Source organism: Saccostrea echinata, unplaced genomic scaffold, assembly GCF_033153115.1.
Source record: "Saccostrea echinata isolate AGI-Se365-2 ecotype Australia unplaced genomic scaffold, CSIRO_AGI_Sech_v1 ptg000084l, whole genome shotgun sequence".
NCBI lineage: Eukaryota > Metazoa > Mollusca > Bivalvia > Ostreida > Ostreidae > Saccostrea > Saccostrea echinata.
In genome coordinates this window covers 2,847-70,734 of record NW_026889833.1, presented here as the reverse complement: position 1 = coordinate 70,734, position 67,888 = coordinate 2,847, and the positions used below count along the sequence as shown (strand labels likewise).

The following is a 67,888-nucleotide window of genomic DNA, read 5'->3' as shown; positions in this document are numbered from 1 at the left end:
CACAAAGAAAAACCTGCTCAAGACATAAGACAAAAAATCGTTGTTGGTATCTCTGAAAGAAAAAAAAATGAACATGGAATTGAAAGATTACAAGCGGGAAATTCATTATGTTTAAACAATGGATTCGCATCTCTCCAAAGTATGTCCTGTTCAATATTTGATTACTTGAGTAACCGCTTCATTGCTTTTTGTGTATGAACTGTCAGGAATCGATAGTGTAAGAACTTCACATATAAATGCATCGCTAAGGATATGTTGAAGATTTTCCAAAATTGTACAATTAAATAGCATAAACATGTTGACGATGTTTAATGGATTTTTCAGTATATTATATTGTATGGCCAATTGTCATACAGAATTATAATTTAATTTTGATCGTTATCAAAAATTAACTGTACATTCGTAATTCAACAAAAATGACAAATATGCAGTATTTTTCTATTTATGATCGGGAACAAGAGTTGTTTGCTAAGTATTTTAAATCCTTTTTTTTAAGGATGTCTGGATTATTTTCTATCTCGCCTAATTTGGGTGTTATATATGCAAGAGGATAACTCGCACGTGTTTTACATACATACACGTATTATCATATAAGCCTTACTTTTCAAGGATACCCTACAAAGAATTTTAAAATAAATTTATTTTCGACCTAGATAGTTTATTCCATGGTAAATTTTAGGAGGGAATATCGATATAACTTATTTAAGTAGTAGTGTATTGTTCATGTTAAAAAAGTAAAATCCAGCTAATGATACATGTATAATAAATTAGATTTTATAATTAACAAAATAATTATATTAGGAGTATGTAGATTTCCAAAACGTATGTTTTTTAACAGGTTTTATTAAGTTATCTTCCACAGAAATAAATGTGTTATTATTCCATATAGACCTCTCTGTCACTGTTTTTATGGATACCATTTTTATTGGTAGTTTTTCATAACACATGTCATAGTTACATTGCTAAACGTTTTGAAACTCAGATTTCACTTTTAGTAACTTTACTACTCAAAGGATGTTCAGACTTTTCCTCCTAAACATCGCGAAATTCAAAACCTTACTTGATACAAATGACATTCATTTTTAATTCAGATTGTCATTTTTTTTCTTTTCATTTTGTATTGCATGATATCTCTGTCATATATAAAAAAAAGAGAGATTTCATTTTTGGAAATATGTGATTTAATCTTTCTTATACATGTAACAATCTTTTAATATTTACGATTTGAAACACCTTGTTATATGAGTTTTTAGGAATCACTACACCTGTGTTAGCGATAAATTATGTATATACTAAAAAGTGAGTGTTATCTAAGGTCAAGGAGAAGGAGTCGATGTATAAAAATTACAAAATGTTTGCGGTGATTTTATTTCATGCAATATTACTGTGTTAGATTGTTTTTTGCTAACAATGTTAACTTTAAATGTTATTTATATGGTTGTTAGAGATTTCTTGCACCTTTTCTATGCAGTCTTCCCGAATATGGAAAGAATAAATTATCACAAAACTGTCTTTCAGCATTGATTTTTTTGGGGTTTTATTTTTCTCTTTTTTAATCTTTAAGATTTAACGAAGAGTTAGAACAAACAGAGAAGCGTTACAAAGTAGATACATTAGTAGGGTTAAATCAAACTACTACATCATATAAAAGAACATTGTATTAAAAAAAAGACGCCTCTTTCTAAGAAAAGTTAATTAAGGTCTGCCGTATTCACGGAAGACCTGATAGTGATTCTACTGTTTCTTCTTCTTCTTATTTTTCTGACCATCTAATTTTGTGCACGCGATTTCTCGAAGACTACTGGATGGATTTTAATGAAATTTGCTGGAACAATGTGTTATAATCTGGAGTTATTTTATCCGGGAGATTTTGTGAAAAATCGCTTCTGGTGCCAAGTTACGGACCATTTTCTGAATTTAAAAAGACATTTTGTCCGCGGATAATCTCAAGAACGGTAAAAGATATCAATGTGAAACTTTCAGGGATTATAGATCGTGAAAAATGCTAGTCGGGACGTGACTTTTCGTTCGTCGTCGGTACTTCCGGTTGTTACTGGAAGCAAATTTAAAAAGTCGAATTTTCTAACTTTATTGTTTTTCAATATTTTTCTTTGATATTAGTAGGGTTAATAGAAGCATTTCCAAAAAGGCTTAATATATAATTTGTTTAAAAATTGATAAATCTCAACTCTAGATATTTGCATTTTAAAATTTGAAGCGGGTCCAAAATGGCGGCTTCGTTAACTCCGACGAGCAAGTCGGCACCCGGAGCTCCTCGGATGGTTCGTTCCTCGCACACTAACCTCGGACGTCAATGGTGTTCTAACATGTTGCTGATACAGTCATGTGATCTTATTTGAAATTCCTCCAAATGTTATACCTTTGAAGTCTGAGTTACTTTGAAGCACACCCAACACTATGTTTTGCTTTCAAAGACTACTTACATGATGTTGTAATCAAAACCAAAATACAAGGAAGAATTAGACAAGAGAAAAAAAAAATGTTTGAAGAACTTTATGCAGAGTAAAATATGAAATGAGTTACAAGGCAGTTTCCGGCGGAGAAATGTAATCGATTTGATGCATATTTCTCCACCAATCACTTCCGAGGTTTGTATGGAGCGTAGCGGTGTCAGTCGAGGATTGTCGATTGGCAGGTCGGAGTTTACGGAGACAGCCGAGTGTCTTGTTGAACGAAACTACCATAAGGATCAATGAAAAATGAAGGAATTTTTGGATCTGACAGATTTTGAAATGGATAATCTGTCTTTGAAAACAGAAATATTCTGACCTCCAAATGCAATAAAATGAGTAATTTGTACGGTACATACAATAATTTATATGACAATGGAGACAATTCAGTAGAACATACATTTCAAAGAAAAGGCGCGAAGATTTACTCGTGACTTTTGGTGCAAAATAATGTATCGTGACTCTTCTTTTATAGTAGAAAAATGGTCTGATGCAGAAGTGCAGAAAAAGATTACACGGACACGTTTGTATGAAATACAGGTATATGGAATTGCATGGAATAAAAAGTTGAATACACAAAGAATAAAGGAAGTAAACAGTATCACCAGTTCATCAGTAATAGATTATTTGTTATTGTTTAAACTCAAGTAACGAATTGCGATGTGAATCGGCTTGCACAAAGTTTATATAGCTAGCTCTCATTCTATAATTCCGCACTATATTAAAAAAAACCCCAAATATTTTTAACCTCCCTGACGCTCGTTACTTCAGGCAATGATAGAAAGTAAACATCGATGACGGCTGGTAAAATTGCGCTGGTGTAGTGGTTTCCATATTGAATTTTCACGAAGGCGATCTGGGTTTAATCCCGAATTTGTTTGGTTAAATTTACGTTTTCATCTTTATAAATGATGGTGAGTGTTTTTTTCTTTTTTTTTTTTTTTTGATTTCTAGATTGGCGAAGGGACCTTTTCATGCGTCGTCGTTAGTTCCGGTCGCTACCGAAAGCGAATTTGAAAAATCTATTGTTTCAACTTCAATATTTTTCTGTAATATTTGTAGGGTTAAGAGAGCCTCTTTTCAAAATACTAAATATATAATTTGTTTTCACATTGATAAATTCAGGCTCTAGATATTCGTCATTTTCACTTTGAAGCGGGAGGTGAAATGGCGTAATCGTTAGCGCGTTGGATTTTCACGCTGACGACCAGGATTAAATCTCTGATCTCTGAGTGTCTGATTTTTTTTTTTTTCATTTTTTCAGCTTGAATTTACGCTTTTATTTTCAAAACGGACGGAAGACCTCTCATTGCTCGCAATGAGTTTTTAGTTCGAAGTATAATTGCAAAGAAAAAACTGCGCACATGTAAATCATCACATTTGACTGTTGTATCTTTTTCCTTCTACAAAGAGAGTGATATTAAAAAGAAAAGGGTTATATGTCTTCATTTGATTTTGAACTTAATGAGTACTAGTATAAACCAATGACGTAATGAGGACGGGTACAAGCATAGAAACTTCGAAAACGATTTTCAGCAATCTTTGATAAAATATCTTACATTGTCATTTCAAAGGAAAAAAGTAATAGATATTGTAATATTAAAATCACACATGTATATGAATACTAGGATTGTTGGTGCAAATTTGCATTAATTTTGTGTTAATTTCATTTTTAGCAGTGGATTGATTCATTTATAAATTTACACCATGAAAACCCGTCGGCAGGGAATGCTCACTAATCCATGGCATCTGATCCAACCTCTGATATTTTAGAGGTTCGTGTTTCTCTGCTCCTGATTTGTATTTTTGAATGAACTTCTGAGCTTGAATGCTATTGGTTATTTCCATATTTCACTCCTCTCCGAAAAATGCATTTTAGCAAGATTCAAAAATTGCTTTCGTTTCAATACCGTATATGACTCACGACCTCTGCTCCAAACAAGTGAATCATCTGTGTTTCGTTAGACCATTTCACAGAAATGTTTCTTGTAAAAATGATCTTATTTTGAATACTACCATTTTCTCTTGCTATTTACTTGATAATACAAGAAATCTAAAGGGTTACGTAAAGATTTTTAACGAACATGCTCGAAATATTAATTTGCCAACAAACAAAGTAAATCCTTTTTGGTTTAGACATCGAAATCATTATCTTTGATATCAAATTTCAGTACTAAAGCTAATATTTTCTGTTCCAATTTATATCATAAAAAGTCAGAAACCAGAGACTGATATGAAATTATTTAAGCTTTGTTTTTGGAGAGTATTGAGTAAGGTGTATATCCTTATTCCCAATTCTGTAATATTGTGATTATTTTTTCAGAAAGGAATACCTATTGCAGATGAGAATAAAAGCTCGATGTGATAACTAACCGCATTGTTAAGATCCCAACTGTATATATTTGATATATATCATAAATATTTATGATCACAAATATGTATTTATCGTGTTATTGGCTTAAATCAATCATGAAGCTACAGGACCATCCCAAAGCAGACTTTCATTTATCTCTTTTATAGATCACATCATTGAAAGGATTGTGTGTTTTTAATAATGCTTTAGGGTATCAGAAAACAGTTTTAAAATACAGTAAATATGTGTTTCAATTCTTCTTTTTCCATTTATAAGGCAAAGAATTCTTTACTGTAACGCAGAATTCAAATCTTCAATAAATCAGTGAAGATTTCAAAATTTAATGTGATGATGTCCTATTTAATATCAATTAAACCTCAAAAGTAAAGAAATAAAGAAAATACTTTTATTACCTACTTAATATCACTTTCTTTTTTTTTTATTATTTTATTTAGTTATTTATATTTTGGTACATGTATATCACAGATTTTAAACCTATGTCTACAAAAGGGGAAATACCAAAAATGTTGAGACTGACGGTTTCCCCGACGGATACTAATATTAAAGGGTACGCTGACTATTGAATTCCTTATAACCCGAGAACTCCTGGTACTTTGTCTGGAATGGAATCAGGAAGAAAGGAAGGAAGAGAAACTATTTGAAAAAAAATTATTTAAAGCTTTTCTATTTCATTATTATTAAATTTCAAACATTCAGTAACATCAACACAAGTTTTAAGCAGATGAGACTTTGATCATTTTACAATGATATTCCTCTATACAATTATATCTCATATTGCATTTTGTATCTCAAAACAAAAATGAATCATACATATGCTCTCTTCCAGGAAACATTGTATTAAATAAGGCGACATTTTACACAGAAACTTGTGTGGCACTAAGATACTGAGCTGATCTAATTATGGATGAAATCGATTAATTAATTTCCTTTCTAGACAGACAGTGATGATTTATTGTGTCTGCATTTCCAAATGTTCCAGAAACTTTCTTACATTCATAATTTCGTCAAAGATAGCGAAGACATGACGTAAAATACTATTGGTGAGTAATTCGTACATGAAATGGTACGCAAATTACTTTTCTATTCTATTAACAAACAATAAGAGTTTAGAAGTCATAGCTACGTAAAAATGCTAGAATGAAAATGCTGGTTTGATGACAACCTGTAGTCTGACGTTTATTTGATTTGCTTCTCACATTATTTTATTTGTCATTTACATATTTTTTTCTCGAAGAAAACAAATGTTTTGTTGTGTCCAACTTATTTTTGTCAAAGACCTCTAAAGGAATGATGAAATTACTTATCTTTTTTGAAAATAAATTTGGAATGCTTCATGTCGTTTGCTTTAGTTTCTACGTATGGACTCTATTGATAATATTTTTGTGCCTTCTTTTCAAAACGCATTTACTCTTTATTGGTGTACATGTAATGTTTGCCTTCTTGTGAGGCGTAATGCAACCGACATGAAAGAGTATAAAACAAATCAAATTAGGTAAAACTTCTATAAGAAAGTGTTCGAATCTGACATGATTTGTCAATAAAGATGACAAAAAATTGTACTTATTTTATATCCAACTCGTTGCATCTGCTCTAACGCCTCTCCAAAGGCAAACAGCCCCTTGAATAAAAATTATACCTAATCACAAAACATGGATGCCCTATATATATCCCGAAAATAGCATCACTTCACATATTTAGGGGGGGGGGGATACAGTAAATCAAATATTTTATATTTATTTTAAGAGAAAGCACGAATATGAGCGAGATAAAACTTCCAGTACCAAAATAGTAACTTGAGTTAACAGTACGCATGTGACACCGATGCATAAGCAAACATTTAACGCCTCTGCTATCGGTCCCTGCTCAAATTACAAACGATCATAAATGTAAGTCAATGGGAACTAATGATTCGATTCTCTCTCAGGGAATGATCTGGTAAATTCCATCCTGCTACTTTATTTGTTTGGATGTCTCACACGGGGGTGGGGTGGGGCGGGGGCATATCACTCTATTGGAGAAGAATTTTCTCCAAGTAAAGTACTATATGTAATGATCATTTCTAATTGAAAAATCTGGATATTGTGTATATGTATCCCCAGTGTAAAGAAGCCTCACTCTACATGGAAAAGGGAAACTTTGCAAAATTACATTCAGAAAAAAAAAGTTTATTACAAGTGTGACGATAAGATATTACTGACATACTTGCATGACTGTGTTTTAATAGAAAGTCAATTATATATTTTTTTATTTAAAAAAAAAAGACAAATAAATACACACACAATGTGCAATTTTACATTTAACAAAAACAGATAATCATTCCTCAACTATAAAGAGAGTAAGATATATTAGCTGAGTACAACTTCACATTTAAAACTCTTTATTTTTAGTATCATCGGTGTATTCAAAGACTCAGTTAATTTGTTATAGTGTCTGACTGACAGTACAACTGATAGACACGATCAGTCACCCAACGTTAGCAACGTTAGAAGAGAGGAAAAAAACAATCTAAGTCTATTTGACACACGTTGTAAGTTCTTTCTTCAGAGACTGAAAAGTTAAGTGGATAATATTTTTCTGCAGACACAAAATCTCCCTCCTATAAATTTCATGATTCATCGGAGAATTATGTTCAATAAATAATGGATAGGAGCACAACCTTCAAGATGCTACCTTTTAGTTAGGAATAGAAGTTATAGTAAGGACACGCAAATATTATCAAATCAATTAAATCAGGCCATTAGATAAATTAAGTGCTGGTCCAATAAGATTTTCGTCTTACTTTAAATTTTTGATTTTTTTCTTAAACTAGGCAAAATATGACTGTCATGTTTTGTTTTTGTTCTATTAATACAAAAATAAAGCAAAGAGAATACCTGGACAAGTATTGAACCTATTGCCTTTGTTCAGCCCTGAGTTACCAAAACTATCAATTCTTCCAAATAAACAATATATTTCTTTTTTTTTTTTTTTGGAAGCAACCTGTAAGCATGTCTAATTTTAGAAGTATATCATAGCATACATTATAATAGATTCTGTCTAATAAATGGATAAGAATCGATATTTTATCACAGACGTCGACAACAGGGTTCCTCCTAAATTGGATCTGGGAAATTATAAACGGGTTTCTTCAATTTTAAATGAAGTAAAACATGCATAAAACCACAATTTTCATTTTTTTTTTTTTAAATTTAATACAACATTTGATACAATAATCTACTGAAATATTTTTTTGAAGAAACCTATATTACTGTGCGTCCTATTGACGTTTGCTTAGTTATCCAATATCATGTATTAACTTCAAATACTGACACAGAAATACAAATGGATTTCTGGGTCCCAAAAATGAAAAAGGAAACGGAGGTAAGAAACTTCTGTGAAAACCGAGAAAAATAATTGATTGCTTTATTCATTGTGCTGGATTCTATAATAATCTATAATGGCTAAAGTGATACTATTACTTAGCTAGAAAGCAGGATATTATGCTTACATAATGTACTACATCGTCGGATACCCATGACCGGGTGATCTCGTCGTGAGTATCCAACAATGAGTGTACTACATTTGCTCAATTTCTGTTAAATATACTCGTGTATTTAAACAGCTAATTGAAAATTAGAAAAAAGTATTTTTTCTTCTAAATATTATCTTCCATTATTATCTAAATTTCTGTGATTTGTTGACTTGTGCTGTATCTTTAATAATTAACAATCTTTAGCGTTTGGTATCGCTTTTCTAAAGCCAAAGATTTATAAGTTTCATAAATTTTATCCTCTATCTTAAATGATATTATGGCGTAATTATTTTAGCAATATTTTTCATCAACGGTGTACACTGTTATCAGATTATGTGTTTACCTATGGGGCATATTCAATTAAAATAATAGTTAATGTGATAAATTATCTTCCATGGAAATAAGCTTATGTCATGATTCTCTGATTGGAGCATTTCAATCTCAGATACAACATCTCCGTGTTTTATGCCCTCTTCATAGATTTGCATTGTTTAAAGCCATCACTGTTTGTTATCTTCACCTGAAAGGTTTAATTTTTTATGATTACACAGATCTCTTTAAAATTATTTATTAAAAACTTTTTTTAATCTGCCCTCATTCGTTTTAAAAATGTGAAAATTATATTTTGCATAATGACATATTCATTTGTGATCTACATAGATAAGTGGTCCTTAATTCATCGTTTCTGTAAAGATTTCTAGCATGAAGAGTGGGTTTTATATACAGAAGGTAGCATTGAAAATATTCATCCAAGAAAACCATAATTGTCAACCGAGGCAGTGGTTTACGAGGGGTGAGAATTTCGAATGATACTCTCCACTACATGCAATATTAAGATATATCAGATTTTGTTTTAATAGATAATGAAAACTATTTATCCTTCTGTCTTTAATAATTCAGAAGTGAAAAAGGAATGACAGAGATTACACGATCAGTATGAACTGGTCCCAGTTGACAAAGCTGGTAACATAGTCTTTGTTTGTAAGGCTCATTATTTGAATTGTATTTTAGAGGAACTAGGATTAAATTCTGCATGTTGAAATTATCCAACTTATATCCATAGCTCCCTTTCTATAAAGAGGATATTCTTCAAAATCATATGTCCGTTTTAGATGTTTTTAATATACCCAACAATCAAAATGAATTTGAGTTACCATACCTTTACTGGATTCCTAAACTTCATAAAAATCCTTACAAAGATACAAAGCTGGTTTCAGTAAATGTTCTACCAAGCTTCTTTTTTACTCCTCACTAAAATATTTACTGCAATGAAGGGGAAACTTCAGGAGTACTGTACAACAGTATATTCGAGAAGTGGTGTAAATCAGATATGGATACTTAAAAACTCCCTGGAACTTTTAGAAAATTTGAAATAACAAAAATTTACTAAAATCAATAACATCAAAACGTACGACTTTTCAATACAGCCATTCTCCACGATAAATTGAAGTTCAGGCTTTTTGACATCATAGACAGCGGCTTTTTCAGTAAAAAATGGAACTCGTAAATATACTTACCTTGTCATTGATCAATTGGAACTTTATTTTGCTAAAAAGCATTTTGATTGTACCCACAAGTACTCTGAAGTTGATATTAAGAAGATGTTTCTGATTGACAATATCTGTGTAGTTTTTGGAGATCAGGTCATCCAACAACCTGTTGGAATTCCCATGGGTACCAACCCCAACCCCCCAACCCGCCCGCTATTAACAGACCTATTTTTGTATTCATATGAGGCGGCAGATTTTATTCAAAAACTTCTACATGAGAAGAAGAAAACACTTCAAAACACTTGCTGTGGCCTTCAACTCAACATTTTGATATATCGACGACGTATCAATGAACAATAGTTACTTCCATTCATATGTCGACGCGATATATCCCAGTGAGCTTGAAATAAAAGATACCACACAGTCTGAGACATCTGTGATATTTTTAGAGAAAAAAAACATTAATGGTAACCTAACAACAAAGCTTTATGATAAACGTGATGACTTCAACTTTTCAGCTTCCCTTACTTATATAGCAATATGCCCTTATCACCTGTATATGGGGTTTATGTCTCTCAGTTGATTCGATACGCAAAAGCATGTGCTACTTTCTAAAACGAAGCAAGCTATTGGCAAATAAGTTGATGAAACAAGGATATCAACAGTCTCGTTTGAAGTCATCATTTCGATACAATGACATTGTCAGCACATACAACCTATCATTGAGTCAAATGCTGACTGACGATTTTCATACTTACTGTTAGGACATTATATACCCTGAACTGTCTATGGATTTTTTCTGGGTTTTTTTCGATCATGACAAGGAGCACACGGCGGGTGTGACCGGTCGGCAGGGGATGCACACTCCCCCATGGCACCTGATCTCACCTCTAAATTTTGAGGTCCGTGTTTGCTCTGCTCCAAATTTGTATCGTTTCATTGGACTTTCGAGATTGAATACTGTTCGTTATCTTCATATTTCATAACGGGAAAAAAATAATAAATTAAACATTAAAAAAATACTAGTACAGATGAAATGTACTTCCAAATTTCTGATACAACTGTGTATATGTCAATGACATATTTATATTAATATGGTGAGTTTGTTTTGAAAGTTTAGTTGTCGACAAGAACACAAATTTTCTAATTTGATGAAGAAACTACGCAAGATTTTGGTGGGATATGTGTGTGTCTTTGATCTTTTATTTTAATTTCTAGGTGCTTAATGTACTTCAGTGACGTTATATACACTTCAATTTTGTGAAAATGTTATATATATATATATATATATATATATATATATATATATATATATATATATATATATATATATATATATATATTGTATTATATATATATATATATATATATATATATATATATATATATATATATATATATATATATATATATATATATATATATATATATTAGCATTAGCACTCGACCAAAGACCAAAGATCAAAGACATACACATATCCCACCACAATCTTGCGTAGTTTCTTCATCAAATTAGAATATTTGTGTTCTCGTTGACTACGTAAGTTTCGATACTTGACCTTGCTGCAGAGTTTCCAAAGTAAGCCAGTGTTATTCTATTACGACAAGGAAAATTAAAAACTGCTTTTCTTGAATGAGATTGTTCTTGTTGGAATCATCCGTTCTGAATTAGGTTCCACACTTTAATGCGCCTTTAATTTTACATATCTCGTACATTACATGTATTTTACATGTTACTGTATATAAGAAATTTCATTGAACTAGTGTTCTTTGGATTTATTGTCATCCATTTTCAAGTACATAATTTAAAAATCTTCATTAAGTTGAACATTGTGAAGAAATCATTCAGAGAGATTGTAAAATGTGTATTTTCATTTTCTTTAGTAACAGTTTATTTGTATAGTTTATTTATCTGTCTATATTGATATATTTAAAGTACATATACCTCCGATTATCCTAACCTTGATGAGAATCTTTATAGCCATAGATATCTACTTACATAGCTCTATATACAATCATTAAAATTGCTCTGAAGCTTTGATTATTCAGGCATGTGTTCCGTCACTAATTAGAATCAATAAGTCAGTAATCTATGACCTTATTCATTACCTTTAGATTCTGGAAAGTGTATATATGTTGATACATGTATATTTTGCCAAAAAATTTTCTCGCTTTTGATGATGAAAAATTCTACCTGTACGTATATAGAGAAAAGGCATATCTATTTGATATACAATTAGATTTAAGGGAACACTTTGTAAGGAAGGCCTATTCAAAATTAAATATTTCCCGCAAAGATAGCTTCAGATTGTGAGAAGTTTTTGTCATCTTCATATATAACAGAAAACGACGTATCAACCTCTCCCCCAAAAAGTCGATTTGTGGCTGTGCTTTATCCACCAGCAAGAAGAATTAACCTGTCAATTAAGCTGTTACTATACATAGAACAGCATCCCAGACCATAAATGGTGGGAAGTGAAGTACGCCGCAGGGACACAATGAATCCATAGACATCACGAAAATTTCCTTCAGGAGTCGAAGTGTTTCCGAACTTCTCCATATAAGATATTGTCTATCGGATTTATATGCTGGTATTACATGTACTCTGGGCATTCTGATAATCTTTGAACGTCATAACGTAGAGAAAAGAGACTTATAGACCGATAATTGCACCAATTTTATGTCCATTGTCTGCGGACTCCTGTGCGTACTTGAAATCGGATGTTTCATAATTTTCCCCTATACATAGATGCTTAGGGTCATTTACAATCAAGAAATTATGACTAATGGATATGAAATTCGAAATTTCTTCCTTATTTTATTCATAACAATGAAGAATAATTAATTTACTATATTTTTTTATATTTATTTTTTGGTTTTCAGGTCTAAATGTTTTTATTTATCTTTTTTATAACGAATTAAAGACTTTTTTTGTATATAAGAATTTACACAAATACTACATGTAGTATTTAAGACTTTGTGGAAGAAATGTTATTCAAAAATTAAATAAATGAAAAATTACATAAAAAAATAGACAACACCAATCAGTGTACATTGTGCATTCTCTTAAAAGAAATAATAAATATTGAGCCGACAAAAAAAAATGAAGACAACCTTTTACTGTAAATTCAAAGTTCGTAATTTTTTCTGAAGATTTATTTTGATGATTTGGCCAAAATATCTTTTTCGATGTAGATTTCCATCAAGGCAGCGCTGACCTAGAAAAGGTTTGGTACGTTTGGAAAGATTGCAAATTGCAAATTAAGTTTCGCCTAAAGCTGACCACAGACCTGCCCTTAAGGGGTAAAATTGACAACATCAAAACAACCCACACCTGCATAATTCTTCCAAGTATTATAAAAAAAAATTTCGTGCAGACTCAAAAGCAAAAAGGTTTAGCTTGGTCGGTTAGATCGCCTTTTGCACATTTACAAGAGAGACATTATTGGTCTCTGACAATATCTCCCTGTCAAAGATAGTTGTTTATGAAAGAGTGTTTTTTCAGAAGTAATTTCTAAACCATCGCAAAAATAATAAGTCCATCTTTTTGATTCGAGAATAAATTAAACTTTAATTCAATAAAAGAACATTTGAATTGTAACTCGCCAAATGGTTGCTTTATGATAAATATTTCAAATAACAAGAGTAGTCCAGAACTAATAGCTGTATATTAAAGGTAATTCTCGTATTATCCTCTCGTGCCAGATCCCGCACGAGATTTATGTGGATTACCCTTTGGACCATTTTCTCCCAAGTGACCAATTTTCATCCAATTATACACAATAGCTAAATATCAGGGTGGACTTGATTGCGAAGGTAATGGAAAGTTTGCGTGCGTTCGAAACATAATCGGAATTCCGACCAACACGTGAGAACACGTTTTTCTACTCCCAGGTAGAGTATTGCAACATTAATTGGTGTACGACCAACTCTCCAGTATAACGATTATTCAGGAATTCAGACGGCACCCCATGGATTCATCAACGGGAGACATTAATGTGGGATTTTTGTGTACCATGGATGAAAGCAGGAAATAGGTCGATGAGACAAGAGTGTACAACGAATAAAAACCTATTCGAATGAAATAATTAATGACTAAGGTTTCAAGTAATTTTAGAAGATAGTTTCCGATAGAATTCCTTTCATAAAGATGACAAAATAATTACATAAAGTGTTTGGGCATTTTTAATCGGATTTTGTAAAAGAAAAAAAATATTGCCTTGAACAAGTAAGATGTAATTAGGTTTCACTGAGGAATATTGTTGATGTGATAGTTTAACTTTTTCCCGTAGACAAGGCTTACGTTAATCTACCACAATATTAAGACACAACAGTTTCTGTGAACAATCAAAAACTCACTGAATTATGTTATTTTTCACTAGCTATGTCTGGAAACATATTCCCATTTCGAAATTGTATTCTCTTGAGAAATTTGAGAAAAAGAATCTAATGAAAGTTTATATATAATAGAATAACAAATCTTACTAAGAAAAATGATGAGAGAACAGTAGAGCTTTATTAAGTGGAAAGTTACAAGCGGAATAACTCTAGATCTTATAATGTTGAGAGAACCGAGTTCTTTATAACAGATCTGCATAGTTCGGAGTCGCAATAAGAGCTGATGTTGGATGCAACAAAGCTTTGGTATTTTCCTTTTGCACATTTGATGCTAAAGGTAAGCTTCTGAATCCCACTAAAATGGAAAAAAAAAAAAAAACAATTACACGAAAAATATAATATATAAAATATTACAGAATGGAAAAATACTTGTTGAAAAGGTTCTTTTACTTTTTAAAAGAAATATCTTAAAAATATCTTTTTTTCTGTAATTGTTTACACCGTTTAACGATTAATACCTATTGAACTCCATGGTGTATGGCACAAGAAGTCCTTTTTTGCTGTCAGCACAAGCTGCATTAGATATGCCATTTTCAAGAAATTGAAGAAAAATGGAAATTGGTATCATAGCATCTTTCATTTCCGTAATTAAAACGTGTTTGGTCCCTGAACACAAAGATTAAACATTATAATGAAAGGTACATTCACATTTTCTTCTTTTTTTATTGTACATTTCACTACAAAAGATTAAACCCTGCTTTCAAAAGTAATTTTAATTCACCACCCTGTAACTTTTGTGTTCAACAAGTCATTTAGCATTTGATACACATGTACAGTACCGACCAGACACAACCTAACAGAAAGCGAACCCAGAGCGCACCCCGGGTTTGCTCTCTGGGTTCGCTATAGCTGACCCCGAGCGAACCCGGAGCGCACCCCGAGCGAACCCGCAGCGGACCCAGAGCGAACGCCGAAAGCGAACCCCAAATTCAGTAGCGAACCCAGAGAGCGAACGTGCGTTCGGTGTTGCGTAACAGAGCTGTCAATCAGAATTAGCCATAAGAAACCAATCAGCGCGTCGACCAATCAGCGTGCCAGTTTGTTATTCGATGTAAATAAAAACATTGTACAAGCAAAGCGTGTTAGTGTAAAGTGTGAAACTATTATTAACATGATTAAAAAAATATCTATTTATATTTTAATTATCCAGGTAGCATGTTATTTTTACACATTTATTTTCTTTATTTTTTATTTTTAAAATGTTAATCCATTAACATTTCGTAAATTTACGAGACAAAAGGTACTTTCATGTATAAAAGAAAAAAAAAGAAAATAATGGTTATTATAATTGTTACTAAGAATGGAAAAAAAGAGAATGTTTTTGACAAATCATTGCATTTCATCATGTCAAGTTACTGTACAAGATTATGTACATGTACGTGCTTTCATTCAATTATTTTATTTTCATAATTCTAATTTACATTTCGTTTAAATCCAGCTCAACATTAAAATTATTGATCTTCTTCATTGAAAATGAAAAAAAAAAAAATAAATGTATGTATGTCCGATCGTAAACAACTATGGTATTATTTGATTTATCTTCTACAAGAAAAATAATGTAAAGCTTTAATTAGCTTGTTTGTTTCAAATTGTTTTTTATCTTAAATAAAAGGGGAAAAAGAATGAAGCGCGATTTACATAACTGAACGAACTAATTATCGGTAGTAAATAAACAATATAGTAAGTCGTACGGTATTGTATTCTCTTAAAATAGCGTAACTTTTTATGATAAAGCGTATTTAAGATATTTGACGATTTTTTCTCTGATGTTTATTATATTAACTGCTAATTATGGTCTTGATTGTTTTATATCAATACATCAAAAATGTACATTAAAAAAAAGTCCCAATACTTACATAAATATTTAGTCGGCAAATGTACACGACATGATTGTCGGGGTTACTTTTAGTCCCTGATGCTCATTATTATTTTTTTAAAATAATTTCGGCAAATGAATGAAAAAAAAAATTGCTGATTTTTGAAATTCATAAATGGAAAGATGTGTATAGTTTTAAATTATTTTTAGGCATTTTTTTAAAAATCTTATACTCCCTTACAGCATATAATAAAATCCAATCGAATCAAAACTCACGGCCCACCTATATCATGCGATAGAACGAGCAGCATTCAATCATAAATTACATTTTTAAGTATCAAAAAAAAAATAAATAAATAAAAAAAATAAAAATAAAAATTGAAAAAAAACAATTTTCCAAAGTCGGAGAATTACATAAATAATTATTTGTAATCTAAAATAACTACATGTATTAAGTCTTAGTTACATGTACATGTAGTTTCAAAAATATCCATTTCTAAATATTTGTTCAGTTTTCCAAAGTCGATGAATTTCACCAATAATTATTTTCAATCTAAAATATCTATTAATTAAGCCTTATTTCGTTTTAAAAATATCCACTTCTATATATTTTTTGCGTTAACAATCGTGAATGATAGTGTAACGTGAAGAATCGTGTACGTGAAGGATCGTTCGCGTAACAGGTTTAATCGTGCGGAATCGTTCGTGTATATCTTGTCAACAATAATGTTGAAGCCACTGTAGATGCTCATGTATCGATCGCCACCAAAACAATAATGATCGATTTTACATCTGTATTTGGGATATACAAGGGGCGGGGCTTACTCGCGGTAAGATTAAAGCGGGGTCCGCTTCACGCTTGAGTGCGTAAAGCGAACCCAGAAAGCGAACGCCGGGTTCGCTCTAGCGGACCCAGAGCTGACCCCGAGCGAACGCAGAGCGAACCCGAAGCGAACCAAGAGCGCACCAAAAAATTCTGAAAGCGGACCCGTAGCGGACCCCGAGCGAACCCAGAAAGCGAACCCGGGGTGCGCTTTGGGTTCGCTCTGGTGTTAGGTTGTGTCTGGTCGGTACTGTACCTTGTTTGCATCATTTATTGTCTACAGAAATACATAAAAGAGTACGGCATTTTACTCAATCAGTCCGGACTTTCGCCATCCATGAATTTCGAGATGCTAAAAAACTTATGTTACGTAGTGGTATTTTGTACTATCTTGAAATACGTCAAATATGACACCTGTACCATATATATAGTAGAAGACATTACACATAATAAACAACAAGCATTCTGAGAGTATTGCATTAGCAATACTAGTCCCCTACCGGCAAGGTGTAATCTGGTTCCGTTCCCGTTAAGAATTGAAAATGCCATAATTCCGTCAAAAATTAATGAAGCAGGACGAAATGCAAACTTGATCTATAACTAATCAAGGTAAAGCACATACCAAAAATCAGCTCAATATCTACAAGCGTTTAGAAGAAAATTGCGGAAAACCCCTAAAAATTGAAAAGGCCGTAATTCCATCAAAAATCAATGAAGCGGAACGAAATGCAAACTTGATCTGTAACTCATCAAGATACACTCACATACCAAAAATCAGCTCAATATCTGCGAGCGTTCAGGAAAAAAGTGCGGAAAACCAAGTGGGACAGACTGACAGACAGACAGAGGGACAGACAGACAGACGGACAGACAAACAGACAGACGGACGGACAGACTCAGAGGAAACCTATAGTCCCCTCCGGTTTCACCGGTAGGGGACTAAAAATCCTTTGGGATTATGATGATATTTATATATTATTCCACTTGGAATCACTTAACTCGGAGTCTGTCCGTCTGTCACACACTATATCTCGAGAAATGTAAGAGGTATGGATTTGAAATTTTGCACATATATTGCATGGCACGTGGCTTTTGTAAATTACCATGGTTACTGACCTCGTGATCCTTGACCTCGACATTTGACCTACTTTTCAAAATAGGTCATAGTGCCGATATACAGCACATTTTTTGGCATTTAAAAAGTACATGTAAGTCTATGCTATTTAGCATGTGCACTGTTTGTCATGAGAAATTATGAAAAATACCAGCATTACAATTCAATTGACCCTGAACTTTCAAAAAAATATCCCGGGCAGTTTAATTTAACGTATAACTTTTATATCTTGAGAGGCTAGAGTTTGATAATTAGCAGTTATATATGTTTATGAGCTCATGATACTGTACTTTGAAACTGCATGATATTCAGTTACCACACAAACTTATATTTAAATATTATGAAAATACATCGGGATTGGTATTCCACAATGGATCGTGTAGACTAACAATTGTAGTAAAGACAGATTGAAATATCATTGGGGGATTGTTGGAAACACGTTGAGCTCATGATACTGTACTTTGAAACTGTATGATATTCAGTTACCACACAAACTTATACCTAAATACTATGAAAATACATCGGGATTGGTATTCCACAATGGATCTTGTAGACTGACAATTGCAGTAAAGACGAACGAAAATCTCTTTTCGAGGATTGTTGGAAACACGTGTTAATAAAATGATAAATAGTTATTTCTAATAAGTAAATTTTTCATTTGAGGGTTTGGGAACCATATTTCATTTGATTGTCAGATTCTATCACAGTCTTATACTTTCCATGGATGCCATTTTCTCTTTGAAGACAAATGCATGAACTATCATGCTAACAGTAAATTAATAGCTGACCACTCTTAGATTTATTTACATCTATAATGAAGCAACAAAGCAGGCGACACATGCGTTCCTTAGAACACTCTAGTTACAGTGAAAATTTCTTGCAGAAATAAAACATGCATTTACATGTATGGAATACTCAGAGTCTCTAAGAAAATACATATTTAAATCCTTAATCAAATATATATGTACAAGATGCTATTATTTGACAATTTTCACTTTTAAATCAATACATCTTATTTTTGTGTCGCCTGCAGAGCTCGGCGACACTTAGGGATCTCTTTACGCGGCGTCTGTCTGTTTGTCTAGCTGTGTCCGTTTGTCTGTCACTCACTATATCTCGAGAACTGCAAGAGGTATGGATCTGAAATTTTGTACATAAAATTATATTGCTTGGCACAATAGCTTTTGTAAATTACCATGGTTATCGACCTCGTGACCCTTGTCCTTGACATACTTTTCAAAATAGCTCATAGTGCCGATAAACAGCATATTTTTGACAATTAAGAAGTAAGTCTATGCTATTTAGCATCTGCACTTCTTGTCATAAAAATTATGAAAAATACCAGCATTACAATCCACTTGACCTTTGACCTACTTTGCAAAATATATCCCAGACATACTAGTTTAATTCAACTTATGCATTTGAATTTTGAGATGCAGGGTTTTGATAATTAGCATTTATACATGTTTATGAGCTCATAATACTGTACTTTGAAAATGTATGATATTGAGTTACCACACAAGCTCTAAATACTATGAAAATGCATCGGGATCGGTATCCCACCATGAGTCGTGTAGACTGACAATTGCAGTAAAGAACGACGGAAATCTCTTTTCGAGGATTGTTGGAAACAAGTACATGTGTATGAAGAAAATGATAAATAATTTATTCTAATAATAATTTCAATTTAATTATAATTCATTTGAGAGATGGGGAACCATATTTTCTTTGATTGTCAGATTCTATCCTAGTCATATACTATTGGATGTTTGTTTTTTTTCTTTGCAGGCAAATGCATGAACAATCGTGCTAGTAGTAAATTAATAGCTGACCACTCTTGGAATTATTTACATCTTTAATGAAGGTACAAAGCAGGCGACACATGCGTTCATTGGAGGTCTCTAGTTATTTTCATGGGATAAAACATTTTATTCAGCATTAGATAAAAGACTTTTATTTCTAGAGGCATAAATAAATGGGATCTTTCCTCCCACTTTTTTCATATATCAGTTCACATATGAAAATAGAAATTCAATATAATGTGAGTAGATATTATATATTGGATTTTTACATAGCATTTTTTTTCTCTATAGGATTATGGTTGGATTTTAATAGGGATAAGAAATCCCACCAAAATCACGTTGTATTTTTGTTTTTCAGGTTTCATATCTTCTAAACTACACAAGGTACAGTTGTCACCCTTGGTAAAATTAATTAGAGTATAAAATCCAAACAAAGGGTCAAGTCAAAAGTTCGGACTAATGTCGTGTCCAGAGTTAAATTGTTGCACTGTTATGTTTGCTTTAAGAATAATATATGCATGATTACTTGGGTCTATTTATCTAGACATCAAATGACTCACATGGTACAATATACATGTTGTTTGCCTGACATGAATGAAAATGATATATTATGAAAATATCTTTCTCTTTTGCAATTGAGTTCCTTAATGTATGATGAATAAAAGCTCAAGAGAGAGAGAGATGCTATAAAGACATATAATGTGAGTTATTGCTGCAGCACTATTATCTTACCTTCGCGATGAGCTTCTCTGATTGACCTCCTAGTCCATCGACAGTCAAATCCACCATTATAATTGAAGCACGTGGACATTGGTGGACACATATTAAGCTTACATTCATCTAGGTCGAGATTACAGTCCTTACCCATGTACCCACTAGCACAACGACAGAAGTACCCGTAAGGGTTATTTGTACACGTGGCATTGTTTTGGCAGGGGGAGGACACACAATGGTCGATTGCCGATGCACAGGTTACTCCAGAAAAGCCTTCATGACAATGACATTCAAAGTTTCCAGGTCTGTTCTTACACGTTGCATGGTTTTTGCAAGGATTAGATGAACAGTAGTCATACTGTTCGCAATTTGCTTCGATCCAATTTTCAGTACAGTTGCACGTGAAATGTGTCGGTCCATTTGTACATATTCCGTCGTTTTGGCAGGGGCTTGTACTGCAATAATTGCGTTTTTCACATAAAGAGCCAGTCCATTCCGTTGAACAAAGACAGGTTGAAGTGTTTGTAAGTGATGTACAAGCGCCATTATGTGTGCATGGATTTGGGTAGCAATAGTTAACTTCCGTACAAGTGGTTCCTATCCACTCAGGAGTACAGCTGCACTTAAATCCATTCAGCCGATTTATGCAAGAGCCTCCATGTTGACAGGGATTCCTCGCACAATAGTTTACTTGATCACAGGCTTTCCCGGCCCAATGAATATCACATTTGCAGTTGAAGTCGTTGTGACCTTTGAAACAGCTCCCTCCGTTTTGACAAGGACTACTTTTACAGGGATTATAATGACAGGAATATCCGTCTTCTTTGTTTAAACATTCAGAGGACCGTCCGCATCGACTCGGACAACGTCCACTGTTTATCTCTATATCTGTGCATGTTTCGTGACAGAAGTCCTTTCTGTCACATTGCCTTCCGGTCCATCCTGAGGTCGAACAGTTGCAAACCGGACCATTCACAGTATCCATGCACTGTGAATCATGATAACACGTGTAAGTTGAACAGTCCAGGCATTCGTGAGACCCTCGAGTGTTTTCACACAGAGTATTCGATGGACAGGAATTCTGCACTTGACATTCATCAATATCGGTGTCACAATTCTTACCCGTCCATCCTTGCGAACAGCGACATGTATAATCACCCCTAGTATTTAAACATAGTCCACCGTTTTGGCATGGCGACGACACCGTACATTCATTCACATCAATTTCACAGTTCCGTCCAGTCCACTGAGCATTGCAAGTACAGAGATACGTATTGTCCAGATCTTGACAAGTACCATTATTTCTGCAAGGATTAAAAGCACACGATTTCATGTGCACATCGCAATTCTTCCCTGTCCAGTACGTGCTACAGGAGCACTTGTATCCGCCTACAATATCTACACACGTGCCGTACACGCCACATGGATTGTAGAGACATTCATTAACGTTTCTCTCACACTGAACACCTACCCAAGATTTTGAACAGTTACAAATGTTGGAGTTGACAATACAATTCCCTCCGTTAATGCACGGTTTACCATTCCAGTAGCACAAATCCCGATGCTCGCAATTGCGGCCCATGAAACCTTTTGCACAACTGCAAGTATAATCATTCAAATTGTTGAGGCATGATCCACCATTTTGACAGGGGTCGGAAACGCATGCGTCGTGTAGCTTACAGATACTTCCGTACCAAGACGAGTGACAAACACAGCGATATCCTGGCTTTGTTTGAATAGATAAACATTTTCCATGGTTTTGGCATGGAGAAGCATGTTGACAGTTATAGACTTCGCAGTTTCTTCCAGTCCAACTATGTGGACAGACGCACTGATATTGTCCTTTGAACAGCTTTTTACAGACACCGTTATTCTTACATGGCGAATCATAGCATTTATCGTAAAATTCACATTGGTCTCCGAATGAACCCTTGTCACATAAACAACTGACATTGGACCCTTTTTGCACACAGGCACCCATATTATGGCAGATGTGGGAGTAGCATAAATCTTGGATCTGACAGTTTGATCCAAGAAATCCGGGAGGACAAACACATTTTGGAGTGCCATGTGGAGGTCTTACACACCTTCCACCATTCAAACAGTCTAATCTGCATTCGATAGAACAATCAGGACCCACAAATCCAAAATAACAGGAACAATGTGCTTTTCCCTTCTCTACAGAACAAGCGCCATGTTGAGAACAAGTAGAAGAGGAACAAGACGTGGCAATTAAATCTTCACAATTTTCACCCGTAACATCCGAAGGACACGAGCAGTTATGGCGTCCAAGAGTGTTTATACATGTACCCGTATTGCATGGATGCTTTGCACATTCGTCATTGTCCATTATACACTGTTTTCCATAAGCGTATTCTGAACAATGGCACATGAAACCACCTAACGTGTCCTGACATTTTCCGTAAGTGTTGGCGCATGCGTGTGTGCACTCATTCACGTTATCTTCACAGTTTGGACCACTCCATCCTGAAAGATAAATTCTTTTGAAGGAAATCATATCAGATTAAAGAGACGTACATTTTCTCTGCCTACATGATTCATTTCTTTTTTAGCTTCTTGCAACGAAATTAGTGGGATTTATTTTGCTAAGAATCGTGCACTTCAAAAAGAAAATTACAAACAGTCCTTGGTCCTTCGTTACTTCGAATAGTGACATGCTCTAGTTTTCCCCTACTTCTTGATAGTAATCTGTCGATAACAATGCCTTCATGGACAATATGGATTCCATGCAGCAGAGATATGTTGCAAATTCAGGAAGGAACTATTATTGAAGTTATTTTTTGAAGATACATGTGATACAAAGTCAGATTTTTTTTCAAAAGGGCTTTCACAGATGAAAAAGAATTAGAGATTTTGAATATCAGATTTATATCTAAGTCTTATGAGTTTCAATTTTATATTTATTTAAAATAAGATGACCACAGTAAAGATTTATCTACATGAAATAAACAAAGAGAACACAAAAAAATATAGTAAGGTAATGTGTATCGAAGAAAATTCATCGGTCAAATTTTCCAATGATTGTTTTTGCAGTTGTTCTCAACATTAACAAGTTGTGATAGATGACGACACAGGTCATGTTTTATTTCATATATTAAATTCAATTCAAAAAGAATTTAACGAGGTTCGTTCCTGAGCTTTTGAGCAGATTTTTGTCTTGACCTCTATTTAAAAAAGATCTGCATTATGTTTTAGTTCTTACAATAAATTTGGACTCTACAATGCTAATTAAACTATATTCAATTTAAACCCCATGACTAAATTCCATACCAAAAACATTAAGTGTGGAACTATTTTTGTGGCGGAAGGTTTTTTTAAGAAGAAAATGACCAATTTTTCTCTTGCGAAATATTTACAGTATTGTTAAGCTTGGATTCCTATTTTTACATGCAGCCTGCACACAGAGTTCATTTTGTGCAGTGAAATGTTTTATGCTGGTCCTAAATAATATATTTAATTAATCTTCATGAATTCTATTATCATATTGGACAAATATAGCAAATATATTGTGAAAGTCCTTGGGGAAAATAGCCTACTTTAGGCTAATAATTAACATTATTTTAGTTATATCTAAAAATTAACATCACAGACCCCCACTTTTAATTCTATTTTCTGAATATATAAGATAATTTTAACCATTCTGCTTAAATTCAGAAAAATGTCATTACTTTCAAATGATTTTGTTGCTTGTTAAATTTTTTAAGCGAAGTAATTTGAAACTTTTTTATTGTCACAAATCTTAAAGACACTATTCAAGATGAAAAAGACAGTGTTTGTTCCCACAATTTATTTGCCAATGGATAAAAAAATATTAGAGGAAAAACTTTGAAAAACTGATTTATGTGTTAGACGTAATTACAGTGCAAAAAGGTCACATTAAATGCTTCGTTGCGCCAAAAGAAGCACATTGACCCCCCATTTTTGGTTTTGATTTTTAATTAAGCTATGTATATAGATTCCAAAAATATATTTGATAAAAAAATTCTCAATACTTTTGATTACAGGATCCAACCTCCTTAAGAAAGTATCATTTATGTACTTATGATTGTTGTCGGAAAATTATTTAAATTTGATCAGTACCGTTCTTGCAGTACTGCACTCCATCAACAACACACCTATGTGGATCACCAGGGCAGTACACTGTACACTTTGGTCCATGGTAGCCATCCGAGCAGAAGAACCAGGATGTAAGGGTTACACTGTAAGTATTCGACATAATTAAGATCAGATCACGTGACTTTTGCTTCATAACAATGATATAAGAGTTACACTGTAGGCTACAGGACAATTAGTACGCGTACTGAATAACGTGACTCGGCATAAGAAAATTCAAATTAATTGCGCAAGACGTCTGCTGAACATACGATAATAATGTAGCAACAATTAGCAATAAACATGCCATGCATTAAAAGAGTTTTGAATGGATTGCATGAAGGATAAGGATTAAAGAAACAAAAGACTATCATTAATGCATGTTCTTTAGTCTAGAGTTTACGGCACCGTTTTGCTACATGTAATTAAGGAGGTTCGATCCTGCGCTTTTGAGCAGATTTTGGTCTGGACCTTTATTTATAAAATTCTGCATCATTTTTAAGTTCAAACATAAAATCTGGATACTACAATGCAAATTAAACTATTTCCAAGGAAAAAAAAAACCATGATTAAATTCCAATCAAATAGGATTAAGTCAGGAACTATATTTTGTGGTGGAAAAATGATCAATTTTGTCCCTTTTGAAATATGTACAGTACTGTTAAGTTTAGATTCCTATTTTTCCATGCTGGTTGCACACAGAGCTGTTTTTTGCAGTGAAATGTTTTATGCTGGTTCTGAAATATCAGTTAAATTATTTCTTATGAATTCTTTCATTATATTTAGTGACAAATATAGTAAAAAATATTCTGAAAGTCAAGGACAAAATTTAGCCAATTTTAACATAAAATTAACACTTTTTTAGTAATATCAAAAAATTCACTTCATAGACCCCCACTTTTGTTTTTATTTTCTGAATATATAAGATAATTTTGATCAATCTGCCTAAATTCAGCAAAAGTTTAAGACTTTAAAATAATTTTCTTGCTCGTTAAATTTTTAATACCAGAAAAATCACATTTTTTGAGTGCAGAAAGGTCAAATAATTGATTATGCGAAGCAATTTGAAACTTTTTCTTAGTCACAATTTTAAAGTGTCTTTTTTTAAATAGACTAATAGTTTAATTTGTCCCATGATTTATTTGGATAAAAACATTGGAGGGAAAACGTCGAAGATGTGATTTTTGATTAAGACACAAATTTCAGTGCAAAAAGGTCATATTAAATGAACTGTAGCGCCAAAAGAAGGATATTGACCTCCATTTTTTGTTTTGATTTTTTAATTAAGTTATGTTTGTAGAAACTAAAAATATACTTGACAAAAAAAGTTTAAGACTTTAAATATCAGGATCCAACCTCGTTAACGAGGTTCGCTCCTGAGCTTTTGAGCAGATTCTTATCTTAACCTATATTTCAAAAATTCTGCATAATGTTTTAATACTTACAATATATTTGGATTCTACAATGCCAATTTAACTATATTCAGTTAAAACTCCATGATTAAATTCCATACCAAAAGCATTAAGTGAGGAACTATATTTTGTGGCGGAAGGTTTTTTGGAAGAAAATGATCATTTTTTCTCTTTCGAAGTATTTAAAGTATGTTAAGTTTGAATTCCTATTTTTACATGCAGTCTGCACATATAGTTATTTTGTGCAGTGGACTGTTTTATACTGCTCCTAAATTTTGTATTAAATAAACTGTCATGAATTCTATCATCATATTTGATAAATATAGCAAATATATTGTGGAAATGCAGAAAAAAATAGCCCTAATTTAAGGGTTTGGTTTTGTGTGCAGCCAAGTGAGACTCACTAAAAATAAAAACCTTAATATCTCAAAAATTAAGTCTTGCAAACACTTGAAAACTGGTCCATGTCATCTTCATAATGAAAACAATCTCTGGGTATATGCAGCTTAATTGACACTTGCAGCAGTTTGCAGCTATGAAGCGCACAATATACCTGCAGGACTGCGCAGCCACAGGTTTTAGTAGTGCACCAAAAAATCCAAAAAAATATGAAATAGTTAAACCAATTAAGTGGCTACAACTATTTGTGAAGAACCTTTGTTTTAAATGTAAACTCACAACAATAGGTACATTTCTTTAAATGCATACTTGTTAGTTAAACAAGAAAATGTTAGCCATGAAAGTAGTCCCAACCACATGGCAATGTGTTAAAAATAGAATTAAAGAGACTCACTGTTGATCTAAAAATAGCACTTTATATGAAAGCCCAGATGTATCTAAAGTATTACTCTATTATGTGTTCAAAACACAGTGAAATTAATGTTAGAAAAATAATTTTCTCCTCAAAAAATATGCCAAATAAGATGTTAAAAATCTGCAGGGATAATGAAAGTGTGCAATTTAAATAAGAAGCCGGGCCCACAACATTCACTTGAGTCACCTTGGTGATCTTCAGATTTCTAAGACATTCTTATCCCCCTTAATTCTCATAAAAACAAATTTGAGCTAATATTGTGGCCCCACCCTGGGGTCATAAGGCCATGTCTAATCCAAACTGATTCCACAACATGAGGATATTTCATTATCAATATGGCTAACATGACTTATATGTTTTCTAAAGTTTTTTTTTTTCACATGTATACATGCATTTACCAATTTATATATAAAATCAGATCTCAGATTTATTTGAAGAAAAAAAAATTGAAAAAAAATACAAGTTAATTTGCATTAGTTAACTTCGCATTAGTTCTCGTGTGAACGCAATCTAATTCGCATTACTTTAATTCACATTAGTTTACTTCGAATTAATTTACTGTGAATTAAACTCTCCATGTGAACAGGGCATTAATATTATTATAATATTAAGTCTGGTCCATGATTTTGACCAACTTGAATCTTCTCTACTTGAGGATACTTGCATACATTATGAGTAAATCATTACCTTGTTGTTCATTAAAGGAAATTTTTTTCCTATCTATTCCCATGTCAAACTTTGATACCCCTATTTTAGGGTTTAATTTTTATGGATGACAGATGGACAGACACCAGAGACTCTTTGATCAGAAAAGTTCAATAGAGCCTCTGCTCAGATGAGCTAAAATGTAAAATGTCTTTGATTATTGTAAAAAAGTCACCAAGAAGAACAAAAGAAAAGAATGATAAATGAACTTCTTTTTATTCTTAATCACTTCCAGGATATTATATTTCTTTTAACATGTTAACCAGTATATGCAAGTTTGACTATTTTTTGTGAAACTTTCTTTAAAGATGTAAGGTATAATTTTATAAATAAGCTTCAATTCTAACAATATAACTCTAATATAACTCTCTAAGATATTTGAGACCTGTTGTTCTTAGCATGGGTTTTACAAGAGTGACTTTAAAACATTTTTTGCATTTAATGCACTAAACAATAAATTAGATAAAACACTATTATAATATCCTGTATCAAGATCCCAAAATGTTCTTCATTGTAAACTCGTGGAAAGTTCAAATATCTATTTTTGTTTGGTCATCATATGTTCTTTTTCAATGATGTTTGGAAAGTTCAATGCATTTGTTCATACAACCATGAAATCAAAAATATTAACTTTCTGAAGTCATATCATATGAAACTAAATCACAGTCTTCACATGTTGCTGATATTTTCTCCAACACTGCTTTCCAAAAGATTAACTGTTGAGACAAACCAACATGGACCAAAACCACTATCATTTGAATGATCTCCTTAACTTTGAAATCTGTAAAATATTAAATATAAATAATTTATAACATACCACTAAAAAAACAATACTGTTGATCACTCTCAAAGAGGGAACTTGAATTGAAAGTTCAATCTTTACATCATGACTAAGTAAAAAGCATGCAAAGATAGACAAGTAAATTTCAGGGTCAAAGGCTACACATCCCTCAGCAATGATGGTCACATTGTAAATGTTGGTTAACACTGATTGTTGCATTGAATATATCTTATTTTAATTTACAATTAGTGTAGATCAGAGTGGTTTAATTCATATAGAGATAAATGAGTTTAATCTGTATACAAAGAGGTCAACCATAAATAAGATCAATTAAGGTAAGGCCAAACAAAAAAATATGTGTGGTTTCGGTTACACCTCCAAAAAAATTAGGGTAGGTAGGTAGGGTTTTTTTTTGTTTTTTTTTTTTTAACAAAATGATTTTCTTAATTTTTTTAAATAATACCTATTACTGCTTTGCAAATGACATTTAGATGTGGTGTGATAATATACACTGTACTAGTCAATATTGGTAGGGGACACGGTCACACCTACTTGCTAGCTTGCTTTGGATTTAACACTATTAAACACTTGCACTATGTTGTGCAAGGAGGCCATCATTGCTAAAACTTAAAACCAGAGCCATTGATGGAAATCCAGGAAAATTTACGGAAAAAATATGAAAATTGCCAAAAAAAAGTTTAGGGTCGGGGGTATAAAATAGGGATGGTCAGGTAACCGGAACCACACATATTTTTTTATTTGGCCTAAACCCAAGTGATGATCATGTCATCTTGCCTTGGGAAGTAGATGAGACAAGCATATAAGATCATAATTAAATAAAGCAAACAAGTATCAGTACAAAATCTGAAGGTTAAATGACAAGGTAAGGATTTGATGGCAGAATTTTAAAAACCTGATATAATATGACATGTGTGTTAGTAAGCTACAAGAAGATGATCAGAAACAGTTCCTTCCAAAAGAGATTGAAGTTTTCAATTATTTAAAAATAACCTCTGATGTGACTTCTTTTTTCAGTCACTGTTTACCTAACATTTATTTTTTTTATTGTTAAAGTCAACTGCAATATAAACAATTACTTTTATTGGTTTATAACGTGACATCACACATAAGGTTTGATTATTCATGATAACGATACTTTATTCGCTCAAGCAGCCTCGGGTAGGAGAGAGCTGTAGGCGGACTCCAACCATGGCTTGGGACAATGTGATGGACACATACACAACATTCACTTAAACAAGATCTTTCTTTTTATCCAACCGCATATACATTTCTCATCATAAAAATTGTACATTCTTTCATTCTGTACACATAGAATAACATCTGAATCCAATCATACAAAACGAAAATGATTCATTTTCATTGGGATATAAAACTTACCTTACAGGGGAGGTTTTTGGAAGGGCTCCAACACAGGTATCACATGAAATGCAGAAATTGGCAGTCCAGAGGAAATATCTGAACAGTGTTCTTTTTTGTGAAACAAGGCATTCTGTAAACATGGTAAACATAGTTATTATAAATTTTAGGAAAAAAGTTCAAAAAACAATTCTTTTAAATCTAGATATTAATATTAACCTTTGTTGAACATGTTGAAGGGTGTCAGTGTTTTAACTGAATGGTATTTATTTCCTGAAACTGTGTCCTATAAAACTTTTTTTCTATGAGACATTATAAGAATAGTTTTGCTTCAATCTCTCCAACATCAATAAAGGTGAATTTGAATTTGATTATTGTTTGTTATCTTCATATTTCATTGAAAGTCTCTTCCATTTTTTTCTTTAAGCATTTTAACCTCAATGTGTCAAACTATACCAGATATCTTGAATTTTTTTATTGGTCCCATCAATTAGAAATAACAAGGTTTGCCTGTTCCATTAAAATGCATGAGGTCCTCAAAAAAAAAAATAATAATAATAACCTTTGAGATAAAGTGGTGGCTACATGTACATTCATTTTGTTTTCAATTTTATAGAAAAATATTAGAGGTTTCTACAAGAATATTATGGTATTTATGGATCAATACCAAGATTTACCCCCCACCCCACCCACAGCACCTTATCTCTTCCTTACAAGTGCAACCAACATATGAAAAACTTTCATAAAATGAACATTCAATTAAAAATAAACATGCTTGGTAGCATTTGATTCAGCATGCTCAATGGTAACTTAAGATCAGGTAAGACCCCCTTATTATACTCCCTTTTGATGAAACCAATGCAGTTGCAGAAATTCAAGTTTTCAATCTTAACCATTTCAACTAAGGAATATTAATTATTAATACTTTATGCAATTTTCATCTTTAAAAATTAAGCTATTTTTCAATTTTGCTGCACTCTTCATTTGATGAACAATTTACATATCAAGCAATGAGCAAATTAAGTTGACATCCTTGAAAATTTTTATCGTTTAATTTACTTTTCCCCATGAGAACTACATATACTGCACTAATCTGCAAATTCGAAGGACCAAGTCCAAAATGATATGGTTTGTAAACATAGTACAAACTTAGGTGAATATTATTTATATAAATTAAAAATACTTGCATCTCTTTTACAAAAAGTAAACAAAAAAAGCAATAAAATTTGAAAAATTTTGATTTACAAATAACACATCTGATTTACCATATATATGTACTACGTAGAGCCACTTCACTTAGCCGTCATTGGACATTTAACTTGGTGTGTCTGAGGCTCAATGAAGGATCTTACACAAAAATCGCTCATTAATAAAAACAAAATTTAGTTCTTTACTCTACTCATAATATTTGAAACCCTGTTTTTGACTGAACTATATTTTGATACAATGACGAATACTTTAAGTATTTTGAAACATAGTAACATTTATTAGAGGAACCTTAAATATTGCCCGCTACCAAATTGTGGTCTGCAAGAAACACGTGGAAATTCTCAGATCCTTTGTATACGTTTTACCTTTTTAAAATTGATGTGCATCAGATCGCATGCGTTGTCATACTCAAAATGTATTACTGATACTAGGAGTTATATCGTATTTCTGAGATAAGGCTCATAAATCACAATAAACACAACAAATCGACTTACCAGCTCCTACTTTCACCTTAGCCGAATATCGCATGACAGACCTCAGAAATAAACTACGCTGGGTGATTATAGTTCTTAATTTTCGTGCAATATTTTTCAATATTATATGACATTGTCCTACATTTGTAGGATTGATATGCTTATTTGTTAAAAGGTAATTAATAGCCTTACCTGCAAAAGAAATAACAGACGTTAACTTCAGTCGGAACTGCTAAAACTGGGCGCGTATTAATTTATCTGTCCATTGTAAAATCAAAGACGGAGCATTCCCTGGTATGACGTAAACATCGATGTTACTTTTATAATAAACAATATTAAACATTTAGATCGAAACATTCTAATAGCTGGAGATGTTTTACGAGATATCTCTGTAATTGCTTTGTGTAATCGGGGTACTAGAGGCATCAGATTACAGAAATAGTCAGTTGGTTTCAATACCGGAATGGCAGCCCCCAGATTTCGCATGGCGGACATGCCTAGTTGATGAAAAACAGACAGTTATGGAAAAAGTACGCACAGTATTGCTAAGAACGAAACAAATAGTTGTACCCATGACGTTCAACTATCTGCACATATACAACAAATGTCATGTTATTGTTTTGTTAGACCTGTAGCTGTGCAGTCCTGCAAGTGTAATATGCACATTATTGCTGCATGACACTGCAAGTGACAACCAAACTGCATACATATCAAGACAGCTTTCCCATAGAAGGTGTCATAGGTCAGTTTTCAAGAGTAAGCAAGAAGTATTTATTAAGATATTGAGATTTTTATTTCGTACGAGTTTCACTTGGATGAACACAAAACCAAACCCTTAAGCTTAAAATTAACACTGTTTTAGTAATATCTAAAAATTAACATCACAGACCCCCACTTTTAATTCTCTTTTCTGAATATATACGATACTTTTAATCATTCTTCTTAAATTCTGTAAAATGTCATTACTTTCAAATGATTTTTCTGCTTGTTAAATTTTAATGCCAGAAAAATGAAAATGTTTGAGTGCAAAAAGGTCAAATAATTGAACATGCGGAGTAATTCGAAAATTTCTTCGTTGTTACAAATTTTAATGTGTCTATTTAAGATGAAATAAGACTGTGTTTGTTCACCATAATTTATTTGAACAAAAAATATTGAAGGAAAAACTTTCAAAATTGATTTCTGTGTAAGACGTATTTACAGTGCAAAAAGGTCAAACTAAATGCTCTGTAGCGCCAAAAGAAGCGCATTGACCCCCATTTTTTGTTTTGATTTTTAATAAAGCTATGTGTATAAATTCTAAAAATATACTTGATAAAAAATTCTCATTACTTTTGATGGCAGGATCCAACCTCCTTAAGTAAGATCTTTTGCGTCATATTTGTTATACTAGAATTCATTTTAGGAATAAATCACTCAGAGATACATGTAGAAGTATAATTAACATTCTTATTCAAACTAATGTATACTTAATATATTATTTCAGTGCATTAAAGAAAAGAGAGGTACAAATCCTTAATTTCAAATCTAATATGTTAAATCAACAGAAATATACACTTTTCAATTAAATTACTTGACCTTTACTAGGAAGTCACCTACCTTAAAATACTGTTGTGTAAGTCGAATGTCATGTACTGATCATAGGCCAGTATGTATTGACTTCCGTTCGTCCATTGGTCAGCCCCGTTCATGGACTGCTCCAGAAGGAGGGAAGAGGAATCGTTGTTATAAATAGACACTTTAAGAACAGAGGAGGGTCCCATCTAGGATAAAATAAATATACAGGAATTACTTAAAAAGATACATCTTGTACTCAGTAGCTTTTTAAATCACTAGACGAAGGCATGGGTACTGATGTTAAGAAAGTTTAATTATGGACCTTTTTGTCCTGAGAAAATATCGTACCGTATGGTTGGCATCCATTTGTAGGGGGTTCATTTTATCGCCGATATCCTCCCCAATGACTCTGGACTGAAGACCAGACATATTGATCCAAGCCCCTGCCGACTCGTCACAGTTGGGACTGCTACCCCTTTAAGAGAGAAAACTCGTAGCTTTGTGTTTTGTTTGTTTGCTTGATTTTTGTTTGAATGTGTTATTTTTGGTTTGTTTTTGATTTGATTAGCATTGTTCATCTCGACAAATAATTTTAAGCTTGATCCGCAGTTCCTGGCTGTCTATTTGTCTGACTAGGTATACTTTACAACAGGAATATCTTTTGCTTTATTTCATTTTCCAGTGCTAAATAAGCTAGTCTAGCATTAATTTATTTATTTCTCAAACATGCTATACGAGGGACTATCAGAAAATTCTGCAAGTAATGTTATTCCATAGGTTTCCTTTGTAGATGACCAATATCAATGTCACGCACGGGTTGATACATTCATTACCTGTATCTGTCTAAATTTCTCATCGTTTTATTAACTGTTTCAAAATATATATACAAAAGAATAAGGGGTAGTCGTACTTACTGACCATTTTCTCCCGTGAAATCTAAAGTGAAGGGTGAAATAAGGACCTATATAAAAGTGAGAGGCATTCTTGATATACCCGCAAAAGTTATTTTAAATGAAATTTGTCAGATTTATGGAGATTCTGCCGTTTCATTAAGCACAGTTTGTCACTGGTTGAAAAAGTTCAAGAATGGCGTAGAGGTCGTTAAAGATTCCTCAGGACCAGGGCGACCAAAGACAGCTGTTACTGATGGAAACGTGGCTGCAGTTAAGAAAATGGTTTAGAGCATGATGGCAGATATACTTTAAAATATATCGCTAGTGTTGTTGGGATCTCATCAGCAAAGGTACATGAAATTTTGACCAAGTATGTGCATGATGGATACCGCATCTCTTGACACCAGAACAAATTTAAAGTCAACGCGTTTAATATTTGCCAGAAAACTTTTAAAAATATATAAAAACTGTGACAGGAGAAAGTTTGCTGACCTGCTAATAGGTGATGAAACTTGGATATACCTTTTTGAACCGCAAAGAAAAATTAACAATATGATGTGGATTAAAAAGAAAAGTGAGCGTCCTCTCATTGCAAAAAGGAGTCAGGGTGCTACGAAAATTTTGCATTTTATTTTCTTTAATTCTAGTGGCCCAGTTGTGCCAATTTCAACTCCGCAAGGTGAGTCTGGCCGAGGTATCTCTTGACATTTTTACAAAAAAATAATGTACTGAAAAAAAATTTAAAAAGTGTATGAAAAGAAAAGACCAAAGTCAGGTTTGAAGAACATTAAGTTCATTAATGACAATGCTCAAGCTCATAAAGAGTAAAATATTTCAGGGTTTTTTGAAGGATTAAAAGGTTGTTCAGCTTCCCCATCCCCCATATTCTCCCGACCTTAGTCCCTGTGACTTTTTTTCTATTTCCTAGACTTAAAAAAATGTTATCTGGACGCCGCTATACTTCGCGCAGTACTAGTGCAGTTGGCAGTGCTGTTTGTCAATGCTTAGACAGTATTCCAAGGGAAGACTACCTAGGGGCTTTTAAAGCATGGGTATGCAGATTGCGAAAGTGTGTGACTTTAATAGATTACTTTGAAAGATTAAACTAGTTTACATTTGATACATATTGTTCTTTTTATTTTATTGATATATATATACTTGCAGAATTTTCTGATCGTCCCTCGTAATAAAGTACATTTAATTATATTATACTTCGTACATCGCATGAATATCCTTATTTTCTGTCGTGCGGAATTAAATATTCTTTTAATGAGAACGTTTACTGCAGTATTGTAATTAAACCTCTACAAGAAACCGAAACGCTTATTAGAGATATATGCACATATTATACATGGAGTGTAACTGCGTATATTTCAGCAACGAAAAATGTTTTGTACGTACACAGATATATTTTTCTTTTTGGCAAAATATTTTGGTGATTCTCAAAATTACAATCCTCAGATCTAGATCTCTTGGAGAAGAGGAAAATAAACTATATAAGTTGGCGACCCTTATATTTTTAACACTTAGCATATTAAAAGTAGAACATCATTTTCATAAAGAGATTTGAATATCAACAAAATTAAAAGTTACCTTACTACATGCAGTAAGGTATTTCGATTGGAAATGTTCACAAATATTTTGTGTCTTAATGATTTTAATTTATAAACACATATTTCCCATATATGTATCAAAGCTTCAATTTCTTGAAATAATCATTTTCCAGCATGGATGGTCAACCATAAATTCAATTAATATTATATCCTCAAAATTATTAAAAAAAAAAAAATTACAGATAAATCCATTATTGTGATTTATTATGAATGTTCCTTGTTGTCATATTTTGCCTTTTTACATACATTACCTTATACAGAGGTTGATATGAAACCCGCAGTTGTCACCTTTACACCCTCCTATAGCTGCTGTCATGTTGTGTATAACCACTTGATCAACATGAATAAAGACATTTACGTTGCATTTTATCTAAAAAAAAAAATAATAACGCTTAATAGAATGATACTAGTATTACCGAAAATAACACGATGGAGGACGGGTGGGGGTTGGGTGGGGTGCGGATAAATCTCCCGCACTTTTGGTAAATGCGGGTGAAGTACAAGTGCATGATTGTTTTACTAGTTTCTAATTTTCTAGAACCTGTACATATTGTCTCTGGGTTTGATTTTGTAATACATCGTCAAAAATGTATACATATTTTAACAGTTGTTACATTTTTCGTCCATAGACTATTAAAGAGGATAATGAAATGAGTTCTTAAATATCATTTTTTTACCTTTGAAATGAAGAAGAACAACAAAAGAGGAAGGCATAATCTCCACATAAACATGGCTTAAATTATCGAATGACTTGAAGAGATCTTAGCACTTTTCAGTCCTGCTGGGTGGCAACGCCGAAGCTTGAGATTTAACCATTTCCTTATCAGGTTATAAAAAATCCCCCGCACAATTTAGTATGTGTTAAGAAATGTTTACAAGTTCAACTTCAACTTCATGTAGATGACAACGAAGACACGATGTTAGAACAAGATATTTGTTTGAACATTCCATTCCTGCTCTTTGTTTTATCTTTCAACAAATAAACGTTTAACAATTTATAAGATAGGAAGATACTGAATTGCAATCTCTCACCAGAGGGCGCGCTCCGCAAGGTTTCCTTCCAAATCCATACTGTACAAAAATATTCAATTCAATTTTAGTACAGACTTAATAATTAAATTATTATTTATTCCAATTAACAATTCGAAAATAACACTTGCACTTTACGTGATTGTCTGTAATGAATATGATGGTCATTATGCATTTAAATAAAATATATTCTTAAGTACATGTCCATGTATAATCTACATGTAAATAAAATTAATCAAAATAATTAATTCAGTACCTATATTATTTGAGCTTCTTTAAGGTCACCACTGATAGATCAGATTAATTGATGAAACAAATGGCTTGCATAAATTAAATCAAAATCTGTTTAAGAAATTGAAATTTCAATTAATAATTTATACAATTGTAAAGGCAAAACAGTCAGTATCTATTTCATTCGGAAAAATACATTTAATTCTGTTGATGCTCAAATTGTATGATTCAATTATTTGTTTGAATTGTACATTTCGGAAAGAACTATACCGTCACGGTAGCTTAGTTGGTAGAGCCCTCGCTTCGTGATCGGAAGGTCGTGTGTTCGAATCACGGCCGCGACTGACCTAAGTCGATAAAAAAAGCAGGTAGCAACTGTTCCTTGGCCAAGCGCTCGGCATTTTGAAGTGAAAGTTGCGGGTCCTTCGGATGAGACCTTAAAAACCGAGGCCCCGTGTCACGGTAGGCATTGGCACGATAAAGAACCCGCACTGGTCAATGACCCTAAGTGCCGAGTAAAGATCTAAATTTGAAGCCCTTCACCGGTATATGGGGACGTCTCTATATGAGTGAAAAATTCTCGAACGGGACGTAAAACAACATGCAATCAATCAATCAATCGGAAAGAAATACTCAGTCATGTTACACAATCAATACCAATGGTTTGTGCCGCAAGCGTACTTAAAAATTGTAAGGCAAGTAAAACTCCTGAAAAAAAAAACGCTTCGAAACTTCTTTCAGAATCGTCGCTTAAGATGAGTTTAATTAGACAGTGTTACGTTAAAAACTATACAATTATTGCTAATTTCGAGGTCAATACGATGATTTAGATACCTGAGGAGGAGTACAATATTCAAAAGAAAAGAAAATCTGTTTAAAAATGTCAGGTCCGCAATTAGGTTTCTGGAGGAGGGTGCGGGAGGGTCTGGAAATGGTAATCCCCCCAGCACATTGTAATCCAGATTTTTTTTTTTAGGCTGTTCTTGTTGTTGTAGTTGTTACAAATGGGCACAGACTTGGTAGGTTCTGGTGCATTCTAGAAGTCAATGCGTCTTACTGTTACTAAATAAACAAAATCTTTAAACAGGTGGCGCAAGGAAATGCATAAAGCCTTAATGTTCCTTTTTTGGCCATATTTTGGAGGCCACCAATTTTGCCAATTTATATACATGTATGTTATGTAATAGTCACATACTGGGAGCCCATTTTTTGCATAATTGTTTTACAATTTTTTCCTCAGGAATTGTGATGTAATGTTCCCAGTCTTTTTTATTCAGTTTTATGTACAATATTATATGATGTCTTTAATAATAAATGACATTGTTTGGAACTAAATCTGTCTTGTGATATTTGGCAAAAAACAAGCTCAATTAATGTAGTCAGAGGAATGTTCAGTCCTAGGAATGAAAGTTGAACTTAAAATCTAACAGCATTACGTTAAACTTTTTCTTTTTACAAAGGGGTGCGGACGCACTAATCTTTTCACTTCCGCCAGCCTTGAAGATTTGAAATTTACGTCAAACCTAATTTTTCATGAATGTTTTTTTTACATGACATTATTAAAAAAATGTTGTTTTTTTTTTAAATTCTTTCACTGATGTAATTATGTTCATCACACGTACATCTTGTTAATATGAAAACACACAGTCACGCATTTGTCGTCTCTTCTGATTTTATTGATTATAAATTCGTTGCATGAGATTCCTGGTCTATATTATTTAGGCCATCATTAAATACATGTATCTTTGTTTCCCCTAACCCGACTCTAAAATCTCGAGTTGGGTAGGTAGGTAGGTAGGAAAATTTTTTTTTTTTTCTGACAGCTTTGAAAATACCTTCTGAAATTTAATGGAATCATGTCATTATGAATAAGAACAGTACAAAAGAAAGCTATTTGTAAACAGAATATCATACAAATGCCGTTGAAAAGCTAAATTTAAGTTAAATTCACCGGTATTATTCAATTGAACTTGTACAATATCTCACGCCAGTGTAAATTTATTGAAATCGAATATTTAAAAAGACAAGATTCTCAGATACGCAAAGACCGGACATTCAAGTATTTTTCAAATCTACTATGAGCTTCCAGTGCTTAATCCAATGTACTTTTTCAGTATTTAATTGAACCAAATCATGTTTAAAAATAATATGCCATACACAATGTCATAGTCACAAAGTTTAACCCATGAATAAATGGCATGAAGAAAGGACGTCTGAATTATATTCATGAGAATGAAATATGCAGACATATTTACAACTCAGGACTATGGAACTTAGATGAACTGTTTATTAGATAAAAACTCAAATAAAATGCAGTGAAATTGATTGATGTATTCACAAGGTAGGCCCCCTCGTCTGCTCATGAGGTGGGCCTTGTCATGTACTGATTAAGTACTTTAATTTCAAAAGACAGGATTGCAAATACCATCGAAACACTCTTAATTAGTTATGGTATATTTTATTAACGAAATTTTCAAGCGTGAAGGATTCGAATAAGCTAAAGGCATAAGGTTGATACGTCGCCGTTGTTTTGTTTTATAACACAGCAAATAAAGTATTCCTCTATGACCACATATTATGGGCACCATTTTGTAGGAATGGGTATCGGCAAAAATTTCGTATCGTGATATATCACGATTTTTTCCCAAAAATATCACGATAAATCTTGATATTTTTTTTTACACACAATATTTTCTACAATTTCAAAAGAATTTCCATAATATTTCTTTAAAATATGCTCTAAAAACATAACTTTACTTTTTAATATTTTTATTTATTTAATGTAAACATATTTGGATGCCGTTCTTTAACTGTTTTCAACATTTTTTACATTCCCTGTAATTGTCATTCAATAGTTTGAACAAATAAATGAATAATTTCCGGACTTTATAATTATGTACCAAATACCGGTACCGGTCTCCGTATCACGATACGTATCACGCAATAAAAAATCGCGATATAACGGTATACCGATAAAATCGCACATCCCTACCATTTTGTTTCCAGCAAACGCTTGAAAATCACAGTAAAACAATATCGGCCGTTCTGATAAAATAGGATTTTGATGAAATTGTATTTTTATAAAAATTGATAATCATTAAAAAAAATTATTTGAATAATCTTATTTTAAAAACTTTTCAGTCGGCGTGATTTAATCGGGTCGGTCGCGTTTGGGGAAACAAAGGTATTTTTTATTTTGGCCTTAGCCTATGAATTTTATTACTTAGCCTTATGAATGATTGAAATCCGTGGAGTCTTTTTCAGCAATTCTTGTACAGGACAATTTGAATTTTACTCCCTCACAACAATATCATAATGGGATAAACAAGGAGCAAGTCGCTGTATGTGAGTGCGTCTGTCCTTGAGCCTCTAAAAATATATTGAGTACATACACTGGTACTGTTTGACCGGCCAGTTCAAACTTGCCAAAAACCAGGGATACAAGCCATTTCATTTGAAGGTCAAAGGTCAAGTTCAAAATTTGTTAAGGTATTTTCAAATGTTGTTGACACTTGTTGAAGAGTATCATTTGAATATTTAGTCTCTTAATTACTACAGGGTAAAAAAAAAGTCCATGCAGAGAAATAGGCATATTCATTGAAAAAAAAATAAGGCCAAAGATCAATGTCAAAGAAATGTTAGTTTTGATATCGTTCTGGACACAATGTACACATGTACGTACATGTATTTGACCCTCCACTCTCAAACTTGGTAAGATGGTATAGAAGCAAAGGGTGAGCAAGGGAATTTTTTACATCAGCTCAGTAAGAATTGAGATTAATATTTCATAAAACATTTATTAAACTATAATTACAATCTTCGATGCAGTACATTATTTTTTTTATTTGATTAATTATGTACATTTCGTTTATGACTTTGTTGGTTTTCATTTGAATTTTTTTTTATAACGTTGAACTTTCATTCGAATTTTAAAGCATAAGGATTTTAAAAATATCAAAATAAGGAGTTTCCATTAAGTAAATTAAATATTTTAAATCATTGTTAAAAATATAAAGTTAAATACTTTGCAGTTTTATTATTCTTTTTTTTTTTTTTAATTTTTAATTTTTTTTTTTTTTTTTTTTTTTTTTTTTTTGGATATGAGTCTATTATTAGAAACAAATGCATGCAACAAAAATCACTTAGACCTGAAAGAGAAATATACTATGTTGTGGGGGAAAAATTCGAATGAGTTATTCCTCTTTGAATATTTTCGCAATGATACTCATTTTCGGGAGGTACATTATACATCATTTGTAGGTTCTACACGCTGTATTAATTATAAAACTGTCGGTAAATGTGTTATTGTGACTGTGTGTGTTCGCCTGTATTTTATATCCGTACAAAATTACACATTGACTTAATTAAAAGAAGAAAAAACGTTGCCTAACACAAAACTTTTATTGTTCACTTCTCTGTAAGGATCATTAAACTTAATTATTTGATATGATTTTATTAAACGAAATATCTCGCCGTATTTCCATAAGAATTATACAACTGTATTCCAGAATTTTAATGACCATATATTTGTACACGTGGTTAGCCTTCATGCTTTAAAATAAATTAAAATATTTAAGAATTGCATCACCTTTCAGAAAATTCGACGTATGACAAACATTAAAATTTTATCGAAGTATTGACATGTGAAACAAGATGTGTTTGTGAAACACTGATGCCCCCATATGACAACTTATAGCGAAGGTTAAACTTTCTCAAACGCAAATCAAATATGTTGGTATCCAAAGTAAGTTCTTGTCTTAAGGAATATACCTGTGAAATATAAAGCCCTAGCAGCAACCATTAAAAAGATATGGAAAAGGTTGAAAAAAAAACTTCAAAGGTGGTTCTAGGGCTTTCATATTTCATATATGCAATCCTTGTGACAAGACCTGACTTTGGATACCAACAACTTTGACCGTGGCTTTGGAGTTTGACCTACTTTTGAAAAACTTTAACCCCATATCTTTTAAACGGTTGGTTCTAGGGCTTTCATATTTCACATGTGTATTTCTTGTGAGAAGGCCTTTCCTTGGGCACTATTAATTTTGATCATTTGACCTTGACCTTGATGTTTGACTTACTTTTGAAAAACTTTTACCCTTTCCATATCTTTTCAATGGTTGCTGCTAGGGCTTTCATATTTCACAGGTATATTCCTCGATACAAGACCTTACTTTAGGTACCAGCATATTTGATTTGCAATTGAGAAAGTTTAACCTTCGCTATAAGTTGCCATACGGAGACATCAGTGTTTCACAAACACATCTTGTTCTTAATAATGACTGTTTAGCAATAGATTAAATGGAAAAAAAATGCCTTGTATGAGTAATACACAGAGTATATATGGTACATTTACTTTATACTAAATTTGTCTTTGAAGATGGTTTTGTCAAAATGTAGAGGAAAAGGTTTTCTTTGATTTTGATCTCTAAAGAACCAACGAGGTGCCAAATGTCCATATTCAGACTGTGTCCCGAGCTACTGAATATAACGTGGTTAAAGACTGGATCGGATAGAAATAATCGAAATAGAAAATCCTGGCTCATGAGTTAGTTCCATGGAAGATGTAAATCCTCACCTCCCACTTTTGCCACAATCATATTCAACCTAGAAAGAATGGTGTTTTTTTCTGTAAGATTGAGACTCAAAAGAGATTTGTCAATTGGAAAACTTTCTGTGTACAAGGAAGTAAAATGTGTATACATAGTTATTTATGCATATTTTTTGCAGAAAATCACTAAATAATTTTATTTCCTGATTGATGTAAAGGCTTCTTTTAAAGGATTAGTAGAACGGGCCAGAGAAACTCTCTAATTCTTGTTTACACATATCAGTTGAAAAAGATTGAGATATACATGTAAAGATCAGTAAATCAGGCCTTGCCCCTTCTTCTTCCCTCCCTCCTTTGGTAGGTATATACACGCAAATGCAAGGTACGCATTTAAGAAACCTGCCCCCCCCCCCATGATTGTTGTTCTAATTGACACAAGAATCTCATTCTATTCAATCTGGAACGAAACTTGGAAAAAAAAAGGACGAGACTATCAAAAGTAAATATCAGCTTGTATGCTTCAAAATTTTCCGATTTTAACTAATCTGTTGTATTCATTTAACATAAGAAATTCTTTGATTTAGTTCTTGTGTATAGGTGTGCGAAACGTGTTAATTACAGGCAATGATTCATGTATGTAACTATGTGTATATATGACAATACCTTTTCTTAATAACAAATTATGAAACACATTAGCCTCTGTTAATAACAATTCCTAATTTTTTTATTCCGTATAAACAGATTAAGCCATGCTTCTAGACAACAGGATACATGTATATTTTGTTTGATACTTATATCAGCAAAACAATACTGGGTATTAATGGGTCCTTTACAACTAATACGCCAATCAAAATGTGGTTCTCTAATTAAGTGCAGGACCCATTAGTACCCAGTATTCTGCCTGTCTGTACGCCTGTCTAGTTGTTTGCCTCTCAACATTTATTTCTAAAATGCTACTCTTCCTAAAGTATCAAAATTTGATAAACAAGAGGACTACATCAAGAAACACGATTGGATTAATCGCTGTGTATTTTCGTTGAATAATCTTATCATTGTCACTAATATAATGTATAAGAAAGTCTTTCAAAATGCTAGTCTTCCTACAGTTTTGGTCTGAACTTGATAAAACTTGATAAACGGGTATGTTATCCAAGTGTACACAATGTATCCGTGCTTGATTTCGACGAACAAAGTTGCCACGAAACGTAATATACAATGAAGGGTAATGTGTTGGGATTATTTGAAAACGTTCCTCCTCCTTTAATACTGCTCTGACTTCAATAAAACTCGATACTTAAGCAGAATATACGGAGGGCTTCGGTATATCTATTAAAGAAAATATATTCTTTGAAAATATGTTTCAAAGTGCTATTATTCCTGCTAAAGTTTTTGGTTTGATTTTTAAGGAATTTGGATTTTTCTAAAACTAAGAAAAATCCAAGTGCAATGCAACTTTTACCTTCCATTAAACTATAAGCACAAATCGTTAGAACTACAGATTCAGGGGCATATAGTTTTAAAATTTGTTCTGTCCGTCCGTCTTTCTGTCAGTCTGTCCGCCAAAAACTTTAAACTTGCACACAACTTTTGATTGGTTGGAGCCAAAGCTTTCATATTTTGCATGTGTATTCCTTGTGACAAGACCTTTCTTTAGGTACCAACATATTTGTCCTTTTGACTTTGACCTTAGAGTTTGACCCACTTTTGCAAAATTTTACCAGTCTTTAACCTTAGCCATAACTCTGATTGGTTGATGCTAGGGCTGTCATGCTCAACATACATGTATTATTATTTCTTATGATAAGACCTTTCCTTGGGTACAAATATACATGTATTTGACTTATGACCTTGATCTTAGAGTTTGACCTACATGTACTTTTGAAAAACTTTATCCTTGGCTATAACCTTTGAATGGTAGGAGCTAGAGCTTCCGTATTTTACATACTAGTATGTGATTTCTTTCGTTTGAGGAACGAATTAAACAGAAATCATTTTCTGCTTGGTGTTATAATAAATTACATGTACTTGTTCGTAATTACAAGGTTTTCATTCGAAAACGTGGTTAATATCACGTGGTTCTTTAGAACCGGTCTCGTTAGCCAGGCTTTATAAGAGAGGAATAGTTGTTTTAATGCCAGTTTAAGACGTAGAGCATGATCAATGTTAAAATTTCATCTATATTTCTTCAATCCAACATTACAATATACATATATATATAATTATGGATTTTCATATTTTACATGTCATATGTACATTGTACAATAAAGCTGCTACGCGTCCTAGCTTTGTCCAAATAGTGTGTTGTTGTTTATTGTACTTTCATTTGAAAGTAATGAATGTACTTAAAATAGAAGTGTATTTTTTGTAATAAGACCTTTCTTTGGGTACCAATAATTTTGATCTTGACTTGGAGTTTGACCTACTTTTGAAAAACGTTAACTTTAACCTTGGCTAAAAGTTTTGAATGTTTGGAGCTAGGGCTTTCATATTTTACATGTGTATTTCTTGTAATAAGACCTTTCTTTTGGTACCAAAAATTTTGACCTTGATCTTGAAGTTTGATCTACTTTTGAAAAATTTTAACCTTGGACATAACCTTTGAATGATTGGAGCTAGGGCTTTTATGTTTTACATATGTATTTCTTGTGAGAAGACCTTTCTTTGGGTACAAATAATTTGATCTTAACCTTGGAGTTTGATCTACTTTTAAAAACTTTAACCTTGGCTATAAGTTTTGAATGGTTGGAGTTAGGGCTTCCAAACTTCACATGTGTATTCCTTGTAATAGGACCTGTTTGAGTACTAAGAAGTTTGACCTTGATCTTGGAGTTTGAACTACGTTTGAAAGACTTTAACTTTAGCCATAACTTTTGAATGCTTGGTGCTAGGGCTTTTATATTTCACAGGTGTTTTCTTAAGACAAGACCTTTTCTTCAGTACCAATATTTTTTTCTTTATTGTACAAATATCATTTCTGCTTGAACTTTCAGTAAGGCGTGATATTCTCGGCTATACATAATTAGCGTCTCTCAAATAATGACCTAGATTCTCATTGGTTGCCAGATTAGCTCATCAATACTGAAATTTACATAGCTTTTCATTCACGGGTGAAATACACATGGAATAAAAATGGTTCAGACGTTAACGAGTGACGCAAGGAACCAATTACATCGTTTCTTACAGTAAAGAGATGTGGCTTATGTCACCTCATTGTTTGTTAACAACAATCTTAAGTTGCTAATTTATGAATTTTTTAACCAATGTGAATCTAGGTCACCATTTGAGAGACGCTAATTATGTATAGCCGAGATTGTCACACCTTACTGAAATTCAAGCAGATATGATATTTGTACTATCTTGACCTTGGGAGTTTGACCTTATAAAAACCTTTTTTTTAAAACTTAAAACTTTGATCATCATTCTGAATGTTTGCTGCAAAGGCTTTCATGTTTTACAAGTGTATTCCTTGTACCAAGACCTTCCCTGGGGTACCAACATTTTTGATATCTTGACATTGACCTTGGAATTTGATTTGCATTTAAGATACTTTAATCTCGGCAATGGCAATAAGATGTCATATAGGGGCATCAGTGTTTCACAAACACATCTTGTTTATATAAAGCTGTAAAAGATTACTTTCAAATACCATTAATAATACATGTACCATATGCAAAAACTTAAACATTATTTTGTAACTGAACAGTTAAAATTTTGCACGGATCCTTTCTGAGTGTCTGGGCTTTTTCACTCAATGTCGTCCATGGAAGGACGTCCGTGATATAATCAAATGGACACGAAAAGCTTCCTGGAGCAGGTCACCAAACACCAGAATTACACTGCTGCCACGAATTTTGTAACGTGAAGCGGTCTAAACAGGTAAACAGGCTCGCCGCTGCTTAACTTGCCTGACACTGGGGGAGAGTCTATTGCTTCACTAGAAAAGCTAGCTCACTAGGGAGGCAGTATGTTCTCTGCCCGAAAGACTTTCCCTCAATCAGGGTAGTATCTTCACAAAGCATGGGTTCTCTTTGAGTGTTTGGGCCTCTTCAGTAACGGCGCCGGCAGCCGTCCATGGATACCAAGTCTCCGTAATTGAATGGACACAAAGTCCTAGCCCTAGAACTTCCTCAAACACCAGAGACACTACGCTGCCACCAGTTTTGTAACGTAAGCTGTCATCTATCCAAGCGCTAGGCTCAGAGCAGCTTAATTTGCCTGTAATCGAGGGAGACTCTACCGCTTCTATACAAAAGCTAGCTCACTAATTGGGCAGTTTGGGCTTCTTTATATACTGTCCGCTACAATTATACATTTAAAAACCTAGTTTTGATTTTTACTTTATGTAACAAATGCAATAAAAAAAAGTAATTGCTCATGTATGCATGCGCATTATTACCACTGACTCTTTGACAAGACTGTAGCTCTACTGATTTTTACTCATAATAAAAGATAAGGGAAAAAATAGCACCTTGATTTGAAAGTAATCTATGGAAACGCCAATGAATAGAAATTTCATTCATTGTTTAATCTACTATCAGCTTCCAAATCATACCAAAAACTGTAGAAGGTCTAGCGTTTTGTAAGAGTTCCATACACTTTTCTATTTTTAGTAAACATTGCAAAACCGTTTGTCTTAACCAAACACGGGAAATAACGCTGATAATTATGCATCTTAGTTTAGTCTTATTGTGTACTACATTTTAATAAAATCGGACCAAAAAACTGTATAAGTAGGTTTTAACAGTATTTTCTACTTTTAATAACCATTGCAAATTTGCAATACTATTCATGGAAATTAAAAAAAAAACAAAAACAAAAAAAAAAACAAAAAAAAACCCAGATATATAGAACTTTTAATCTTTAGGTTACTTGTGTGCTAAGATCTATTTTATCGGACCAAAATAGTAGAAGGAAAATCTTCTTATTTTTGGTTTTTGTTTTTTATAATTTCAGACAGGCAGACGGACGATGGACACATTGCTCTAAGCTCTTTTTATTTTCGATTTCAAAAACGAAGGGAAAAATCAACAACGATTTTAAATGAAATGTTTATTGAGGAATAAACATCTTTGTCAATCACATTTCAAGATTTCTCGTTACATAAAAAAGAACAATATATATACAAATAGACAAAATAAATTTTGCTGAGCAATTTTAAAATCACGATCTTTTTGTGTATGTTCTCATCAGTATCCACAAGAGTTTCACTGCTATGTTCTAAATTTTGAATTTAGCGGGTGGGAGTAAATACAAAATTTTAAATTTCGTATATACATGTACTCCCAACCGGTAAATTCAAAATTTAGAACATGATACCACAAACTTTTCAGATACTAGCTAAATCCCCAACATCAATTTATCATAATTTATTTAACTTTTACAAATGCGAAAAATGTTATATATAATGACCAGAAATGAGTATTTAAAACAAAATATGCCTTTCAGTGGCTTAGTTTTTGTATTATATGACGGTCTACATTTGATCCGCTTCTTTGAAAAGAATTGAAACTTTCGAAATTATACAGTCATTTCATGAGGTTGTTTTTGAATACCTCATTCGGAAAGCATTAATCTAAGGTTTAAGTTTTTGTCAGTAAAAAATAAGTTAGAAGAGTTGAATGAAACAAATATACTGAAAGAAATTTGCAAAGGAGTGAGTTCAGTTAATGGACTATTTTCTTAATAGATGTTACAGTCGTATGAATTTCTCATCATGATTTATCATGATGAACGTCATGAAATGAAAGTATACAAGTTAAGCAGTAACATCTAAAAATTATTTCCAGAGAATTTAATGTCAAAAAATACTTAACTCAAATATTCAGTATCTTGAGTTTATCCTACTAACACCTGATTTCAAATATCCTTTTTACACGAATATCGCTTCATATTGATATGTTGAGCTACAAAAACTTGTACTCGATAGACTTTATTTTTTTAAAAATAAAATCATTCTTGAGGAAATAAAATATGTTTTTAAAACTGCTCCCTGCTAATCTCAGTAACGATGAGATAAATTTTGATATGGAGAAAATAGGAAATGATGGGACGAATTCTTAAATCTAACAGTCTTACGAAGAAAAAGGGAATGAGAAAAAAAATACTAAGCTGATATTACACTTGCAGTGCAAAAAGACAAAAAATCGGTTCTGCATTATACAGTATGTGTACATAAGACAAAGATGTAACTGCAATTTTTCACTTGAAAATAAACTGACAAAAATCATAATATGTTTGTGTCTATTGTACAACTTGAATATGATTGTCGATTTTTCCTGCAATTAAGTGTTCATGCAACTGTCTTGCAATTGCGTGTTTGTGTGTCCTCAAGATCGAATCGTTCAACTCTACCAGCTTCTTTCCTCAAACGCATAAATAAACATAATACAATCAATCAATCAATCATCAGAATACCTTTACTCTCCACAATCACCCTTTTGCTCTCTAAGTAATGAACAATGTAACGATGGTGCTATGCAAATCTTAGCTATAACATGATTTTCGATACCTTCCGAAGTAAGTAATTTAGTTCCTACAACGGGCGTAAATATCGTCTTTTATTGTATTTTTGGTCATACGTAAAGCATCTTTAATGCTTCTACTTCCGCTTCCTGTTGACAAGCGTGTTCCAATTTTAGTTTCCTCTGCGCAAAAGGAAATCAGCAGATCGTATCCTTAGTCATATATGAGGCTTTACGTACGCTGGTACTTCCGTTTTGGTCGGCCGAATGCACTGTGTGTGTGTTTTGCTTTCTTGGACATTTTTGTCGAGCTAGACAGAGCTTCCCACAAAATACACGTTTGAAAGTGTTCCAGAACTTTTCACTGAACCAGCAGTAAACAATAAAATTGACGGAGGACTTAAATGTCAGCAAACTTTGTGCAATAAAAGTAACCAAGTTAAAGACTCGAATGTCCTCGGGGGTTTTCATTGTATAAACTGATATATGTCTTATGGCATAACACAATAGAATAGGGGCCTGGCACACAAAAAATACCATTATTATTCCAATCAACATCATTGTTATTTTAAGTTGTTCCCTTGAAATCATGTTTTGCATGTTGACATCATGGAATCTAGGATAATTTGTAGATTTTTTAATTTCTAGAATCAACTTGATGTTGAAAATAAGGAGCGCAATCAATGGAAATATACAGCCAAATATACAATCAACGATGATAGGGTAAACTATTCTATATTGACTCAGTCCCATTGCAGTTGGAACGGAATGATAAACAGTAATATTACAATGAACAGTGCTTTCGGTTCTGAATTCAAAAAATCGAGGGATTCTGAAAATAAATGAAAATATAAAAATGCCAGCTATGATCAGTCTTGCCCTGTTCACTGTGCAAATGGCGATGGCCTTTAGAGGATGACAAATTGCAATGTACCGCTCAACAGCAAGGACAACGGTCAGCCAAACAGAGGCCATAAGAAAAGTCTCAACGAATATTGGGGCAATAGTAGACGAATAAACATAGTATTTATAGTAAAATTCCACGTCCATATGCTCAGACGCCATAAACATTGAAACCAGACTGACGAGAAATCCAAGATCAGCAATGGCTAAGGCTGTTAGGTAGGAATTAGTAGACGTGGTCATGTTCTTCCTGCCAAGAACAACAACAGTTAGCACAATACCTATGATGCCAATCGCACACGCTGTTGGTTGAAACACGTTGAAGAATCGATGATAGTCCGGCAAATTGTTGATGAACATTTGGTGCGGGTGTTCTGAATTATCACAGTTGGAGATGTAGTATTCTGGGTAATCGGACTCGTTCCCATATTCATATAGATTATCCAAAATATCATCTATACTTGATTGATTATAAAGAGCAAGCAGGTGCGTGATATTTACACCGCCGTAGTTGTATAGGTCAGTGTAGTCCATCTTGAAGTTAGTAAAAGATTCTTGTTCCTGAAAAAAGAGATTGCCACTTTTACAATACATTCATCTCAATAGTAAGTTAGCATAAAGTTTTAGGTTTGTAGTACATTGTATATCTTGAACTCAAAAATTGTTTGCGCAATAGAAATGATGACTTTACTTGGAAAAGAAAACATTATCCTATCATTCTGATAACTTCTGGTTTTTTCAAGGGAATAAACCTGAAAATAAAATCTCCTTAATTCATATTCTCTGCTGGTGCCACTTAACATTCATTAACATCAATGAAGACTTTTTTTTCTGGGAAATCTCATTCAATAACCGTATCTTACGTTAAGTATCAAAACAATCCCTTATCCCCTCTAAATATTTGTAAATATCCCCAAATCAATGATAAAATTAGGTCATATCTATATTTAAGAGAAAGGAACGTGTTTCATTTTAGTTAAATTATACATCGCAGTGGTAACCTGATTAAGGACTGCGGGGTATCCAATGTTCTACAAGATGTTTCGCTATGGCACTAGTATCATATATTAAGCTATTTTCATGGCATTATCAAGCATTCGTCATCATCACTGATGCTGTAGATATTATGAAAATTGCTGCTCTGGTATTCTCATTTACTACAGTAAAACTCGTTTATAAGGAACTCCGAAATAAATAAATCTCGGTTATAAGGAATTTAAAATTTACTGGGAAACTCCTTCATGAATCTAACTTGGAAAAAAGGAATTCCCTTATTAAGAACTGCATTTTGTTCCCATATCCAGAGTTATGTTGCTTTTATTAGCAATACTTAATTCCTAGGTACGAAAATTAACATTTCGTGCATATTAACTTAGAAAATATTCCTATAGGACTTTTGTTTATGAATCAAATGTTTAAACTGACACGCAGATACTGGGCCAAACAGCCAAGGAGCCATTGCAGCGAGACAATATTCCAACAAGTGCGTATGCATTTGACGCTATATTTTTCCCGTTCTTTTTTTTCTTTTGTTTTCTTGGAAAAAGTAACGTGGACGTTTTTAATATTTTCCAAGGCCGTAGGAACCGGGGGCACGGGGGAGGGCGTGCCCCACCCAATAATTTTGCCGATATATAGAATACTATACAAAACATGGCTACTATTTGCTTGTGCCCCCTCAATAAAAACGTCTGATGACTTTTTTTATTTTTGCTTGTCAAGGAATTTTGGTAGTTGACAGTGCCCCTCCAACTGAAAATGTATGGTTGCCCCCCCCCCCCCCCCCCAACTGAAATTGCTTCCTACGGGCATGTTTACCTTACATGGAAGATAAAAGTAGTGCAAACTAAAATTCATGAACTTTTTCTTACAGTTAAGGAACGTTAGAAGAGTTTTCATAATATAAGTGATGTACTAGAATGCATTGTTAACGAATGTAAAATACAAAACGGAAATCCTTTTCTGACCGATATGGTTTTAATCATAGAATATGTAGATATTAGGCTTTATAATCAACAATATTACTCGATTAATTTTCATTTAGAAGAGAATTAACAATGTTCACGTACTAAATAGATGCCTCGAACTTCCTTATCGATTTAATTCAGAGCTTTGTGATAAATATAAAGAACTTTAAACACTATATGAAGAACTTCCTTATAAATATAAAGTATTTCCTCGCTCACAGCTATGAGGAATCTGAAGAAAGTGAAAACCGAGGTATATAAAAATTCCTTATAATCGAGTGTTTATCATAAATCTCAGTCTCATTTTTCAAACTTCTCTTTTGCTTCTAAGATCCCTTTGAACCAGAACCAAATTTTGATTTCCGTTGTAATAAAAAAAATTATTTTACACAAACTCTGATTGTTCAGCAGAATGGAACTCAGATAAAAACAAGCAAACTAGATTATATGAAATCAACTCCAATTACCACGGGTTATATACATGAAAAATGCCTAGGCGTAATACGTTAAAATACTACCATACACGTGCACAAAGCATAACAAATGACATACATGTAATATGAACTTTGACAGTGCAGTTCGATTAACACATGTTTCAAGAAAGTATATAAAGTCTATGTTTTTAAAAATATGTTAAATGCAGACTGGACTACATGTAACATATGATAAACAGATGTATATGCCAAATTATTTATATAAAATATATTTAATTGATATGCTTCTATGATTTTTGATTCACAGAGCTTACGCTTAATACCAAATATACATGTACATTTCTATGAATGTTAGACTTTCTTTTTTTCGGGACAATTTCACATGATCTAGCTATATAGATAATATTATGCTCCTTCATAGCATGCAAAGCTAGTTTACGATAAGCAGTTCTTTTTTATTTCATTTCAAATGCAAAAATGCAATATGTTTTACAAAATCGTGTATTTATGTTCTCGAGAGAAACGCCTGTATATTATCAGATTACGTGAACTTTTGATGTCTTTTTTTCCTCCAAAAGATTAATTGCTTTACCAATAAACATTCCCACGTATCTGGTTTATCATCAATTTGATGTCTAAAATCGCAGAATTAATTATTTAGACTCAATGATATATATATTTTTTTCTTTTCGATGTTCAAATAACTGCAAGGGTATGCACAGAGCGATTCAAAAGCAATTCAGAGTTGAAATTTGAGCTGATTAATGCACTTGTAAACAGATTCATGGATAGGGCTTCTAATACCTTATAATTAGAGCATATACTGTCGTATTAGCAATATTTTTTCTGTATAATATTGCTAATATTGAATTAACAAATGAAATTAATTAAATGCTTGAGCTTCTCTCGTACAGTTTAACTTTGCACTTCAATCTTTTTGTTAATGTATTTTCATATTGCAAATCTTGTAGTTTTTTCAAAAAGTTAGATAAAATGATTAATTTTAAAGTTACAGAATCAAACAGATATTGATATGCTACACCCAAATGTAATTGATCATGAAAAAACTCGTATGATCATCAATACATTCTTCGTCTCTCAATGAATAAGACAAAGGCGGTCATTTATTGTGTGTTTTAAGCTCAAGGATAAAATTGTTTCTTCTGATAAACTACATACTCTTCCCGTCCTCAAATTAAAACTCTAAATCATTACATTGAAAAATCAAAAAATAAAATCTTTATCAAATGTCTTGAATTTCATATTTTATTACGTCAAATGAAGAAGTATGATTTCTTGTTCTTACTTGTGAATTTATACTTGGATTGATGTAAATCAAATAAAAAAAAACATATCCATATCTTCACGCGAATAATGAACAGCAATGTCATATTTTGTTACTGATTTTTTCCCTCACTCCTTTGTTTTCCAGTTTCTTTTCTCTGAATCTCTTAAGACGGTCGTTAATATGATGTGGTGATAAACTGAATCTCAGAAGAATCCAAGACTTGACAAGAGATATAAAATTCTTTCTGGAATTCAATCAGACTCTCCCTCTTAAGTATGTCTGGCACTCAATAAACACCTGAGATCATTACATTAGTTAAGTATTTGAATTACAGACGAAATGTAAAACAAATGCACTGCAGCGTTTCATTTAGTTGTTAGTTTATTGCTGGATCAATTCCAGTCTGATGCATATATTTTCCGATAAGCTTTCTTCTATATATTTCTGAGAAATAAAATATTTTTGACTTCATTTAATTATAACATACTTATGTCATTTATTTAAAATTTATGTTCCTAAACATGCATTCTTTATTTCAATTGATAGAAAAATTTTGTTCTGGTAAGAAAGTAAAATAAAATCTATTGGGTAAGGTGTAAAAACACTTAATCTTACCGTGGAGCACTGAGCTAAATTCTCAAAAAGAAGTCCTTCATTTATCGAAATTGTAAAATTAGATTCTCCGACACCAAACAGCAAACCTTATTTTTCAAAGGAAGGGAGACAGAATAGTGCGAATAATTGTTCACTATACGCGCGAGAATACAGAAATGTCAGATTGTTTTAGATCCAGTTTTTCCTTCTTTTTTCTCACCCTCTTGACCACCGTGTGAGTGTGAAAAAGCACTCTATAACGCGTGAATGTCACTCAGAATTAAGGTCTAAGCTTCATATCACAGGAAAACCTCCGGAACACTCGAAGAATTTGATGCGAATGTTGCGAACTCTAAAAGAATTCCTTGTTATAGCACCTAGTGGTATTCCCGTTAGGACAGAGCCACTGATACCTGTATCAATAACAGGCGTGGAGTATATTAACGACTCTGGCCTAAGATAAATTCAGAATTGTTCTGAGAGGCGATTCCATTTCCAGGGTTAGGAGGAGATTTGTGGTTTCCTAATGCTTAGAGATAAGGTATTACGTACGACTTCCATTAAGTTTTTCATTTTAATAAAAGATATGAGTTCTGTTGAATTTGTATGACGAAGAGAAACTTTTAAGAATTCACAAAGTCATGTTAATTATCGCAAAACAGGCATGATTTATCGACGGACCAGGGGAGTGCGGTTAGAATGAAGTTCTGGGTTAACTCGCTAATCTCACTTTATACAACTCCTTCAGGTCATTGGGTGTTTACATAGTACTGCTATTTTATCAAGGCAGATTTTCATTGCATCACGTTAGAATCAGTGAGAATAAATTCAAAACAAGAAACAAACAAAAGTTTGAATAATATTTTGAAAAGTTAATTATTAATTATACATGTATTTTTAAACGGGTTCAAGAGAGTTCAAGAGATGGTCCTACATGTAGGTCAACTGCGTGGAAGTACCTCATGACTATTGTAACTGTAAATGAATTTAATGAAGAAATTTAGAACCTGTTCATTCAGTATCATCCGAAGGACCGCAGAAATTATCTCGCAATCTGATACCAGCAATGGCAAGGTTTCATTTCCTGAATTTTCATCTACAAAATTCTCGCACATTACTTTTAATTGATTCTTTACTTGGAAAATTTGGTTCTGTCTGTTAACCAGCACATGTTTTTGCTATTAAAGTGTAAATTTTGGACTCTAAATAAAAAAGAAAATCATTCAGGCTTTGACACACGTGCTGGTTTTTGTATGCATTCCATCGTATGTCAGTACCGGTCCGCGTATTCCAATAGGAACACAGTACATTCCACGGAAGTATGTCTCACAGCCATCTCGCTTTTCTCTTGAAATAAAATTTCAGATACATTGTAGATGTGCAAAATGTAATATGTGATATTCCATATGTTATATTTGTAGAAGAAACCGATAGACAATACAATAAATCAGAGGATATGTACCCGGGGATTAAATTTTATATTTTACAACAGAGGAAAAAACAGAGGGAGACGACTGCTTTGGGTTGGGCCTTCGATGACTGGGGCAAGGTCAAACGATCCTAATGTGCTAGGAAGAAAACACACGAAGGTAAACTAAAATTTGAAATATTTTTAAAAAGAAAATATCTCAGTCAAATATATACACTTTTCTGTTCCTAATTTTTAAAAAATCCAATGTCCTGTATCAAGAGATATTTAAACGTTAATTACTGCCTACGTAAGTATACATTTAATCATAGGTACAAGCAGTTATATAATATATTTCATTCAAACAATGCACCAGTGGCGGACCCAGGATTTCTTAAAATCGGGGGGTGGGGGGTTCAACATCCGAGTTTCTGGGAGCCGCCTGAAGGCCCCGAGTGGGTCCACTCATATTTGCTTAATATTATATCACAAAGGGGTTTGGAAGTCGGGTCTCCCCCCCCCCTCCCCCCTTCCGATATCCGCCTGTGTGTACGGGTAGCAAAACGATACTTGGTCACCATTTGTGAGACGATTCCAACGTTTCAATTTTCATATGTAGGTCAACGTGTCTATTCCCCAGCCCGTCGCATTAAGACTAGTAGTATACAAAAATTATATTTTAAACAGATAGCAAAATGATTTACTGTCATTTACGCCGTTTCAAACTCCACCTAATCCCCTCTACGATAAAGGAATCTGATAAATACAAATTTTGAAATATTTTTCTTCAGAATTGCAATGAACAAGCAAGCAAATGATAGGGAATTCAAAAGGGTGTAGTAACTTGTATGCGGATAAAATACAGCTATTTATTTGATTAACATATCTTAAAATTTTGATGAATTCATATGTGTATCTGTTCTGTTAATTGAGTCCCGGATTAGGTTTGCGTCATTTTAACTGCATTTGAGAGATAAGAGAGCTCGTTTACAGAGATATCAAAACGAAATACCTCCCAAAAGTGACCCAGCTTTGAAACATGTTTTCAATTATTTCTCAAATTTCTATGCATACTAGGACGATCTGAAATCCTTTGAAATGACAGTTCTCAAATGACGTTTGTTTCAAGCAGTTTGTGAGTGTATCTAGCAGACAAAATCTAACATACTCGTAAAAATTTATGTAAATTATCGTCATAGTTTTAAAGATAGACCCAGAACGAAAATTGCCAAATTCATCTCTTCAAATGATTAATATATTTACATGCAATGCACCAACGCGACTCTTTAGTATACAATTAATTACCCCTTATGAGGTCAACATGGTGAAATAAGGACCCGAAACATAGCCCACGAGGTGACCTGACTTGACCGACGCCGCGTAGCGCCCGAGGTCAGGTCAGGTCAGCGAGTAGGTCAGGTCGAGGGTCCTTATTTCACCATGTTGAACTCATAAGGGGTAATCAATAGTTTTATTATACCGATATAAGTTAAGACAATTTTTGTAGGTTTAATTACTAAAATAATCAGTTGTGTATTAGGCCTGTTATTATTAGTGTTACATCGGGATCGGGATTCGCTAGTGAAGTTGTTTACTTTTCGCCTTCAAGTCTTGTAAGTTTTTGCACCGCCGATTTATTAAAACACTCTGTGATTGTCAGTAACAAATTCATAAATACCATTCCCGAGTACAATGACAATCTGATGCATGCAGACTATAGCTGTATAAAAGAGCCAAGTCTGCATTCGTTGAATTTGACATTGTAACGAAAGTTTCAATGAAAACGATAAATTTTATGGCGTATCTAAAGGCCAATCGTGTTCGTATCATAAAAAGACTAAACATATTTCTATAACGGCATTTTTTGTAATGAACAATCATTACTGTATATGCATAAATTTTTAATTTGAATGGAATTTAGATTAACAGGTCATTTTTAGCGGTTATTATTTATAATGACCGGGTCATTATACCCCACGTGCAATGATTCCTAGGTCATTATTGCTGTAAACGGTACTTTTTGGAGTCATTATTGAGTTTAAAAGCCTTCTAACAAGCCAGTCAAATTTGAGTATTCTTAAAAGATGTATAATAATATCAAATATGGAAATTCGAACAGTTATCAAGCCCAAAAGTCCATTGAAACAATACAAATTGGGGAGTAGATCAAACACGGACCTCTAAAAGCATCAGAGGTGGAATCAGGTGCCATGGAAGAGTAAGCATCCACTGTCGACCGGTTACCCCCGCCGTATGCTCCTTGTCATAATCGTATATAGTTTTTTTTTCTCTTTCAACTCCTCACTAGATTGAAGACACCCCCTTCAGTGATATACATAATTAAGAATGTAAAGATCACTTTGTACTGACCACAATGTGTCTGATAATTTTCTATTGACTTCTATAAAAAGTGCTCAATATTGACAACTTATTTCTTTTTTTTATACTGTTCTAAAAAATAGAAAATGTATTTATTAACCTTCTAGTACATAATCAAAATATTCATGCGCATGGGTAAACAAGCTTTGTTTTATAATAAAGAAATGTAAGGGTGAAATTAAAGTCTCTTTATTTTTTATGATATTTGAGTGACATCATTCTCATGTGACATGTACACTGATCCAAGTAGTGAAGAAGGTTTCTTTTGTATAAGTCACACTATTTATAATTTCAATTGATACCTTGGTGCAAACTTAAATGGAGCATTTTTACCTTAATTAAACAGGTAAAACACATACTCTAAAGTTTACATAATGCGATGCAGTAAAATGAGTTTAGACATATGTACCTTCTTGTGAATGGACATTGCGATGTAGAAGTTGCATGACTGTATCTACTAGTCTTCAATGTTCTAAAACAGTCATAAACTGAAAGGTCGGAGTGACGCGAAAAAGCCAAATGCTACATAAAAATGTAGGTCTATAGATCTATTAGAAATGTACATGTATTCAATTTCGACATTTTCTCTTTTTCTCCCTTTTAAACAAGATCGACTCCATACTCTGACGATATGTGTTAAGCAGTAACTGTGAGTTTGATATATGATGCCAAACAAAAGAAATTTTAAAATTACTTGATATATAATACCCGTTAATGACTTACATGTAATTTGATATCTATGTAAAGTACACAAACTTATCTTGGTTTTTTACATTACACCCTTTTTAAATGAAGCTTTTTCCCCAGAATTCCAAAAAGTGTCTTATCTCCCTCTTTTTTTTTTATTAGAAAATAGTGATGTTTCACAGATTTTCGAATAAGAATTTTTTACGCTGATGGTATCATACAGCAGAAATCTAAAACATTTAATAAAAAATTCTAAAGAAGACATTGATTGTCTTCGAAAACAAAACTTAAAAAAAAAAGTAAACTAAAAAAGTTCTTTGTCGTGTCAAGATAAGGATGGTAATTTATTTTGGGAATAACTTGTCCATTTTATGAAATAATACGTTTCGATGTTCATCATTTTCGATAATATTCCACCGAAGATAATCTCCGATTTCAGGAAAACATATAATCTTGTTGCAAATCTCTCAGTTGGCTTCGAATTCCAAACATTTACTTCACAACGGTGGTAAAGAGTTAATCTTGTACATTGAATATAATTGATATACAATAAACCCTTTGAAAATATATAACCAGTAAATTGCCAAATTTCACGGAGATTTTCTTTAAACACACACACACACACACAAACACACACAATAAACGTTCACTTTATAAACAGATTATTCTTTTATCACAGTAGATGAAACACTCATCAGAATTTCTTCTACATAAAGACTTCTTTAGTTCAAGGACAGGAAATTGGGGGGTGATGTGATTTATATATGAATCAATTAATTTCAACTAGTACAGTACGTAGAAAATATTCCAAACTAACACATGTACATGTACATGTGTACACATGGCGACTCTACGAACAAGTGAAGAATAACAACAGAATAATTATAAAATTGTGAATATATTAGGAATGACTCTAATTCTTGGCCAAATTATTCGAGTATAACCTGGTTTGGGTCAGTTTACGCTTTATAATCCGCGAAGCGGATTATAAAACAGCGTAAACTGACCCAAACCAGGTTATACTCGAATAATTTGGCCAAGAATTAGAGTCATTCCTTATAATTTAATTTTAAAATCATTAAATAACTATGGGTGTAAAATTTCGTTGCTTTTTATTAGTTCAAATTTGCCGCTCAATAATACAACCGTTGTAACGGAAGTGATGGGAAGCGAGGGGAGGTAAAAACTGATACATAGGCCTAGCAGCCTTGTTGTTTGTTTACATGTGGTAAGATCGAATTATTGTTTGAAGTTAAAGATACATTTATTAAATCTGGAATTTTCCATGAATCCCGAGGACTGGAAATGAGAGGATTGTATGGATACAGATGATTCAGCTGGTTGTCAGGGGTGTGTGTCCCCATACCAAACCAGGTTATACAGAAATAATTTGTGTTCCTTTTTGGATATTAACCAATCACAGGCTAGAATACAAACAAAATTAAATTATATACATGTATGTTTCGTAAGTCATAACAAATTGGAAACCCAAAGATTGACTTTTTTTCTCAGATGATAATTAGTAGAGGCAAACAATTAAAATTGAAAACTCCATTTTTGAATGAATGCTCTGATGTTCACTAATAGCCTCGTTTCTGAATTTTAAGAATATCTAAGCTCCACCTAGGGTGAGATTTTGAAAAGTTGATGATAAAACGTGAAGCCAAAGAAAAGGGAACTTCAACAAAAAAGGTGTGGGAGGGGCAGCAGTCCTTTTCTGATTACCACACTTAATTAACAATTATTCTTGCAAGGAGCACCTCTTGCGAAATGAAATTATTCGTTTTTATTTTTATGGTTCTGAACACAGGTACTTGTGGATAGGACCCCCCCCCCCCCCTATATTCAACCCCGGGGCTTGTTGGACATCTTTTTTCACAAATTATATTTATTGCACTTATTCATCATGTGTACATCATAATAATTATTCATCAAAATAATCGTTCCACACAAAACTACCCCACTATACATTATAAGAGAGACTATGCCTGACTGCTGATCGGATATTTATGATAGATCAATTTCATACATTCGTCATTCAACCATACAAATCCTTCCAGGTTTGTAAACATTGTCTCTTATAATGTACATGTATAGTGGGGTATTTTTGTGTGGAACGATTATTTTGGGGTTTTCACGATTTCTTCCTATGGTACAAATGGTAGAATGTCCAACAAGCCCCGGGGTTTAATAGGGGGGAGGGGGGGGGGGGGCTCCTGTCCACAAGTATCTGCGGTTCTGAAATACATGTAAAATCTCTAGTTCAAAGGTCTATTTGCGAATTATTGTTCTCGCGATTTGACGTGTAACGGCCATTTCGCGTTATAAAGTACTCGCGTAAAATAAGGAATCTATAGTACTATGAGGAAGAAAAGGATATATACAATATACACCAAGGCAACGTACGTAACAAACTCAGAAATATTTATTAATAACACAGCTGTGACGATGGATATTATGAAACAAATCACTTTACAATGTACGAAACACGCAAAATGCAATATATATACTGCGAATCTGGAATTTAATTTGTACGTATATACATGTATCTATAATTATAGCTTATCGACACTTCAGCATTGTAACACTTTCAGAATATGATTATAACATTGTTATAAATATATAGAGATTAAAAAGTGTACGTAATCATATCTTGTATGATAGCTTCAGATACTAAGGACTTAGGTCAGTATGGTGTTAAATCAAGACTATCTAATGCCATTCTAATATTGTTAAATATTAGTAGAAAATCTATATTAAATGTTATGTGGATCACACCTTGGTATGGAGGCTTGTACCTTCCTAGTTCACAATGTACATGTATCATTTACTTAAATGTAAGCGATTTAACGTGTGCTCTCTGACATTTTGCGAATATTTTGAGGTATGAGGTGTACGTGATGGAAACTGAATCATCAGAATTAACAACATATATTGTGCTAATGAAAATATATAGATTTTTTTTCTGTTTTCTAAAATCACTTCCTGAATGATACACAGAATATGCATGTAGTTGATGCGAATTTCAAGATTAATATAACAAGTATGCAAGCATTTGAGAAATATATACCGCGGGTATATGTGAGTCTTTCCCATATAAGACAAAGGAAATGTATCCAGATTGTCTACAGAAAAAGGTGATTGTATGTTCTTGACTTCTTCTTTAAAACGACACGAAAGTGGATGTACATGTCGGTATCGGGATTACTTTTGACATGATTTCAAATTGAATTCCATGAAAATTCTTCATTTTCTACATTATTACTTTATTTAATTATAACCGTGATAAATTAATTTTAAATTAATTATGACGTTATAATGGATCTAGCACCATAAAGACAGTCTAAACTCATTTCCTAGATTTTGACCTTATTCTAATAGTAAGCTTGCCAGAAAGTATACTTCGAGTAATGTCTAACGTTACATTTCGGTGTTTTGTTTGTTTGTTTGTTTGTTGTTTTTTTTTTGTTTGTTGTTTTTTTTTGTACTCTTATTTTTTAGGCAAGAGAATGCTTTTTCAATTCCGAGTTACATGTATAAATGCACATTATTGTTAGGGTGACAATTATGTATAAATTGTAATACAACAATTTTAAAAGTGAAGTTGTATAAGCATAATATTTTGACAGTTACGTATATATCAATTAAAGCAAAAAGTTATTTAAGCTTTCCGTTAGAAAAAAAATCCACGGATTTAAAATACGTAACAAATGAATAGTTTTTATTTTCTGAAATCACACTCGGTGACTGGAATTAGTGAAACCTGCTGACTAATACGTGACTGGCGTTTGAAGATTGAGCAAGGCGATAAAATATATCCTTAAAGTTTTCCTGAATCAGCAGGGTTTCAAGACCTATTATTATCATTATTTCGCATATATAGTTACACAACTGAGCATTTATGAGTTGGAACTGAGGATCCCATCACAAATAATACGTCCTAATTCATAGCCTTATAAATAGTTTTTCTAAATTACAAGTCATATTAGTAAGAATTTTTGCCTTAAAAAATTATGGATAATTAAATTTTGTTTAAATTTACATGAATTTGAAAGTAGATTTAAGATGCCCTTCCCGTGATGCACAGATAGATAAGTTGTGATTACTTTCTTCTTTTTTAAAGCAAAAACATCTCAGTTTTATCAACTGCCAAAACGTTCCGCCGTGCTAAAACTCATGCAGTCTATAGCTATTAGAAACAAATTAGATGAAATGTTTGGATATTATTTTGTATAGAAATATCGTTAAAATTGAAAGGAAATAAAATTATTAGAGAAAAATTGATTTAAAAAATTAACGAAAATTTCCCATTCTGTAAACATTAACAAGAATTGAATGAATCATTCTGTTCTCTGGTATAAAATGATAGAAAATTGAATACGAGAATTTTTACTTTTAATGACCTTAAAAAAATCTAGGCTGATGATAGAATAGATATAAATTTATATTTTTACTTGCATTATTTAAGTTTGGGAAGCTTAGTTATTCAAGAGTTTTGTAACACCTGTGACAATTTTCCATTGTTATGCTTAATGAAAATAAGCACCTAAGATTGACATAAATATAAACACCTAAAATATGACATGAATAGAAACCCCTGTAAATGACATGAGAATGTACACCGAAATTTTACATATAATGTAAATATGCATGGCCGTAGGACCCGGGGGGGGGGGGGAGGGGGGCAATAATTTTGCCGATATATAGAATACCATTGAAAACAGCTAGTATAAGCTCGTGCTTCCTCAACAATAACGCCTGGTGACCTTTTTTTATAGCTTGTCAAGGAATTTTGGTACTTGATATTCCCCCCCCCCAACTGAAAATGTATGGCTGTGCCCCCTCAAAGTAAAATTGCTTCCAAAGGGCCTGATATGAACACCTAAATATGACATAATATAAATATACACACTAAAATATGACTTAAATATGCTCTAGGCACAATCAACAACTAATAGGCTTTATAAAAGAAAATATTCTTGGAGACAATCTCCTTTTGTGCAATTTTCATTATAGAGAGAAGAAATGGTTTTCGCTTGCATGTACTTTTAAGCACTTAAATTTGAGCATATCTTAATGGAATTTTCAATACTCATCTGGGCATGTTCTTCATGAACATTCTTCCAATCAAAGTTTATCCTTTATTGATTTTGTGGATAAATTCATTGGATAAATTCATCGAAATCTATCTGAGATTTCTAAGTCAAAAGATCTCTTCAATCTTGAAAATGTGTTGTACTTCATTCATAATGCCTCATTTAGTTGATATTTTGATTAACTGATTTCTCAAATACCTCAGCTAATATGTGTATTTAAAATTGAGTAAATTTTAACAAAAGATAAAAAAAAAATGAATTTACAGAAAGAATTCTTAATTCTTCCGAATCACCTTTCAAGCGTTCCAAGAGATTTATCAATTCTGAATGATGTGAAAGAGAAATGTTTTGTTGATGGCGTGGTTAAAATGTCCTTGCCTGACTTGGATCCATGAACATCGTTTGCCAAAAATAGAAACAAAGAGTATAATTGATCGAAACTGGTGGAATTTTTCTTTGGGTACGTGTAAGACTGGAAAAATAATTTTGATTCTTCTTACTGCATGACATTTGAAAGTGAGCAACATTTCTATAAAAAATACATCTGCTATATATCTGCCATTTTTTTACACTATACAATGTACTCCATCTTTTGTGATTGAAATTTATTCATTGTTATGTAATAGTTTAAAAAGAAAATCGGTAATTTGTTTTTACCTCAGATAATGTTTTCAGTTAAAAAAAAAAAAAAAAAAAAAAGAAGGTACATTTATAAAACCAAACATCTCGTAATTCCTTCTCTTCCTTTAAAATTTGGGGTAGGAAGATAAAATAAAACCTGATCGCTGTGATATTTTAAGACTCAGTTTAATAAGTGTTTGGATCATTAAGATTTCACCTGTCTTTCTCTTCCTTTTTCATGTTTTAAATTTTGAATTTACTCCCATCCGATAAATTCAAAATTAGAACATGACACCTTTATCAGTACATGTGGAGACATTTTAAATTGTATATATTATAACACAGATAGCTACACTATTATCCTAACAATAATTTAGGTAAAAGGAAAAACAAGAGTGAACATAAAACAAAACAAAAATCATTAAGGTTTGTTCAACATTCCAATAACTGTCTTTCAGAAAAAATTTTTAGCCCAAGGGAAAAGAATTTAAGTTTGCCATTCAAGTTTTCAAAGAAAATAGATGAGCGTCAATCATGCCTCAACACAAACAATATCTGATAAAAATAAAATAAGATGAAAAATGATCCTACCTGTAACACGTAAAGAATGAAGAAAGAATTGAAGATCTTGTCTTATTTCTGAAGCTTCAGATACTTTTTTCCATTGCAGATTCACTAGTTCTGATATATAGCAGCCGGTAATGTCACTCAATGCCGTGATGACACTCCAGTTCACTCCCCGAAGGCTGATAAGCCAACGTGTCTTGAAAATTCTTCTAGGAAAAAAAATATACATATTACCATTTAACACGAAATGGAGAAAAGCAGGCCAAGATGAAGGTGAAGACGAGTCGTCTGATAATTTTTCACAAACAATATCTGCAGAGTTGGATATTTTTTTGAAACGAAATTGACGTAAGCAAACATTGCACACACCGTTATAATTCGATCGTGATATTAGTTGTCGTTTCTTAATATGGATGTGTTAATATACAGTAAAACACGCTTATAACGAACACGTTTATAATGAATTGACGCTTACAGCGAAGTGATTTCCATTCCCCGTGACTTTAAATGTAAGGTTTATTTTTTCTTTTCATTTGCGTGAGTACATTGTGAAGAAGTTACATATACCTTATGCATATCAAATTCAGGACGTAAATCAAGATTTATCTTTGAATAATGTAACATGCAGAGCCAAGTGTATTCGCAAAGAAGGGGGGAATCTAATAATATTTATGCATTATACAACGCGACGTGCAATTTTCACAGAAATACCCAGTCCAAAATTTAATCAAAATTTAGATTCTACAATATGCTTCGTTATCACTTTACACTAAACAATATACACCCAAAGAAATAGGAATCTAATGATAAATATCTATTATAGGACATTAAATTTCGATCACTATAAAAATATACATAACAGCCCGAATTACAATCATAATTCGGGCTACTACATGTGCAATTCGCGTCGATATCAATTAGCATTGTAACACTGACTTTGGTTTACCAATAATCATTCAAATATTTGTGAAATTCAGTAAAAAGAACTTTAACGGTCAATTTCTTGCTAGCACCGCTCCACAGAACACCTAGTGCTATAGAGGCAAAATGGTTGACTGTCCCTCCTCGGAAAATTAATGAATTGAATAAAAAAAATCATTATCTTTAGATAAACAGTGGTTTCAAAAAATGTTTGGTTGTCCGTAGCGTCGGTCCTATTTTTCAATCAATAACATATGCTACTTCTCTAAGCAAAAGAACATAGCTACACTTGTAATTAACTAGAGGTTAAGAGAATTAAATAGGAGAGAAACAACGGACGTTGCTGAAAACTGAAAAAGGTTACAATATGTTTCTGGTAATCTTTTTAAAATCAAATTAATTTTATTAGTTTCCGATTTTCAGCATATGTGCATATCGAGAAAACATAGTGGTATGTCGACACTTTTTGCCGTGGGTTCAATTTGATATGGAACACCAGGTTCAGGATTCTCAGCCACTGTGCATATATCTAGAAATGTACATGTACGATGATGTTCAAAATTTACGTGTGTAACTAGCTGCAGAACTGTAGCTCTCTGGTTGAGAAAATTCGGACAGACAAACCAGAGAGCTACAAATCCAAGCATTGTTAAAACTTTCGATTTAGTTACGGCGACGCTTTTTTGTCGCACGCTATGGGTATCATGTTCTTGTGTTATACGTGTTCCCCCGCTAAAAGCATGGTATCCGTTTATTAACCACATATTGTACTCCCAATCTTGTTAACTTTATTTACATTTCAACGATCCTTAACAGTCCTATGTGGCCTTGGAATGTCAGTTTCAAATCTTCGCACCCCGACATCCATGTTTGGGTCATACTGTCATGGACCGTTGAAAGATAAACAAAGTATCAAGATTATGAGCAAAATATATGGTTCATTTACAGGTACCATGCTTTTAGAGGGATAACGCATTTAGTAAAGAAAAAAGCTAGTATGCTTTATTTAATCAATGACAACATCTTATGAAATACTAATTGGAAATAAACATTTCTTGAATGCAAATAATTTTTTATAGCTACCCAAATTATCCCCCCACTCCCCGGGTTGGGATAGTTCATAAACCGCGATCTTTTAATTTGTAGTCCATTCCACTCAAACGTTCTAGAATGGCACAATTTTGCCACAACTACATGTAGGATGACTGACATACATGTACGGTTGTTGGTATAGGACACGTTATGATATTTTTATGGTATTGTATCCACGAAATAAATATATGACCATAGATTTCCTGCTCAACGAAGTTGGAAGGGGGATGTACATGTAATACCCTCGGCGTTGTCGTCCCGGGTTAAAATTTTTGGAGCAGATTTCTATGCTCTTTATTAATCAGAACTACATGTTCGTTAATGTTTCAGATTCTGCATTTTCAGCCAATATTTTCCATTAGAATGAGCATAGAGTTCTATTCCCCAGTAACTATATGCATATAAGTCTGGATCAACGTACATGGATGATACACGTTACACTGCTTTAGACGTGCCTCGGATGCTGGATCTGACCATTCCTACATTTTCCATATGTGTCGCCAGATTTTTTTGGAGCAGGTCCATTCCAATGCATCTATAATCCTTTGATGACTAAACTTGCATGGATGATGCATCTAGAGATGCACACTACTGGAACATTCGTTTAGTCTTGCCTTATTTTGCCTTATTTAAAGATAACATTTGTTGAGGAGAGCTATATGAATTTTGATTACCAATATGTACTTTTAAGATATTTCTTGGCCATGAATTAGTCAAATTAATCATACTATGTTCTGTTCTTGAAAGCTACCTTACAAACTAGCAAATGATCATGACAAAAGGTACCATTTCATTCCTTGTGGAAGAGACATTTTAAATTTTACTGATTCAAGCAACTTTTCCGTCTATTAACTAACTGTTGGGAGACTCCTACTGCATCTAGACAATAAACCAGGTGAATTTCAAACTGTGATTTGACATGTAGAGTTTCAAAACACTTAAGCTGACGCGATATAAGTGCTATCTTCGGCATCTTTTTGTTTGTAAAACAAAAGACCATGTATGTAATAAAATTAAGGGAATGCATTTCTTAGAGATCTATCTCGAATGATAATAATAAAATGCAGGTGTTTAAAATCAATTTTATGGCACATTGATTTTATTGAAACTTTTATCTCCAGAAATCTTCCATAACATGGATTAAGGCATTTATTTAACACGTGTCATGGTTGGTTTTTGGACTATAAAGATATTTTTAT

At 32.9% G+C, this 67,888-nt stretch overlaps 1 protein-coding gene across 2 annotated transcripts; it reads right to left on the bottom strand.

Annotated features, from left to right (window-relative positions):
• Positions 1 to 14,362: 14,362 nt before the first annotated feature.
• On the bottom strand, positions 14,363 to 64,890 carry LOC133176937 (fibropellin-1-like). 2 transcript variants are annotated; one of them, XM_061312000.1, is made up of 9 exons: positions 64,701 to 64,890; positions 48,973 to 50,196; positions 35,712 to 35,830; positions 33,303 to 33,429; positions 32,997 to 33,160; positions 24,615 to 24,733; positions 20,532 to 23,000; positions 14,703 to 14,850; positions 14,363 to 14,539 (listed from the first exon to the last, which is right to left on the bottom strand). In XM_061312000.1, the coding sequence occupies exons 2-9, from the start codon at positions 50,167 to 50,169 to the stop codon at positions 14,401 to 14,403; spliced, it is 4,482 nt and encodes a 1,493-aa protein (XP_061167984.1). In that variant the 5' UTR covers positions 50,170 to 50,196; positions 64,701 to 64,890; the 3' UTR covers positions 14,363 to 14,400. The 2 variants fall into 2 exon arrangements, with proteins under 2 accessions (XP_061167984.1, XP_061167983.1); XM_061311999.1 differs by lacking the exons at positions 48,973 to 50,196; positions 64,701 to 64,890 and adding an exon at positions 36,138 to 36,206.
• Between the last annotated feature and the right edge of the window lie 2,998 nt (positions 64,891 to 67,888).

Excerpts from the sequence above, each read along its gene's own strand:
- LOC133176937 (XM_061312000.1), bottom strand. The coding sequence starts at position 50,169 with ATGGACTACACTGACCTATACAACTACGGCGGTGTAAATATCACGCAC. Across the intron at positions 33,430-35,711 it reads CATATCAACCTCTGTATAAG|GGGTAGCAGTCCCAACTGTG; the intron begins GTAATGTATGTA and ends TCTCTCTTAAAG. Across the intron at positions 24,734-32,996 it reads TTACACAACAGTATTTTAAG|TGTAACCCTTACATCCTGGT; the intron begins GTAGGTGACTTC and ends GAATACTTACAG.